This window comes from Pongo pygmaeus, chromosome 15 (genome assembly GCF_028885625.2).
Source record: "Pongo pygmaeus isolate AG05252 chromosome 15, NHGRI_mPonPyg2-v2.0_pri, whole genome shotgun sequence".
NCBI classification, from domain to species: Eukaryota; Metazoa; Chordata; class Mammalia; order Primates; family Hominidae; genus Pongo; species Pongo pygmaeus.
In genome coordinates this window covers 105,746,626-105,818,714 of record NC_072388.2, presented here as the reverse complement: position 1 = coordinate 105,818,714, position 72,089 = coordinate 105,746,626, and the positions used below count along the sequence as shown (strand labels likewise).

Here is a 72,089-nt window from a genome sequence, read left to right as displayed (position 1 = left end):
CAGATATTTACAGAACATTCTATCCAAGATCTGCAGAATATACATTCTTCTAATCAGCACATGCAACATTCTCCAAGGTAGAGCATACACTAGGCCACAAAACAAGTCTCAATAAATTTTTAAAACAATGAAATCATATCAAGTGTCTTCTCAGACCACAGCAGAATAAAACGAAAAATCATCTCACGAAAGAACTGTCGAAAATGAACAAATATATAGAAATTAAGAAATCTGCTTCTGAATAACATCTGGGTTAACAATTACATCAAGATGAAAATTTAAAAATTATCTTAATTAAATTACAATAATGAGACAAGTTATTGAAACCTCAAAAATAAAGGAAAAGCAGTGATAAGAGGAAAGTTTATAGTGCCAGCTGCCTGCATCAAAAAGTCTGAAAGAGCACAAATTCACAACCTAATGTCACACCTCAAGAAACTGGAGAAACAAGAACAAACTAAACCTAGAGCCAGAAGAAGAAAAGAAATAACAAAAGATCACAGCAGAACTAAATGCAATCCAAAAAAAAAAAAAAATACAAAAAAAAAAATCAATGAAACAGAAAGCTGGTTATTTGAAAAAATAAACAAATTCATGGGTCATTAGCTAGATTAACCAAGAAAAGAAGATCAAAGATCCAAATAAGCTCAGTTAAAAATGAAACGAGACATTACAGTCTACACCACTAATATAAAAAATAATTTGAGACTACTAAGTACACCTTCATGTGTACAATGTAGAAGACTTAGAGGAAATGGAAAAATTTCTAGAAACATACAACACTCCTAGATTAAATAAAAAAGAAACAGTTACTTTGAGTAGACAAATAACAAACAGTGAGATTGAATCAGTAATTCAAGAATTGCCAACAATAACAACAATGAAATAGGGCCAGGTGAATTCACAGCTGAATTCTATCACAAAATTTAAAGAATTGCTACAAATTTTGCTGCAACTATTTTTTAAATTTAGATAAAAAAGAATTCTCCCTAAATTATTCGATGAAGCTAGTATAACCAAGATACCAAAACTAGGAAAACACACATACACACACACAGACACACACACACTCTACAGATGAATTTCCCTGATAAATATAGATGCAAAAATACCAAAAAAATAATAGCTAACTGAGTTCAAAAGCACATCAAAAAGATAATTCCTCATGATCAAGTGAGTTTCATCTCAGAATTGCAGGGATTATTTGAACATACACAAGTTAATAAATGTAATACATCACATAAACAGAATTACAAACAAAAACCTTACAATTGTCTCAATAGATGCAGAAAAAGCATTCAACAAAATTCAGCATTTTTAATGATAAAAACTGTAAATAAATGAGGCACAGAAGAAACCTGCCTCAAACTAATAAAAGTTACATATGAAAAATCCATAGCAAATATCATGCTGAATGCGAAAAAGTTAAAAGCATTTCCCCGAGAACACAAACAATACAAGGATGCCCAAGTTCACCAATTCTATTCAACATAGTTCTGGAAGTTCTAGCCAGAGCAATTAGTCAGGATAGAAAAAATAAGGGTATCCAAATTTAAAAAGAGAACGTCAAACTATCACTGTTTACAGATCAAGGGATTATATATATTAAAACCCTAAAAAGTTAAATCAAGAACTCCATCCCTTTTACAAAAAGCTGCAAAAAGATAGTATATTTACCAATATACTTAACCAAAAGGGTAAAAGATCTCTACAAGGAGAACTACACAACACTGCTGAAAGAAATCATAGATGATACAAACAAATGTAAATGCATCCCCTGATCATGAATTGGAAGAATCACTATTGTGAAAATGACCAAATGGGATCTAATTAAACTAAAGAACTTCTGCACAGCAAAAGAAACTACCATCAGAGTGAACAGGCAACCTACAAAATGGGAGAAAATTTTCGCAACCTACTGATCAGACAAACGACTAATATCCAGAATCTACAATGAACTCCAACCAATTTACAAGAAAAAAACAAATAACCCCATCAAAAAGTGGGCGAAGGATATGAACAGACACTCCTCAAAAGAAGACATTTATGCAACCAAAAAACACATGAAAAAATGCTCACCATCACTGGCCATCAGAGAAATGCAAATCAAAACCACAATGAGATACCATCTCACACCAGTTAGAATGGCAATCATTAAAAAGTCAGGAAACAACAGGTGCTGGAGAGGATGTGGAGAAATAGGAACACTTTTACACTGTTGGTGGGACTGTAAACTAGTTCAACCGTTGTGGAAGTCAGTGTGGCGATTCCTCAGGGATCTAGAATGAGAAATACCATTTGACCCAGCCATCCCATTACTGGGTATATACCCAAAGGACTATAAATCATGCTGCTATAAAGACACATGCACACGTATGTTGATTGCATCACTATTCACAATAGCAAAGACTTGGAACCAACCCAAATGTCCAACAATGATAGACTGGATTAAGAAAATGTGGCACATATACACCATGGAATACTATGCAGCCATAAAAAATGATGAGTTCATGTCCTTTGTAGGGACATGGATGAAATTGGAAATCATCATTCTCAGTAAACTATCGCAAGAACAAAAAACCAAACACCGCATGTTCTCACTCATAGGTGAGAATTGAACAATGAGAACACATGGACACAGGAAGGGGAACATCACACTCTGGGGACTGTTGTGGGGTGGAGGGAGCGGGGAGGGATAGCTTTAGGAGATATACCTAATGCTAAATGACAAGTTAATGGGTGCAGCACACCAGCATGGCACATGTATACATATGTAACTAACCTGCACATTGTGCACATGTACCCTAAAACTTAAAGTATAATAATAATAAAAGAAAAGAAAAGAAAAAAAAAGGAGAAATAAAACTGAAAAAAAAAGAAAATGACCATAATGCCTAAAGCAATCTACGGAATCAATGAAATTCTTAAGAAAATACCAACATTATTTTCTACAGAATTCAAAAATAATAACGCTAAAATTTATATGAAACCAAAAAAAAGCCAAAATACCCAAAGAAATCCGAATAAGATAAAGAAAATTGGAGCCATCATATTACTGAACTTCATATTACACCACAAGGCTGCAGTTACCAAAACAACATGGTACTGACATAAAATTAGGCTCATAGACCACTGGAACAAAATAGAGAACCCAGAAATAAAGCCACATATGTAAATCCAACTGATGCTTTGCAAAATGTACCAAATTTTAAATTGAAAAATAGACACCACATTTAATAACGGTACAAGAAAGACTATAGCAAGCCACATGTAAAAGAATAAAACTGGATTTCTATCTGTCACCATATAAAAGACCAACTCAAGATGAATCAGGTACTTAAATATAAGACATTAAACTCAAAAATTCTAGAAAACAATATTGGAAAAACACTTTTAGACATCAGGGTAGGCAAAGAATTTATAACTAAGACCCCAAAAGCAAATGCAGCAAAAACAAAACTAAATTTATGGAACCTATTTAAACTAAACTGTTTCTTCACAGCACAACTAAGAGTCAACAGGGTAAAAACACAACTCACAGAACGGGAGAAAATATATGCAAACTTCACATCTGACAAAAAATTAGTATTCAGAATCTACAAAATACTAAAACAAGTCGCCAAGAAAAAAACAAATGATCACATTTAAAAGTTGACAAGGGACATAAATAGATAGTTCTCAGAAGAAGATATACAAATGGCCAACAAACGTATGAAAAACTGTGTAACATCACTAATCATCAGGAAAATACAAATTAAAACCACAATCTAATAACACCTAATCCTGCAAGAATGGCCACTATAAAAAGTCAAAAAACAAAAGGGAATGCTTATACACTGCTGGTGAAAATGTAATTTAGTATAACCACTATGGAAAACAGTATTGAGATTTCTTGAAAAGCAGAAAAGTAGATCTACTATTCTTTTTTTTTTCTTTTTTGAGATGGAGTCTCTCTCAGTCACCCAGGCTGGAGTGCAGTGGTGCAATCTCATCTCATTGCAACCTCTGCCCCCCGTGTCAAGTGATTCTCCCGCCTCAGCCTCCGGAGTATCTGAGATTACAGGCACCCGCCATCATGCCTGGCTAATTGTTTTTTGAATTTTTTTAGAGAAGGGGTTTCCCCACGTTGGCCAGGCTGGTCTCCAACTCCTGACCTCAACTGATCCTCCACCCTTGGCCACCCTAATTGCTGAAATTACAGGCGTGCAGCACCACGCCTGGCCAGATCTACTGTTTGATCCAGCAATCTCATTACTGGAGAGCTACCCAAAGGAAATAAAGTCATTATATGAAAAAGACGTGTATATGTATGTTTATAGCAGCAGAATTCAAAATTGAAAATATGTGAAACCAATTTAAATGCCCATTGACCAATGAGTTCATAAAGAAAATATGACATCGCCTGTAATCCCAGCACTTTGGGAGGCCGAAGAGGGCAGATCACGAGGTCAGGAGATCGACACCATCCTGGCCAACATGGTGAAACCCTGTCTCTACTAAAAATACAAAAAAATTTGCCAGACCTGTTGGCGTGCACCTGGAGTCCCAGCTACTCAGGAGGCTGAGGCAGGAGAATTGCTTGAACCCGGGAGGCAGAGGCTGCAGTGAACCAAGATTGCACCACTGCACTCCAGCCTGGGTGACAGAGCAAGACTCTGCCTCAAAAAAAAAAAAAAAAGAAAAGAAAAGAAAAAGAAAATTTGACATATATACATCATGGAATACTACCAAGCCATTAAAGGGAGTGGCATAATGTCCTTTGCAGCAACTTGGATGAAGCTGGAGGTAATTAGTATAAGTGAAGTTACACGGGAGCGGAAAAGCAAAAAACTGTTTTTGCACACTTATAAGTGGGAGCTGGGCTATGAACTTGCAAAGGCGTGCAGAATGATATAGGGGACTTTGGAGACTCAGAAGGGAAAGAACAGGATGGATACTAGAGAGAAAATAACTACACTTTAGGTAGAGTGTACACTATTCAGGTAATGAATGTACTAAAATCTCAGAATTTATTGCTGTATAATTCCTCCATCTAACAAAAAAATATTTACTCCCAAAGCTATTGAAATTAAACAAAAATCAACCTACAAAAACAAGTATCTTCTGTATACACTAAAAAATGATTATTCAAAATTAAAATCAAGAAAATAAATCTAAATACAACAGCTTAAAATTCATAAAATAAATTTTACCAAAATAAATGTAACAAGGATACAAAATATCTGCACATTGAAAATTATAATATATTGATTAAAATGGAAGAAAACACAAATAAATGGAAGGCTATCTTGTGTTCTTGTGTTACTGGAACATACATTGTTAATATGTCCACCCTAACCTAAGCATTTACAGATTCAATGCAATCCCATTCAAAATTTCAAAGACATGCATTTACATAAATTGAAAAAAAAAAACCTCTCTAATTTGAATGGCTGGGGTGATTGGCCCGGACTATTAATTTGAAATCAGACTACTACTCCACAATGGAGGTGAGAAAGAGTATGTCTGGAATACAGGAGATTTCTTAGGGCATCTCTCAGTATTACTTTGCCATGGGATTAAGGTCAATGGGAAACTGAAACAACCTAATTCAGGCAGGAATACAAATGGCCCAGATATTTCAGAAATAAAAGTCTGGGTCTTCACCCAGATTAAAAAACCTGACCAGCCAAGGTACTTGCTGAAGGCAAAACAAATACAGAATGGGTAGTAGAAGAAGGTAGTTGTCAATACCAGGAACGACCATACGACCAGAAGTGGGGACCGTAATTGTCATGAGTATTTTCTCCATATCTTGTTAAGAATATATTTCTGCATGTGTATAACTGTACTAAGAAAATATCTTCATTGTGCTGGACACGGTGGCTCACACCTGTAATCCCAGCACTTCAGGAGGCCAAGGTGGGTGGATCACCTGAGGTCTAGAGGTCGAGACCAGCTTGACCAGTATGGTGAAACCCCGTCTCTACCAAGAATACAAAAATTAGCCCAGCGTGGTGGCAGGCACCTGTAATCCCAGCTTCTCAGAAGGTTGAGACAGGAGAATAGCCTGAACCCTGAACCCGGAAGGCAGAGGTTGCAGGGAGCCAAGATTGCACCACTGCACTCCAGCCTGGGCGACAGACTGAGACTCCATCTAAAAAACAAACAAACAAACAAAAATATATTAATTGTTTTCATTGAATTTGTTTTCTTTTTATCATGTGTCACAAGATTTATTGACTTCCTATCAGCCTTTAAATGTTGTTAACCATATGTAGTGGTATGCATGTAGGTTAAGGATTAGTGCACTTTCAGTTGTATGAAGGATAGCTGTATTATGTTAGGCATAATTATGACCGTATTATTGTCTTTATTTGGAGATCAAGCATGATTGCAGCTAGATGTGTAGGTGTGCTAAGTTGGCAAGAGGTGGACTTTTGATGGTTAATACTAGGTGTCAACTTGATTGGATTAAAGGATGCCTACATGGCTGGGAAAGTATTGTTTCTTGGTGTGTCTCTGGGGATTTTGCCAGAGGAGGCTGATATTTGAGTCAATGGACTGGAAATTTGAGTTTGTCGTGTTGCATGATCCTTTTAAAGTCTTGTAGAACTTAGTTGACTATTATTTGGGAGTAGTTCATTTGTATATACTAAGAATATTTCTTTGAAGTTTAATTTTCTTCCTTTGCATTTGTCTGTCACTGGCAATACAGTAATTGTAGCCTTTTAGAAATAGCTTAGAAGGTTGGCGCCTCATCATTTTTTGAAAAAGTTAGAGAATGGTTGGCATGACTTTTTTAAATTCTGAGAGTCATTTTTTATCTAACATATAACCTATCATGAAGAATATTTATAGTGTGCTTGGGAAGCATGCGTATTACACTGCACTTGGTCAGAATGTTCTGTAGATGTCTATTAGGTCATTTTGTTCAATAGTGTTGTTTAAGTCCACGGGCTTCCTAAGAATTTTTTTTATGGATGCTCTATACATTCTTGAGGGTGAGGTGTTGAAGTCTCCTCCTTTCTTATTGTTTTCTATTCCTCATTTCATATCTCTTAAACTCTTGTTAATGTGGTTATATTTCTATTTTTACAACTATGTAAAATAGAAATAAAATAATAATTGCTTAGTCATTTTAATGGGAAAATCACATAATAAGAAATTATATTTTCCCAAATGCTGCCATCACCACTAAACTCCTCCAGGCGTCTCACATCTGCTCTGGGCTCTGCTCTCTCCTAAGGGGTCCCACATCAGAGTTTGCTACAGAGGAGGAGACAAGAAAATAGGGCCCTCCCTCTCCTCATGAAAACCATCCCAGTCCTGACCCTGCAACTCTGAGAGAAGATCTCTAGTCCAGAATTACCAGGAGTTTGGATTTGATGATCAGCTCTGTACAAACATGGCTCACTGTAGAGTTAGGGCTGAGCTGGGTTTCTCTTGTCACTATTTTAAAAGGTGAATAATGAAGAACTTGAGATATTGAGTGTGAGTGGATATGAGTGAAAAAAACAGTGATTCTGTGTGGCAGGTTCTGACTCAAATGTCTCTGTGTTTGTAGGTGTCTAGTGTGAGGTGCAGGTGGTGGAGTCTTGGGGAGAGTTGGCACAAGCTGGATGTGCCTGAGACTCTGCTGTGCAGCCTCTGAATCCACCTTCCGTAGCTACTAGATCAGCTGAACCTGCCAGGCTTCAGGGAAGGGGCTGCAGTGAATAGTAGATATAACGTACGGTGGAAGTCAGACATAATATGCAGACTCTGTGAAGGTCAGATTCACCATCTCCAAAGACAATGCCAAGCACACGTTGTATCTGCAAATGAACAGTCTGAGAGCTGAGAATATGGCTCTGTATTATTGAGACAAAGGTACCAAATGAAGGGACATCAGTGTGAGCCCAGACACAAAATTTCCTGCAGGGAGAAGGGAGGAGGCTGGGCTGCAGGGGGCACTCAGCACACACAAAAGACAGGGACAGTTCCAGGGGCAGGTACAGGTGCAGGTGAAGGCAAAGGTCTACTTCCCTTCCAGATCTGTGGGTTCCTCTGCATCCAACAGTTCACCTGGGCCTCTGTCTTTATGGATCTCTTCCTATCACTGATGTCTCTGGGTTAGTAAAGTTTGCTACTATAGGAGGAAACATTGTCATTTGTCACAAAGGTGAATAATGGAGAACTAAAGATATTGAGCATGAGTGGATGTGAGTGTAAAAACAATGATTATGTGTGGCAGGTTCTGACCAAAATGTCTCTGTGTTTGTAGGTGTTTACTATGAGGTGCAGGTGGTGGAGTCTCGGGGAGAGGCAAGAGGCAGAAAAGTGTGCAGGAGGCCGGGTGAGCTGTAGACACTGTCAGCCCACTGTGCCGATCTCACAACAGTGCTGGAGAAGGTGGGAGTCTGATGGAGCTTCCTAACAATGCTGTGGTCCAAGCTAATTCCATCAAGGCCATTGGCTCTTCCCGGAGCATAGCTGTCCATCAGGAATCCCCCATGTGCCCCGCAGCAGCCACGCATTAGCATCTTCACTGTGCACAGTCATTGTTTGGGAGGAGCTCCAGGATGTGTCTCTTTGTCAAAAACTGGGTGATGATGTCAGAGAGCTGTGCTGGGTGCCTGGTCCAGGTGCTCCCTGACGTTGGAGGTATAGGAGGTGCATTCTCAGGGTGGAAACACCTTTTATGGAAATGTACATATGAAAACATGATTTTCCTTTGTTCTCTTAGATGACATGGAGAAGCAAGCACGCAGCCTGCAAACAATTGTAATTTCCTATTTTATCCCAAGTTCATTGATTCTTGTAAACCTTGGTTTCTGTCCAAGTACAGAGATATTGATTACAGTGAGTTTGGTTCTTTCCACAAACTAACCCTCACCTCCCCGAGATAAAGAGCACATTGTCCTTACTCTGAGTCTGAGGGAGGAGAAGGTCCTGTACAACTAAGGGCCTGCAGAGACCCCCGTGTGCAGCTTTGCAGAGTCAGATCTTTCCTCATGTGAGGCGACCTCCATGGCCCATGATTGCTGCTCAGGTCTAATTGTGGATTCAGGATTAGGACATCCTTTAGGCTATCACAGGTCAACCAGATTCTGAAAAATCACCTTTATCATAGACAGAGGTAATAATTCAATACCCATTCCCCTGACAGCAGATTCTCTTTCTTATTTGGTTGAAAGTTTGAAGAAAATAAGTGACCATTTATTATTCTTATTCTAACTTTAGTATCCACTATTTGTTCTAGGGGATTCACAAATTTCAAAACACTGAGCTCTTCATTCTCATGAAAATGTGCATATTTGTGAATTTCAACGTGTTGTTCAGAACTTGTGCATGCCGACATCTGTGTTTCTCGTGCATTCTTGGCCTGGCGAAGCCCTCACAGACCCTCTCCCCCATCTGTGCTGTCTCTGCATTCTCCATTTCAACCAGTGCTTCCTGCTGGAGCTGGATCCATCAGCTCCCCAGGGAAGGGACTGGAGCGAATCAGGTGCACAGGTCATGAGGGAGAGCACAACGCAACCCACTCCTCAAGAGTCCAGTCACCATCTCCAGATCCACACCCAAAAAACTGTTTTTCCTACAGCTGAGCTACCTGAGCAACGAGTACACAACCATGAATTTTTACACAAAAGATACAGCGAGGGGAACTCATTGTGAGCCCAGAAACAAATCCCCCTGCAGGGAAGCTCAGGAACTGCGGGAGGCCCTCGGGACACCAGGGGGCGCTCAGGACACACATCAAGGCAGGTGGAAGAGGGAAAAGGTGCTGGAGATGGGGTTTTCATCACCATCATATTTCACCACCGGACACCCGCCACTATGTTTATTCTCATGTACGTGATTCTGTGTATTATTAGAAAATGGCATTTATGTAAATAAATAACCATATGTAGGTGCATCAAGTCGTCCTCTCCCTTTTTTTTTTTCGACAGAGTCCTGCTCTGTCACCCAGGCTGGAGGGCAGTGGCGCGATCTCGGCTCACTGCAACCTCCGCCTCCCGAGTTCAAGCGATTCTCCTAACTCAGCCTCCCGAGTAGCTGGAATTACAGGTGTGCGCCACCATGCCCGGCTAAGTTTTGTGTTTTTAGTAGAGACTGGATTTCGCCATATTGGCCAGGCCAGCCTCAAACTCATGATCTCAGTTGATTCGCCCGCCTCGGCCTCCCAAAGTGCTGGGATTACAGGTGTGAGCCACCGCGCCCGGCCCGTCCTCTCCATCTTATGTGGAACTTTTCCATTAAGACTCTGAGTCCCTGGATTTATTTAAGAACCTCATAAATCATGGTCAATTATGTCTCTTTCTCCTCTTTCTCCCTTCTTCACTGCTCTCTAGCTCACAAACTGAAACACACACAGAATTTTCTAACTTCAATTACCTGATGTGTTGAAGACAATTGATTAAAGCGCAGCTTTTCCAGTTTAGCCACTGCTCATATTGTAAGAATAAGAACGTTGTGTTTCTCAGCTGCGTGCTTCTCTAAATGAGTAGCAGCTTTTTTTTTTTTTAATAATGCCCAGAGGCTGAAAGCAATCTGAATATCAATCAGCAGCTTAATCAGTAAACATATGGTGGTAAATTCACTCACTGGAAAAACACCGATTGTGACAATCAGGTATGGCTGGATACTCTCAACAGCAAGTGTAAATTCACTTGATTAAAATAAGACAAATAAATACAAGTACATACATACTGTTGCACTTTTACAAATTCTGTAAAATGAATGCTAATCTAAAGTTACATAAAGAAAACCAGCAGTTGACTCTGGACCTGGTGTGAGGAGGGAAGGGTTAGAAACCAGAAATTGTAGGAAATGAAGAAGAAATTTTGAGGGTAGTGGAGTTTTTTCTATGTTGATGAAGGTAATAGTTGTATCACTATTTATCAAATCATACACATTACGGGATGCCTATTATTTGTGAATTTCACCCTATTAAAATATTACAAGTTGAAACAAGTATAATTTCATAGAAAATTAGACATAGATGAATAAAATGTATGATAAATAAAAAAAGAAAATCACAGAACAATAGCATAAGGACTTCACTCATCAAACTGAAGAAATTTTAAATTTCTCAACACAGAATTAAAGATTTAATTAGATATACATAAGAAATCAAAGACTCCTGGATATACACACGAATAAACCCTAAGTCCAACCGTATTTTTAGGGAAACGCTAGAATACAAGAAAATAATGTCATGATTTCATTACATAATGGGGGTTAATGAAACCACACCAGGCATGTCCAGCTGTGTCCTGGAGTTGGTTCAGGAAACAGGTGTGTCCTGTGTTTAGGAGCCGTGACACCAAGCTCACAGCATCAGTTCTAGTTGACACCATAAAAAGGCCAAGAGATCACAATTAAAATGTCATGTGGATGTCACATCTGTGGGTGCCGCACACTCCCCCATGTGAATACGGAAAAGTTAATTACACTCTTCTGGTGTCTGCCGAGAGTACAGCTGTTCTCTCAGGAATGTCCAAAATGGCTCGATAGAGCAAGAAAGGAGACTGGCTCAGGGTTCCTATAGTGGCTTGGTGGTGTGGGCAGAGTGAGGGTTCTCACTCAACAAAGGGGTTTGTGGGGTTTGAACCTCCACATGGCTTCAAATGGGGTAATTCCTGTGATTCCTAACTAGATTCACCTCGTGTGGGAAAGAAAGGAGATGACGGAGGGATGAGCCTTAAGTTATCAGCAGTCAGACATCAAAACAATAGTCTGATGACTTATTCTATGTAGCACCTATAAAAATCATTCCGGGCACGGTGGCTCAAGCCTGTCATCCCAGCATTTTGGGAGGCCAAGGCGGGTGGATCATGAGGTCAGGAGTTCAAGACCAGCCTGGCCAATATGGTGAAACCTCATCTCTACTAAAAATACAAACAAAAAAAAATAGCTGGGTTGTGGTGGAGGGGAACCGGTAATCCCAGCTACTCAGGAGGCTGAGGCAGGAGAATAGCTTGATCCCAGGGGGCGTAGGTTGTAGTGAGCCAAGATCACACCACTGCACTGCAGCCTGGGTGACAGAGCAAGACTCCATCTCAAAAAAAAAAAAAAAGGAATAAAAAAATATCAGCCCAATATGGGTGGACAACAACCAGGCCTACAAAAAAGGAGAAGACTGCTTATAAGAATAAGCAAATCGTAATGAAAATTAGAAGGAAAACAAGGAGAGCAAGGTAAAAGGCACGGGGCAGGGGATTAGACAAGGGTCCTGTTCCAATGTCTTGTGTGGGGACTTTTCACCATCTAAAATCATCCGCTTATTCTGAATGTCTTAAGTGAACTGTCTGCTCCAAAACATCACAAGCACCAGAGGATTCCTGAGGATACTCAGTTTAGTATCTTCTATTTCAGTAGCCTTATAATTGTGTAAAATTCTTAGTTATTATGAGTATAATTAGAGATAGGGTCTCACTGTGTCACACAGGTTGGAGTGCAGTGGCACAATCATACCTCACTGTTACCTTGAACTTCTGGCTCACATAATCCTTCTATCTCAGCCTTCTGAGTAGCATGGACTAGAGGGCTGCACCATCACACACAGCTGATTTAAAAAAAATCTTTCATAGAAATGGGGTCTCTCTATGTTGCCCAGGCTGGCCTTGAACTCCTGGTCTCACGTGATTCCCCTGGTTTTGTTTCTCAAAGTGGTGGAATTATGGGCATGAGCCACCACGTCTGCTCAGAATTTATTATTTGGTTGCAAAATATTAACCCAAGAATTGACTCCTTGAATTTTCTCTGCAGCGTTTTGGTTAATAGTGTTTGATAAGATTTATTTCAATAGTTTCAACAGCAGAGTGTCCTCCTGATGTTTCTTCCGATAGAGATAATTTCATGGTTGAAGACCACAAAATACTATTAAAAGATGACGTAAAAAGGCAACCTTAAACTTTTGGTGATTAGAGTGAGTATAATAAAAAATTACATTCAATATTGTGTAACACACGCCTGCGGTAGGAGGAAGGTGAGCAATGAGGGTAAAATTTCTAAACATATGAATCTTCCAGCTCCCAAGTCACAGGGAAGTAACTGATGTGTCCTGAGAGACGGAACGTAATGCCGTAGTGCTAGTGGGATAACTCTTGGCCAAGAGAGTTTCCATATTTTATTAAAGTGGTTATAATTTTTAAATTTGAAGATGCCATATTTTCAACATATCCAGAATATCGTGAGTGGGATTGATTCTGTATGATATGAACAATGGCAATGCCTTCTGTTCAGATAATATCACAAACCAGGTTAAGACTGAGTGTTTGGTGTAATGATGCACCATAACATTATTCTAGCTTCCATACTAGATTTTGTTTTTCTCTTTGTTTGCATTCATTTCAAATTTATATGTAAGGTCTCTAGAATGTAGGAGTTTATTTGAAAGTGTCTTTTCTTGTTGGCCATTTTGATGGGGCTTCAGGAAGATTTAAAAACCTCCTCTGCCTGCAGCACAGTTTAAAATTCTGCACTACAGTAGAACATCTGTATTTAATCCTGGTCTTTGGTTAATTGACAAGCTCTAATAAGTGCAATAACTTCTGCCTTCTGGGCTGATTTTACATCAGGTAGAGGAATATATCCTAAATTAAAATTTGCACTAGTAATATATAGTATTAATTAATAATCACCACTTTTATTATTTAAGTGTTATTAATCAAGAATTAATGTTAAATCAAGGGTCTCAATGGAAATCTTATCTAAGGGATATACAAAATATTTTGCAAATCTAGATAAAATAGATGTGAACACACTCTTAGTATCCAGCCATGTCTCCTGTCTATCACATTATTAACCACACAGTAAATTCACTTGGGACTTGTTCTAATTATCTAATTAGTCACTTATTTATCTCAAAGCCTCTGGATTATTATGTGCAACTATTTTAGCAGAGAGTGAAGAAAGACAACCCAGGCTGACCAAACAATGAGGAAAATCACAACCTGATGAAACAGGAAGCCTGGATGTGAGTGGCTCTAGGATTGAATAATTTGACGGCTCATGTGCCCAGGGAGTTTCTTTTCTCAATTTTCCACACTGATACATCCAGAAAGGCAGCTTCACCCCCCAGGGGACTCCCGTCATGCTGCGACATGGTGACAACATTCCCAAGTGTCACACACATATGTTAAATATTGGCTGGAAAAGGGGCAGAGACATTTCTGCAATTCTCTTCTGAAGGACCATGAATGCCTCAGCCAACCATCGCTCCTGCCTCCATGACCAGAACTGCACCACGTGCCCACATGGACACTCATCCCTGGTGGGGATAAGACTCCATTGATGAGGCTGATTATTTCATCATACAAAATTACTAAAGACTGATTTAAGGGTTTCAAAACTAATTGAAGTCTGTTGTTCTATGCCCACTAGAGATTACATATCTTCCAGTGATGCCTTCTTTGTTTTTTTTCTGCTCGACTTTGTCTCTTCCACTGTTCTGTACTTCAGAGAATCTCTTTCAGCTCCCTCAGGTGCATTCAATTGTTTTATTTAACTGACAATTTCTAAAGTGGTTAAAGACATTAGGCTAAAGACTCCATATTCCTAGGTCCATATTCCTTTTTCCATATTCCTAGGAAGGCATTGTGACCCAGAGTCTGGGCATGACCTTGTGAGTGTTCCTGACCCTCCTCCATATGAGATGCTGGTCTGGGTGTTCTTGCCCCTTTCCCTGGGGTAGAGTCCTCCTGTTTTCCCCAGGTGCTCCCTCCCACAGCTCTAATGTTCTCAGTCAGTGTCATCACCTTTCAGATCTTCTGCCCTGCCCTGCAGACTAAGGCTCTGATTCCATAAGCAAGACAGGGGAGCTGCTTCTCAACAGATCTTTGGTGAGGACCTCCGTTCCCATCTCAATTCCTGTAGGGTTGAACCAGTGTTCCTAGCATTCTGGTTTCAGTAGCTTGTCCCTGCAGAGTAAATTCTTAGTTCTGTAGGGGGAATAAGGGAGTTGGGTCTGAATACATTTCAGATGTTGAGGATCTTGTTCTGTCCCAGAAAGACACTTCGGGAAAGTAAGATTTTGGTAACTGTCCCCTTTCTTGGGGAAAGGGATTCAAGAGGATAGGTTGCTTTTGGGCATGTGGTCCCTTAAAATTTCACACTAAAAAGTGTTTCCCATACTCAATTTCAAGCAGTCCAATATATATTTGTATTTTTCCTTGGAACAGACTACATTTTATATTCCAGACTCTGCTTTAGGTAATTTCAAACCCTGGCTTTGTTACTCTCTACAAGAAATTGCTTCTCCCTAAACTTCAGATTTGTTGTGTGTTTTGAAACTTTATCAGAAATATTAAAGAAAACTGGCAAAATTCCATCCTCCATGTTTATCTGTTTTTGTTGATGCAGTTGTAAAATATAAGAAAAATATATTCCTTTTTTCTGTATATTTCCAAGCTTAGTAGCAAATTTTTAGTAACACCCAGAATAATAAAAAATTCAAATATTGTTTAGCTGCTTAATAGAAAAACAAATTATAGTAAATTTGTTTGCTAGAATGCTACCCAGCATTTATAATAAGTAAACATCTGATATGCCCAACGACAAGGTAAAATATCTATTTATGCTAACTAAAATAAGCCAAACAAATGAGAATATATACTATGTTATTTCATTTTTATAAATTCTGAAAAATTAAAATGAATTTGCAGCAACGTAAAGATCAGTAGTTGCCAAGGAAATGGTAGAAGAAAGAAAGGAAAAGGAGAAAGAATACGGAAGAACAAAAGCAAATGTTGAGAATTCTCTTGTCCAACTTGATAAAGATGACGGTTACATCATGTTTATCAACTGTAATCTTTAAATATGTGAAAGTTTATTATCTGTAAACTAAACGTTATAAACTTTATAACAAGCAAATATTGAAAGTTAGACAAGAAGGAGTGATAGAAAGAGAAAAATGTATATTAAATTCCAGAAATACTTAAGAATGTATCTGCCTGAACCCTAGTTCTCACCATATCTTTAGGTGAATGCTAAAATGCAGCAAAATCACGCACGTTCTCACTACAGAAAGTGTGTTCCACAAACCACACTCGGCACACTTAGCTTTGTCCTGGAGTTAGTTCAGGGAGTTACTGGGGCCAGTGATGAGGAGCACAGGCCAAGATACTGGGGATTATTCATCCCAAACATGAGCTCTAAAATACATACTTAGTCCCTTTTCCATATGTGGTTTACTTCCACATCTGTACATGGAAAGACCACTGACTGACAAAATATAATTTATACAAATATGGAAAATTAAATAGGGTGATCAGTTCAAGGTGTTTATCACAGCATAATTTTATAATAAGACAGCATATTTTCCAAATACCATCATTGTCACCAAACTCCTGCAAGGCACAGTCATCTTATCTGGGCCCCGTCCTCTCCTCAGGTGTCCCACCCCAGAGCTTGGTATATAGTAGGAGACATGCAAATAAGGCCCTCCGTCTGCTGATGAAAATGAGCCCAGCCCTGACCCTGCAGCTCTGGGAGGGGAGGCCCAGCCGTGAGATCCCGAGGAGTTTCCACTTGGTGATCAGCACTGAACACAGACCACCAGCCATGGAGTTTGGGCTGAGCTGGGTTTTCCTTGTTGCTATTTTAAAAGGTAATTCATGGTGTACTAGAGATACTGAGTGTGAGGGGACATGAGTGGTAGAAACAGTGGATATGTGTGGCAGTTTCTGACCTTGGTGTGTCTGTGTTTGCAGGTGTCCAATGTGAGGTGCAGCTGGTGGAGTCTGGAGGAGGCTTGGTCCACCCAGGGGGGTCCCTGAGACTCTCTTGTACAGCTTCTGGATTCACCTTTGGTGATTATGCCATGAGCTGGGTCCGCCAGGCTCCAGGGAAGGGGCTGGAGTGGGTAGTTTCATTAGAAGCAAAGCTTATGGTGGGACAACAGAATACGCTGCGTCTGTGAAAGGCAGATTCACCATCTCAAGAGATGATTCCAAAAGCATCGCCTATCTGCAAATGAACAGCCTGAAAACCGAGGACACGGCCGTGTATTACTGTGCTAGAGACACAGTGAGGGGAGGTCAGTGTGAGCCCAGACACAAACCTCCCTGCAGGGGCGCTCGGGGCCACCAGGGGGCGCTCGGGACCCACTGAGGGCGGGACAGATCCCAGGAGCAGGTGCAGGGGGAGGTTTCCTTTTTCCTTGGCTGGAAAAGTCACGTTTATCTTCCCAGGACTCGAGCCTTCTAGGCTGTGATATTTTGTTACTTGTATTTACTGTTCATTTATTATCATTAGTTTTTAAATTTTGGTAATTTTTACAACTCTATGGATATATTTTTAAGTGTATACTTTCAAGAAATAAACATTCCTAGTCATTTGCACTGATTCTTCCAGAGTTTTATTAACATTTGTTGACCTCAGCAACTACATAGCTATAGGGACAAACACTTTTAACGATAGACAGTTGTTTAGGCCTGAAACCACGTTTATACTAGAAATTTACAAAAATTAGCCTGGCGTGGTGAGAGGCGCCTGTAATGCCAGCTACTTGGGAGTCTGAGCAAGGAGAATTGCTTGAATACGGGAAGCGGAAGTCGCAGTGAGTGGAGTGGAGTGCCACTACACTCCAGCCTGGCGACAGAGCGAGACTTTGTATGAAAGAAAGAAAAGAAAGAAAGAAAAAAAAAGGAAGGAAGGAATGAAGGAACGAAGGAAGGAAGGAAGGAAGGAAGGAACGAAGGAAGGAAGGAAGGAAGGAAGGAAGGAACGAAGGAAGGAAGGAAGGAAGGAAAAGAGAGAAAGAAAGACAAAGGAAGGAAGGAAGGAAGAAAAGAAGGAAAGAAAGAAAAAAAGATGTATAAACATGCAGACCTATGCATATAACCATAGGGATTTATATTAAACATTACAATAAAATAATTCTAAAAATGTGTCCTAAGGAATCAAACATAATGATGAAGTAAATATAAATGTTAGAGTAATTTATAATTGATTTGTTATTTTTAATTGTTTACATGAATTTATTTCTATTTGTTCATTTAAAAGTAGTATATTGGTCATTTCAAGAGAGCTAACAGTAAATTTCAGATGTTGTTACTATATATGATAAGAATTTGAGGTGGTGAATGATAATTATCTTATTTCTCAATTATCTTAGTTATTCCATATTGTATTCACAAATCATAACTTTGCTTCTTACCTTATGAATATAAACAACCATAATTTGTGAAATTACAATAATTTTCTTTATTTTAATTTTTTAATTTATCCCAGATCATTATCTTTTTCTTCGCTTCCAGATCTCACTGGGTCATCTTGAGGGCCCATCCGCACCCCTGTCTCCGGAAGACTCCTGGAGAGGCTGCAGGACGGGCAGAAGGAGGCGCCCCGTGTGAGTCCACACGACCTGGAGCCTCCCTCTCCTTGGATTAGGCCATCTCCTCGGGATCACAGGGCTCTTCATTATCCTCACCTCGCTGTTGTACCAAACGAGAAATATCACACTTCAATTCATCATGCTTTGCTTTAATTCTCTAAATCATCGTGAAGGTGATAATTTTAACAGTAATGTATCACAACCAAATAGGATAAGCCCTTTTCCATGGAACAGGGTTTCTTATCAGGATATACATGTATTATGGATTCTCAATTTATTTGTAGATGAGATGCTAATATCTCCATATTGTAGATGATTCTGCTAAGTCATCTCTTATAATTAATTTTTCCAAAGACTCAAACAAATAAATGATATAATTACAAATTTCAGGTGTAATAGCTGAGCCAACATTGAGATTATATTAACATTTAGAACATGAACTTGCAAATATTGTTATTTTCCTGTCGGCTGTCCCCAATTGTGATTTTATACAGAATATTAGAAATTTATCCTGATAAATCAGGTTAAAATATTATATCACTAGTTTATTAACTTTTATAACTAATAATATAAAATGTTCCACATATTTTTTAGCCATGTTTTACTTATCCGTGACATGTGTGTTTATTAATTTTTCATTTTAAGATGCCACCCTTATCTTTCTTATTTCTGGGATTTTATTCTAGTAGACAGAGCTGAATGCATTTTAATAATTATTGTAATAATCACATTTACATTTTGCATTTTAATTTTCATATACATTTTATTAATATTTTAATTTCAATATAAAATATTTTCCTACAAATGTCAATTTTTGATTTTTATGAGATAAAATTAACCTATATGAAATACATATATTTTCAATGTACAGTTTGAGGGTTTCTGGCAAATGTGCACACATTTGTCTCCAGCATCTAAGTTATGATGAGGAGCATGTCCATCTCCACAACAAGTGTTCTCTTCAGTGCTTCCAGTCAGCTCACACGTAAGGAATTTTTTTTTCAAATTTAATTTAGATACAGAGGGTAAATGTTTGGATTTGTCACAGGGGATTATTGAGTGATGCTGAGGTTTGGAATACAGATTCCACCATCCTTTCCCTCCACTCTCTGGTAGTCCACAGTGTCTATCATTCTCGTATTTATGTCCATGTGTGCTCAATGCTGAGGTCTTACTTAGGAGAATATGTGGTATTCAGTTTTCTGCTCCTATATTAATTTGTTTATGATTAAGGGCCCCAGCTTCTTTCATTTTACTGCAAAGGACATGATTTCATTCTTTTTCGTGGCTGTGTAGTATTATATATTGTAGATGTACCACATTTTCTATATTCAGTCTACAATTGATGTGCATCTGGGTTGATCTATGTCTTTGCCACTGTGACTAGCACAGCAATGAACATAGACGTGCATATGTCTTTTTGATAGAATTATTTGCTTACTTTTCAGTGTATACCCAGTGGTGGGATTGCTGCGTAAAATGATATCTCTGTTTTAAGTTCTTTGAGAAATCTCCAGTCTGCTTTCCAAAGTGGAAACACCAATTTATATTCCCCTCATCAGTGTATAAGTGTTCTCTTTTCTCCACAGTCCCACCAGCATCCATTGTTTTTTGACTTTTTAGTGATAGCCATTCTGAGTGGTGTGTGGCTGCACACCTACAATCACCTCATCTTTGATAAGGCTGATGAAAACAAGCAATGAGGAAGGGACTTCCTGTTCAATAAATGGTGCTGGGACAACTGACTAGGCATATGATGAAGACTGAAGCTGGATGTCTACTTTCAACATACATAAAATTAACTCAAAATTCATTAAAGTTTTAAATGTAAGACCTCAAACCATAAAAATCCTCGAAGACAACCTAGGAAATACTCTTCTTGACATCAGGTTTGGCAAAAAAAATTTTGGCTGAGTATCCAAAACCAATTGCAACAAAAAGAAAAATAGATAAGTGAGGCCTAATTAACTGAGGAGTTCCTGCTCAGCAAAACAAACAAAGAAGCAAACAAAACTATCAGCACAGTACTCAGACAACCTACAGAATGTGGAAAAATATTCACAAACGTTCCATCCAACAAAGCCCTAATATCCAGAATCTATAGGGAAATTAAACAAATCAAGAAGCAAAAAATAATAATAATAATAGCCCCATTAAAAATGGCCTGATATGGTTTGCTGTGTCCCCATACAAATATCAACTTGAATTGTATCTCCCAGAATTCCCATGTGTTGTGAGGCGGACCCAGGGGGAGGTAATTGAACCATGGGGGCCTGTCTTTCCCGTGCTATTCTCTTGGTAGTGAATAAGTCTCACCAGATCGATGAGACTTATCAGGGGTTTATCTGATGGGTTTATCAGGGGTTTCTGCCTTTGCTTCTTCCTCTTTTTCTCTTGCCATCACCCGGTAAGGAGTGCCTTTTACCTGCCACCATGTTTTGGAGGCCTCCACAGCCATGTGGAACTGTAATTCCAATTAAACCTCTTTTTGTTCCCAGTTTTGGGTGTGTCTTTGTTAGCAGTTTGAAAATGGACTAATGCGTGGGCAAATGACACAGACACTTCTCAAAGGAATACACACAAGTGACCAGCAAATATATTTTTTAAATGTTTAACATCACTAATCATCAGAGAAACGCAAATAGAAAAATGTTCTGATTTCTGTCACTATAGGTCCATTTTCTTGTTTTGAACTTCATATACATGGAATAAAATATTATAGCTATATACATGGAATAAACTATTATAGCTCATTTTTGTAAGAAGCTTTTACTATCTGTGAGGTTCATTCATGTGATAGCATCTATCAAGGTTTTGTCAACATATGTATAAATATGTATGTACTCATACACATGTAGATATTTCATATCTGAATCAGTCCATTGCATTAATAAATGACAGATTATTAAATAAATAAATCAGTTCATTAAGTGAATAAGTGACAATATGTATATCTATTTTCCTGTTGATGGAATTTAAATTTGCTTCCAATATAAATATCATAAACAAAACTGTCATACATATCTTTGTACAAGTTCTTCTGTTTATATTCACACATTTTTATTGATAAAATATGTAGAAATATAAGTATGCATTATAACTTTTCAGCTTTATGGAGCTATCACTGACAAATAAAATTTTCTGTATTTAAGGTACACCAATTGATGTATTGATATTCTTGGGGAAATGCTCATAATGATCAAGGTAATTGGCATGCCTATACTCTCAGAAAGTTAACATTTTATGCTTTTAATTTATTGTGTGTGTGTGATTAAATCACCTAATATCTACTCGTCTGGCAAAAGATATGTTTATAATGCAACATTCATTAGTATAGTCACATTGCTGTAGGTTTGATCTCCAGAACTATTTCAACCTATGTATTAGTCCATTCTCACCCTAATGTAAGGAACTACCTGAGACTGGGAAATTTATGAAGAAAAGTGGTTTAGTTGACTCACAGTTCTGCAGGCTTAACAGCAAGTATTACTAGGAGGTATCAGGAAATTTACAGTCATCACGGAAAGTGAAGGGGAAGCAAGGACCGTCTTCACATGCTGGCAGGAGAGAGAGAGAAAGAGCAAGGGGAGATGTGCCACACTTTCAAACCATGAGATCTTGTGAGAACTCTATCACAAGAACAGCAAAAGGGAAGACCGCCCGCATGATCCAATCACTCCCCATCAGACACCTCCTACAACACTTGGGGATTAAAATTTGACATGAGATTTGGGTGAAAACACAAAGCCAAACCATATCATTCCACCTATGGTACATCAGAAATCTCATGTCCTTCTCACATTGCAAAATATCATTATGCCTTCTCAACAGTCTTCCAGGCTTAACTCACTTCAGCATTATCACAAAAATCTATAGTCTAAAGTCACCTCTGAGACAAGGTAAACTTCTTCCCCTTATAAACCTGTAAAATCAAAAACAAGTTAGTTACTTCCAAGACACAATGGAGGTGCATGTACTGGGTAAATCAGGCCCCGTGAAAGTCCAAACACCAGTAGGGCAGCCATTAAATGTTAAAGCTACAACATAATTTCCTTTTACCCCATGTCTCACATCCAGGACACACTGATACAAGGGTTGGGCTCCCAAGGCCTTAGGAAGCTCCACCCTATGGCTCGACATGGTACAGTCCCCATGACTGCTTTGATAGGCTAGCATTGAGTTCCTATGGCTTTACAGGCACAGCATGCAAGCTGTTGGTGGATCTACCAACATTCAGGGGTCTGGAGGAAGGTGCCCCTCTTCTCACAGATCCACTAGGCATCTAGTGCCTAGTGCCCAGTGGGTACTCTGTGTGGGAGATCCAACACCACATTTTCCTTCCACACTGGCCTAGTAGACATACTCCATTAGGGCTCAGCCCTGCGTCAGGCTTCTGCCTGAATACCCAGACATTTTCATACGTCATCTGAAATCTAAGAGGAAGTTCCCAAACCTCAACTCTTGCCTTATGTGCACCCGCAGACTCAACACCACATGGAAGCAACCAAAGCTTAGGGCTTGAACCCTCTGAAGCAATGGCCTGAGCTGGACCTTGGCCCCTTTAGCTATGGCTGGCAGGAGAGGGACAGGTATGTCCCAAGGCTGCACAGAGCAGTCGGGTCCTGGGCCCAGGCCATGAAACCATTTTTCTCTACTGGGCTTCTGGGCCTGCGATGGGAGGGACCACAGCAAAGATCTCTGAAATGCTCTCGAGATGTTTTTCCCATTGGGCTCCTCATTACTTATGCAAATTTCTGCAGCCCGCTTTAATTTCTTCCCAGGAAATGGATTCTTCTTGTCTACCACATGGTCAGGCTGCAATTTTTTTCAACCTTTTATGATCTGCTTCCCTTTTAAACATAAGTTCAAATTTCAGACCATCTCTTAATGAATGCATATGACTTACATTTTCAGAAACAGCCAGGGCAAATATTGAATGCTTTGCTACTTAGAAATTTTTTCTGCTAGATACCTTAAATCGTCTCTCCCTAGTTCAACATTGCACAGATCTCTAGGGCAGGGGCAAAATGCCACTAGTCTTTTTGCTAAAGCATAGCAAGTGTGAGCTTTACTCCAGTTCACAAGAAGTTCTTCATCTTCATCTGAGACCACCTCAGCCTGGACTTTATTGTCCATATCACTATCCGCATTTTGTTCAAAACCATTCAGTAGGCCTCTAGGAAGTTTCAAACTTTTCCACATCTTCCTGTATTCTTGTGAGCCCTCCAAGCTTTACCAGCTTCTGTCCATTACCCAGTTACAAAGTCACTTCCACATTTTTAGGTATCTTAATAGCAGTGCCCACTCCTAGTGCAAATTTTCTGTATTAGTTGATTCTTACACTGCTATAAAGAACTACCTGAGACTGGGTAATTTATGAAGAAAAGAGTTTTAGTAGACTCGCAGTTCTTCAGGCTAAACAGGAAGCATTACTAGGAGGCATCAGGACACACAATGATGGCCAAAGGTGAAGGGGATTCAAAAATCTTCTTTGCAAGATGGCAGGAGAGAGACAGCAAGGGAGAGGGGAGGTGCCACACTTTTAAACCATCAGATCTCTTGAGAACTTTATCAGGAGAACAGCAAAGAGGAAGGCCACTCCATTACCCAATCACTTTATATTAGGCCCTTTCTTCAACATGTAGTGATTACACTTTGGCATGAGATTTGAGTGGGAACACAGAGCCAAACCGTATCAACCTGCGTAACTGAAAGTTATAACCTTTGACCAACATCACCCAATTTTTTCCTCCTCCCAGCCCCTGGGAACTACCATTCTACTCTGCTTCCAAGAGCATGAATATTTTAGATTCTACATATAAATGAGTTCATGCAACATTTGTCTCTCTGTGTCTAGCTTACTCCACTTAGCAAAGTGTCCTCTATGTGTTGTAAATGTTAGAATTTCCTTGTTTTTAAAGGCAGAATAATATTCACTTTTAGGTAGGAATAAGCCACATTTTATCTGTTGATTCATAGATGGACATTGACTTATTTTCTATATCTAGGCTATTATGAATAATCTCACAATAAACATATATTTGTCACACTCACTTTATTTTCTCTAGATGTATACTGAGAAGTGGGTATATTCTATGTTCAATTCATTGAGTAATCTTCATGCTGTTTTTTCATAATGGCTGTACTAATTTGCATTTTGTTCCAAACCATACATGGATAACTTTGTACCACATATTCAGGTCTTTGTTTAAGTCTTAAATCCATTTTTAGCTGATTTCTATGTATTGTGTGAGATAAGGTCCTTTTTTTCTTCTGCATATGGATGCCCAGTTTTCACAGCACTTGTTGAAGAAACTGTTTTTTCTCTATTGTGTGTTCTTGGCAATTCATCAAAGATCAGTTTATTGGGAAGAAATTGGTGGACTTCCAGGTTGTCTGTAATGTTCTGTTGGATTATATGTCTGTTTAAATGTCAGCATTATACTGTTTTGTTTTTCATAGATTTGATTTTGAAATTATAGAATATGATATATTCAGTTATATTTTACCCAAAATTATCCTGGCTATTTAAAGCTTTTGTATTTTTACCTAAATTGGAGAACTTTTTAATATTTTGGTAAAACCATGCCATGGAGATTATATATTTATTTTATAGGCATATAATAGATATACCTAATTTATGGGAACATGTAATATATTGATGTATTTATAAACATGTAAAGATCAGCTCAGGATTGGTATATCTATCACATTAAACATGTATATTTTCTTTATGCTAGGCACATTTGAACGACTCTCTTCTAGCTATTTTAACGTATACATTTGATTATTGTTAACTATAGTCACCTTACTCATCTATCAAATATTTAGGTTTTATTTCTCCTACATAACTATATATCTGTATTCAGTAATCAACCTCTCTTTATCCTCTTCTGTCTTGTATCCAACCAGGCTTCTGGTAAACAACAATCTACTCTCTGTCTTTAGGAAATCCAATGTTTTAGTTGTGACATAAAAGTAAGAAGATGCAATATTTGTCTTTCTGTGTTTGGTTTATTTAACTTAACATTATGGCTTCCACTTCCATTCATATTGTTGCAAATGACAAGATATCAACATTTATGGCTGAATAATATTCTATTGCCTACATCAATTATATTTTTATATCCATCTCTCCACCTACAGACACTGAGGTTGCTTTCATATCTGGGCTATTGTGAATAGAGCTGCAAGAACATGGAGTGCACATGCCTTTATGAGGCAGTGATTTTATCTTCTTTAGAACATACTTAGAATAGGATTTGCCGAGTCATAGGTATTTCTATTTTTCTTTTATTTTGGAGTCTTCATACAACTTTGCACAATAGTGGAAATACAAAAGGAATAACCATTATAAAAAGCAGTTTCAGTTTTGAGGTATGATCCAAAAACACATAACATTTCATCATGATTCTCATTGGAGTCTCTAATGAATCTGGTGGAAATGCAGGAAGTTCTCTAACCTTGTTAAGAAAATTATGAGTTTGCACCTTTTTCTTTTTGAAGCTGGAAATTGGCATGATTCAAGATGCGTAATGTTAGCAGGTTTCAGAACGATACAGCAAAAATCATAATGAGAAGTCAAGAGAGAGAATAAAAGAGAGACAGGCAAACAAAGAAAAAAATAAATTTCACGAGAAGAAACTGCTGGATATCAGTGTTGGGTTTTGTTCCTAGACGTATCTGTACTGAGTGAGAAACCATGAACCCAAGGGAAGAGTCTAGAATTTGTTCAAGTGAAACATCAGCATATTTCTCCAAGGCACCTATTGTCACCCCATCACAAGGGTGATGAATTTTTGAGTACCATTAAATATGAGTTCCTAGTAAGTAATCATGTTTCCATGAAATTCAGTTAAAATGCCAAGGGTGTGTCCAGATCACTCATGCACAAAAACACAAAATTTGCCTTTGTATTTATGGCTACACAGAGGTAAAGTCCATTGAGACTTCAGCAGGTTACAGAGATCTGTTAAGTTTTGGATTCCCATAGGAGAGTGCCTCTTGGTGAAGGTTGGACTATTAATTAAGTAGGTACAAATTCCCTCTATAGGAGTAGTGTTCCATTTGTGTGGAATTTTTAATTCCTTATTGAGTTGCAAAACAAATCCCAAGGACTGACTCCATGGAGTTTTACTGTAGTGTTCATAAAAATATTTAATAAGATTCCTTCCAGTGTTTCAAGGAAAGTTTTTTTCTAAAATTTTTTCTAATACATAAATTTTCCTGGCTAAAATTGAAACAGGCTGTTGTTAAAAAGATATACTGGAATGGCAGCTTTAATCTATTGGTGATAGGAGTGAGCATAATACATGAATCTCTTTGAGTGTTCTGCCTCATCCAAATACAGTATGGCAAAGGCTAGTATTGGAGGTAAAATCTCTAAATGTATTTGTTCCAGCCATCAAGTCATGGGGCAATAACAGATACGTCCTTGAGGCAGAGGACCATAATGCCACAGTGCTAGTAGGAGTACATGTTGCCAAGGGAGTTCAAGGGTTCCTTAAAATTGTGATAATTTTAATGTAAGAATACCTTATTAGAGACAAGGTTTCAGCATGTTGACCAGGCTTGGTCTAGAACTCTTGACCTCTTGATCTGCCCGCCTTGGCCTCCCAAAATGCTGATATTACAGGAGTGAGTCACTGTGTCTGGCCAGTCCATTTATTTTCTTCTGCATATGGATACCCATAAACTTATGTGGAAGATTGTGGGAGGTTATAACAGTGTCGTACTTTAGTATCAGTCATACCTCACAGAATCATTTTATAATAGTTCCTTTCATGGGTGTGCTTCACTCAGTTCATGCAAAACCTGGCAGGTCACAAGCTAAAAACACAAAATACAGAAGCGTTTAATCAACTGAAAGGGCTGTAGCCTTTTGTCAATGAATTATTTCAAGACACGGAGAACACATATAAATAAAATACATTCACATCCCCTTAAGGGTGGAAATTGAGGAAATTTTACCTAAATGCGTCCAAAGGGCCCTGTGGCTTGGTTTCTGTCTAGGATCCAATGATAGGGTTCTCCCAGGATTTTGTGGCTGTCTTGTCACACCTCATCAAGAATTAACCTCTGCTGTTTCCTCAAAGTGTTTAATTGGATAACCAATTTGTCTATAAATTGAAGAGTTGAAATACAACAAATATTAATTTGTAATAATCTGGCACAAATTATCTAAGCAAAGTCAATAACTAGATGTTTTATTCATTTATTTTTATTTAAAATCAGGATCTAAGCACTGATATGTTTTAATAATCTCTGTGACCCTCTCAGCAGTTTTCTCTTCTGAGGATATGATCTGCTGTGGCAGTTTTCTTAGCTTCAATGTTACCTCTTTCTGCAATGACTTCCATCTTTATATTTGCCAGGAATCTGGGATAAAGGAGTGCTTCTAAGAGTTCCCTAACTTGCCCGTTTTGGTGGGTGTTCCAGAATATATGAGATGCTCTTTTGTTTATAAAGCATCCCAAAGTCATGCACTGCCCTAAAACGTGTTTGTTTCCTAGTTTGACAAATTGGAAGTTCTAATAAATACAATCACTTCTGCCATCTGGCTGATTTTACATCAGATAGAGGGCTGTATTCTAAAGAAAAGCTTACACTAGTAATAGCAATTTTAGTCAAAAACCTAGAGTTTTATCATTGAGGTGCAGTTCATAACAAATAATATTAGGTCCAGGTTCTCAGTGGCAGTGTCTAAAACTCTTAGGTGTACAGGGTCTTCCCTATTAACATGAAGCATTTATGAGCACAGTCATAGTTTCCAGCCATGCTTCTCCCTGTCTCACTATCACCACAAACTATGGCCTCACCCGGAACTTGGGTTAATTTCCAAATAAGTAATTTTTTCATCTTTATGCCTCTAGATTATTATGTGAGAAAGTTAACATTCAGTAGAAAGTTAAAAGGAACATTTGAACTGACTAAACAACATAGAAAATCTAGGATAAAATTCAAAGCCTAGACATAAGAGGCTCCAGGCCTGGAGAATGCAATAGTTCATGTATGCAGGCAGTTTCTTTGCCCAATTCTACACTGATACACCCAGCATGTCAGCTTCATGCCAGATTTGACTCTTATTATGTAGAGACATGGCAATGACATTCTCAAGGGTCACATGAAATGATATGAAAATTGGTGGAAATAGGGGAGGAGACGACTCTGCAATTCTCCTCTGAAGGACCAGGAAAGTCTGGACAGACCATCTCCCTGGCCTCCATGACTGCACCATGTGCCCACGTGGACACTTATCACTGATAGGATAAGAAGACTCCATTGATGGGGCTGAGCATTTTATGATAGAAATTACCAGAGACTGACATGGAGGTTTCAACAACTAATATTTATAACCAAAATTTAATTACCCCCACATTGTTACCTCTTTCTTCAGTGAAAAATTGCTTGCCATGATTAAGTTTTAAGTAGATTTCCAATGTTCACAACTGAGCTTCCAAGAGAGTCTTGAGAACAAAAACTGAATGAGGGCAGAGAAATCTATCTTTTCTGTATTCACCACTAAACTCAAGTGGACTCAGTACTGCCTTTGATCACTGCTGCTTCTCTGCAGAGTTCAGGTTTCTGCTTCTCACAATTCTGACACACACTCTCCCTCTCCTCAAATGTTTGGCCTCAGCTTCCTTTAAGGTCACCCTCTGTTCTTAACTTCTTCTCTGAGTCATTTTATGAGGGTGGTCAGGAGCCATTAAATGGATATTTTATATTTTCTCAACATGAATCCCATGGGTGGTCATGAATTATACTTCTGGTTATGGCAGTTGATTTTTCTTGGCATGTTCATGACTAGTAATATTTGAAGCCATTTCATTTAAATCTTTGGTGCTTCATGTTTGTTGCTATGACATTTTTTCTTCTATTGAGTCTTTCCACTAGTATTATAACATGACCTAGTATCCAGGCTCAGTTGTCATTAATAATAACCACATATGTCAAAAATTATGCATTCTTTTCATAGCAGACATAATTTTCTCTTTTCTGCGGATGAAGACACACTGCTGAGCTACCCTCAATCACAAAAACATATGCACAATTATGATATTTTCATTTATTTGACTAATAAGCTATAACATTCTCCCTTCAAATTCTTTACCCCCCAGAAGTCCTGGACAAACTTCTGCATCTGTTCAAACCATAAACTCAGAACTACACGGTGAGTAAAAGTCACCTGGCTCTGGATATTGGGTCCATCTCTTCCCCTCCAATGTCCCAGAGCACTTCAGCACACCCGTCCAGGTTCAATCAACAAAGATTAGCTCCTGAACACTGAAGGAAACAATTAAGAGAGGACCTGCAGATGATAGACAATATTGAAAACTATTAATATGACAAAGGATTACTATCAAGCATGTAAAATAAGCTCAACAGGTGCGGTGGTTCATGCCTGTAGTACCAGCAATTTGGGAGGCCAAGTTGGGCAGATCACCTGAGGTTGGGAGTTCGACACCAGCCTGACCAACATAAAGAAAACCCTGTCTCTACTACAAGTACAAAATTAGCCGGGCGTGGTGGCATGCATCTGTAGTCCCAGCTAGTCGGGAGGCTGAGGCAGGAGCATTGCTTGAACCTGGGAGGCGGAGGTTGTGGTGAGCCGATATCGCACCATTGCACTCCAGGCTGGGCAACAAGAGGGAAACTCCATCTCAAAAAAAAAATTACAAAAAATTAGCTGAGCGTGGTGGTGGGCACCTGTATACCCAGCTGCTAGGGAGACTGAGGCAGGAGAATCACTTGAACCCAGGAGGTGAAGGTTGCAGTGAGCTGAGATTGCGCCATTGCACTCCATCCTGGGCAACAAGAGTGAAACTCCATCTCAAAAAAAAAAAAAAAAAGGAGACTTGCAAAGGACAAATAGATCATAGATAGATAGGTAGATATATAGATAGATAGATAGATAGATAGACCTATTAGTATATATACATACATGTACTGATAGAAATCACTAATATTCAGGAAAATGCAAATTCATAATGAGATGTCTTTTCACCCTTCATCTCTGCTAGGAAGTCTGTTGTCTGAAAAACAAATACATACATACATACATATTAAAAGCTGGCCAGGATGCCTAGAAAGTAAAACTCATAGACCACTGGCGGAAATGTGAATTAGTGCAGCCATCAAAGGAAAAAAATGGAACTGCCATATAATCCAGCAATCCAACTGCTGAGTATATATCTATTTAAATAATTAAAAGAAAAAACTAATATTGAAGAGATGCCTGTACACGCATGTTTACTGCAGCACTAATCACAATAGCTAAGATAAGAAATCAACATATGTGTCCATCAACAGTTGAATGGATAAATAAAATGTGATATATTTACACAATGGAATATTATTCAACCTTAACAATGGAATTCTGCCATTTGAAGCAACATGGATGGAATGGTACACCATTATGCTGAGTGAAATGAGTCAGACACAGAAAAATAAACACTGCATTTCTCAGTGTCATGTGGAAATTTCAAAAAGTTGATCTTCTAGAAGTAAATAGTAGAGTAGTGGTTATGAGATGCTGGGAATGGGGGGAGACTGAGAGATAAGAAGAGGTTTGTTAACAAACACACAATTACAGGTAGACAGGAGGGATGTGCTCTAGTGTCCTACAGTGCAGTAGGGTGACTACAGCTAACAATATATTGTACATTTTCTGTTTACAAGAAGCCAGAAGAGAGAATTTTGTATGCTACCAACACAAATAAGTGTTAGTGTCTGAACTGATGGATTTGCTCATTGTTCTGATTTTGGTCATACCAAGGGGCACACACGTATTCAAATATCACACTGTACCCCATAAACATAAACAGTTATTATGTGCCAACTTAGAAAAATTCTTTAATTAAAAAGAATTATATTGGTGTACATTACAAATGATTCAACACAGAGACAGGAATAAGCACCATTTTTCTTCAAAATAGTGAATTAACTAACAATGTAGTTACATTCATTTGCACCAAATCGTGTATTTGATCATGGCATGCATAGACAGACTTATGCATAGAATAATGTCTTTTAATTTTAGACTACTACTTAATATATAAATGTAAATGATTTTAAAACAACTAAGTAAAAAGAATAAACTTGAGAAAATGTGTGTGTGGTGTGTGATGTGTGAGCTGTATCTTGTGCACCACTGTGTCCATAGTGGATGTGTGGTTCATGTGTTTGTTTTTGTTTACTCTGTTAGGGGTTCTCTTTGCTTCTAGGATCTGTAGTTCAGTTTCTTTCACAAAATTGGGAACATTCTTAGCTATTATTTTTTTCAAATAGTCTCTGTGTATTTATAATTTCTCCTTCTCAGATTTAAAAAATACATATACTATAATTTTGATATTAATGTTTAGTCTCTTTCTTCACTCTCTTTTCATTTGCAATTTACTTTGTGAAATTTCTAGTGACATATTAAGCACATGGTTTTATTGAAAAGGTGAGCCAGCTCTACTGAGGTGTGTGCCAAAAGATTGCTTGATGTTTATACTGCATTTCTTTTGATTTCATATGCATTTCCATTTGATTTATTCTTAGTATTTTCATATTTCAGTTCCCTGTCTTATGTCCACGACTTCTTTAAGAGTTTCTTGCATATGAATTATAGTTACTTTACATATCTTCTTTAATTAGATATTTATAATATCTGTTTCATCTACAAATCTCATGCTGATCATTTGTTTATTACGACTTTGGTACTTCTCATTAATGTATGTAATAATTGTTGATAACCACAGATATTGGGATGGACAGTGGATACTGGCTTATTATTTCATTTTATGCATTTCTGTCTGTATTTCATTTTATGCATTTCTGCCTGTATTTCATTTTATGCATTTCTGCCTGTATTTCATTTTATGCATTTCTGCCTGTATTTGACCACACTTTATCTTTGCCAGGCCTTTACTGTGAAAGTGTCTGTGAATCTTCTCAGAGCTACATTTGACATTTACTTTGGCAGTGGACATCAAAGTTGAAGTCTGTTCTTCTGTGTCCTCCAGAGATTTCAGATCCCCCATTGATATCTTGTTTTTCTTTCCTGCTTGGCTTTGTCTCTTCATCTTATTCCCTCCTCCAGAGAATCATGTTCAGCTCCCTTAGGTGGATTAAAATGTTATTTGACAATAGCGAAATTGGTGGAAAGCAATAGAATAAAGGGAGATTTTCTGACCTTTCATGGGCCCATATTGTGAACAGGAGTCTGGGTGTGACCTTCGAGTGTTTCTGAACTTCCTCCAGATGAGTTGTTGGTCTATGTGTTCTTGCTCTTTTCCTGGGTGAGAGTCCTCTTGTTTTCCCCAGTTGTTCCCTCCCACAGCTCCAATGTTCTCTTTTGGTGTTATCACCTTCCAGATTTGCTGACTAGAACTGCAGATTAAGGCTCTGATTAAATAACAGAGACGGGAGGTAGTTCTCAATGGAACTTAGGTGAACCTCTTTTCCCATCTCAGTTCCTAAAGGATTGCACCAGTGCCCCTAAGATCCTGGTTTTGGTGGCTTTCCCCTCCAGAGTAATTTCTTCGTTCTCCAACGGGGATATGGAAGGTGAATCTGAATGCTTTTTCAGAAGGGTGGGCACCTTTTCTCTCCTAGACAGACACATTGGGACAGAAAGATTTTGGTGACTGTCCCCATTTTGGGGAAAAAGGATTCAATAGGATAGGAAAACTCTTCAGTCTGTGATCCCTTAGAAATTCATCCTACAACACATTTACCACACTTGACTTCAAGCAATCCAATATATATGTGTGTTTTCATCTTGTAATAGCCTACATTTTACAGGCCATACTCTGCCTCAGTTCAGTTCATACCCTAGCTTTGTTACTCTCTTCAAGAACTTGCCTCTCCCTAGATTTCACATTTGCTGTTTATCTTAAAACTTCAAGTATCTAAAGTATTATTTTTAAAAAATGGTCAGTTGCAGTGGCTCACACCTGTAATCCCAACGCTTTGGGAGGCCAAGGTAAGTGGATCACCTGAGGTCAGGAGTTTGAGATCACCCTGGCCAACATGGTAAAACCTGTCTCTACTAAAAATACAAAAAAAAAAATAGCTTGGCATGGTGGCGGGCACCTGTAATCTCAGCTACTCGGGAGGCTGATACTGGAGAATAGCTTGAACTCAGGAGGCAGAGTTTGCAAGTCATACCATTGCACTCCAGCCTGGGCGACAGAGTGAGACTCCGTCTCAAAAAAAAATTCCAAAATTCCAGCTCCTCTGTTTATCTATTTTTGTTGATATTGTTGTTGTAAAACATAAGTAAAATATATTATTCATCTATGTACATTTCCAAGCTGTGTAGAAGATTTTTTAATAAGACACAGAGTAAAAAAAGTATGCAAATATGTAGGGGCCAGTCCTACAGGGTCTGTGGATCTTTCTCCCCATGTGCAGAGATGAGACATGGTAGAAATAAAGACACAAGACAAAGAGACAGAAGAAAAAACAGCTAGGCCCGGGGGACCACTACCACCAAGATGCGGAGACTGGTAGTGGCCCCGAATGCCTGGCTGCACTGTTATTTATTGGATACAAGGCAAAAGGGGCAGGGTATGGAGTGTGAGTCATCTGCAATGATTGATAAGGTCACATGAGTCACGTGTCCACCAGACAGGGGGCCCTACCCTGTTTGGCAGCCGAGGCGGAGAGAGAGAGAGGACAGCTTATGTCATTATTTCTTCTATGCTCTTCTCAGAAAGATCAAAGACTTTAATACTTTCACTAATTCTGCTACTGCTATCTAGAGGACAGAGCCAGGTGTACAGAGTGGAACATGAAAGTGAAACAGGAGTGTGACCGCTGAAGCACAGCATCACAGGGAGACTGTCAGGCCTCCAGAGGGCTGCAGGCGGGTTTGACTGATGTCAGGCCTTCCACAAGAGGTGGTGGAGCAGATTCTCCTCTAACTCCCCCTGGGAAAGGGAGACTCCCTTTCCAGGTCTTCTAAGCAACGGTTGCCTTCCCAGGCACTGGCGCCACCGCTAGACTAAGGTCTGCTAATTAACAGTTGTCTCCCCAGGCACTGGCGCTACCGCTAGACCGAGGAGCCCTCTAGCGGCCCTGTCCGGGCATGACAGAGGCTCACACTCTTGTCTTCTGGTCACTTCTCATCATGTCCCTTCAGCTCCTATCGCTGTACGGCCTGGTTTTTCCTAGATTATAATTGTAGAGCAAGGATTATTATAATATTGGAATAAAGAGTAATGCTACAAACTGATGATTAATGATATTCATATATAATCATATCTACAATCTATTTCTAGTATAACTATTCTTATTTTACATATTTTCTTCATTACACTGGAACAGCTTATGCCCTCACTCTCTTGCCTCGGCACCTGGGTGGCTTGCCGCCCAGACAAATATTGTTAAGCTGCTTAATAGAAAAACAAATTATGGTAAATGTGTTCACTGCAATACTACCTGTCATTTATAATAAATTAATGCCTGATAGAGCAACAAGGTAAAATATCTAAGTATTTATGTTGAGTAAAATAAGCCAAACAAATAACAATATATACTATGCAATTTCATTTTTATAAATTCTGATAAATAAAAATGCATCTGAAGTAAAATAATGAAGATAAGCAGTTACCTGGGGAAATGGTAGAAGAAGGGAAGGGGAGAGGAGGAGGAATACAGCAGAACAAGAGGAAATGTTGAGAAGAATTCACTTGTCCACTTTCTTGATAATGATGGCAGTTACATCATTTTTATTAGTTGTACATTTAAATATGTGAAGTTTATCATCTTTCAATTAAGCCTCATAAAATGTCTTACAAGCAAACAAACGGAAACTTAGACAAGGAAGGAGTAATAGAAAGATAGAAAAAATAAGTTAAATGTCAGAAGTACCTGAAAATTAGTGTGCCTGGACCCTAGTTCTCTCCATATTTTCAGAAGAGTGCTGGAGGGCAGCAAAACCACACATGCTCTTATTACGGAAAGTGGGTTCTGAAAACCACAGGAGGCACGTCCAGCTTTGTCCTGGAGTTGGTTCAGGGGGAAGTCAGAGCCAGTGATGAGGAGCACAGGGCCAGATACCAGTGTTCACTCATCCCAGACATGAGCTCCTAGATGCATACAGAGCCCCCTCCATGTATGGGTTTTCTTCCACACCCATAAATGGAGAAAATATTGTCTCCTACGGAACATAGCTTACATGAATATTTAAAATGAAATAGGGTGATTAGTGCAAAGTATTTATCACAGCACAATTTCATAATAAGACAGTATATTTTCCAAATACCATCATTGCCAGCAAACTTCTGCAGGGCACTGTCTTCTTATCTGGGTACAGCCTACTCCTCAAGGGTCCCACCCTAGAGCTTGTTATATAGTAGGAGACATGCAAATAGGGCCCTCCCTCTACTGATGAAAACCAACCCAACCCTGACCCTGCAGCTCTGAGAGAGGAGCCTTAGCCCTGGGACTCTAAGGCATTTCCACTTGCTGATCAGCACTGAACACAGAGGACTCACCATGGAGTTGGGGCTGAGCTGGGTTTTACTTGTTGCTATTTTAGAAGGTGATTCATGGAAAACTAGAGAGATTTAGCGTGTGTGGACATGAGTGAGAGAAACAGTGGATATGTGTGGCACTTTCTGACCTTGGTGTCTCTTTGTTTGCAGGTGTCCAGTGTGAGGTGCAGCTGGTGGAGTCTGGAGGAGGCTTGGTACAGCCTGGGGGGTCCCTGAGACTCTCCTGTGCAGCCTCTGAATTCACCTTCAGTAGTAATGACATGAGCTGGGTCCGCCAGGCTCCAGAGAAGGGACTGGAGTGGGTCTCATACATTAGTAACAGTGGTAGAACCACATACTATGCAGACTCCGTGAAGGGCCGATTCACCATATCCAGAGACAACGCCAAGAACTCACTGTATCTGCAAATGAACAGCCTGAGAGCCGAGGACACGGCTGTGTATTACTGTGTGAGAGACACAGTGAGGGGAAGTCAGTGTGAGCCCAGACACAAACCTCCCTGCTGGGGTTCCCATGACCACCAGGGGGCGCCAGGACACTGTGCACGGGGCTGTCTCCAGGGCAGGTGCAGGTGCTGCTAAGGGCTGGCTTCCTGTCATGGCCTGGAGCGGCCTCATTGTCAAAGTTCCCCAGGGAACTTCCCCAGATTTGCAATCCTGTACTAATATTTGATGTCTCTAAATGCAACCTTTTTTTTTTTTCTTTTTGTGTCTTTTTTTTTTTTTTTTTTTTAACAGGAGGACACATCCTCACCTACACAGAAGCCACAGCGTCACTTTGGGGGCAGAAATAATCCTTTCATGGTCAACAGGATGAGAGTTTTGAGGAATCCCAAGGAAACCTGGAGAGTGTTTTCCAATTAGACTCAGGGCAGAGACCTCCATGGGAATCTCTGATTAGAACAGGCTTTGAGTTCTGATGGGAGCCAGGAGAGAGGCTCACACAGGGTCAGGGTCCTTAAAACCTGATGGTTTTCACAGCTATCTGCCTTCATCTTGTAAAACTGGGCACATCTGACTCAGACTGATTCAGTTGACTCCCTTTCTGCTAATCCATTTTCCTTCCCGGTAGACTTGATTTTCACAGATCCCTTTCTTCTTCTCATTCCTGAAAACAGAGGATGTGTTTTCTGTAGTCTAAATTCCAGGGCTCAGGTCTGCAGGAGCTGGGTAGGCTGAGGGGACTTTCTCACTCACCATTGCCTGGAAAATCCTGCTGTCTTCTGTGCATGGATGCGTTTGGAAAATGAAGCAGGCATTAGTCATGAAGGGAATAATACTAGTTTTCTCCAATGGGATGTTGATGTAGAGCTGACCTTATGCTTCTCACACTGTCACAAAGTTTGGACTCACACCTGTGACTTTGAGGAGAGCTTGTGATAACTTACCTTGTTTTAACATGAATAGACTCTCCCAGAAAGCCAGAAAGGACTCCATTTAGCTCCTTCATTTGCAAGACATCAAGGGCTCCTCACCCACCCCATTCCTGAAGTACTTAACTTGTTTAAGCTGACTCCTAGCATATCAAAGAGTGCAATTAACTGATAAGGTACTGTGGCAAGCTGTGTCTGCAGTTCCCAGGAATTTGGCTGGTGATAGTACCCTAAAGCCCCTGCATTTGTATCCAGCAGATAACACCCAGAGCCCCCACACCTATCACCTTGTGATGAATTTAAAGCCCCTGCACCTGGAATTGTTTGTTTTCCTGTAACCATTTGTCCTTTTAATTTTTTTGCCTGTTTTGCTTCTGTTAGAATGCTACAGTTAGGCTCCTCCTTCCCTCTCTAAATCAAAGTATAAAAGAAAATCTAGCACCTTCTTCGGGGCCGAGAGAATTTCCAGCATTAGCCATCTCTCAGTCGCCGGCTAATAAAGGACTCCTGAATTTGTCTCAAGGTGTGGTGTTTCTCTCTAACTCGCTTGGTTACAACAAGCTGAGGATGGACACTCCATTGTGCTGTGAGCTCTGGGTGACAGTAATCATAGGGTCTGCCTGGGCAGCCTAAGGTCAATACTGCTGGACATCGGGAAAGACAGGCTGGAATTCCTGGGAAGACCTGCATCTGCCATCTACCACGGAGTCCTTTGGTCTTCTGTTATGCTGTCTTTGAATCAGCACCACCTAGATTATCTAAAACACTCTTTGTGACTTCATGACTGGGAGAAAATAATGTCAGTCTCTACTAACACCTGTGTTAAGCCATGGGAGCAACACCTAGGCTAGTGTGTGATTGAGTAGTTGAGACTGTGGTCTAGTCAAGATGACATGTAAAATTGATTGTTGTGATTATGATATTTTATATTTGGCAATATAACCATGCTCATATTATAAATATTTTTCTTACATTATTTGTGTTAGAAGCTTTGGAACCAGAACAACTCCATCTTGAATCAGGAATAGGAAAAATAAGACTGAGACCTGCTGGGCTGCATTCCCAGTAAGTCAAGGCATTCTTATTCACAAGATGAGATAGGAGGTCTGCACAACATCCAGGTCATAAAGACCTTGCTAATAAAGTTTACAGTAAAGAAGCTGGCCGAAGCCCACCAAAACCAAGACAGTGACAAAAGTGACCTCTGTTTGTCCTCATTGCTCATTATATGCTAAGTATTATGCATTAACATGCTAAAAGACACTCCCCACAGAGCCACGACAGTTTACAAATGCCATAGCAACATCAGGAAGTTTCCCTAGAAACTAAACAGTGGAGGAAACCTCAGCTTCGGGAATTGCCCAGGGGACTCATGAATAATCCTTCTTTGTTTAACATACAATCAAGAAATAACCATAAGAATGGACAACCAGCAGCCCATACCACAGCTCTGCCTATATAGTAGCCATTCTTTATTCTCTTACTTTCCTAATAAACTTGCTTTCCTTTTATTCTGTAGATTTGCCCCAATTGGGATCCCTTTCCAGTAACATTTGTGTTATTATTGGTTTTCTAAGCAGAAAACTCTGAGAGGAGGTGTCAGCTGGGCTTCCTGGGTTGAGTCGAGGCTCAGAAAGCAGTGAAACTCACTCATTTCCTGCATCAGGTCTTACTTTGGTCCTGGATGGATAATATTGAAGATATATGCTTAAAATATTCCTAACATCAGAATTTATGCATGTGTTTTCTTCCCTAAGAAAGCTATAAACAGCAAAAATTTTGCTGTAAGCTTCCCTGTGTCCTCTCTCCCTCTCTCCATTCCCCCTCCCCTGAAACTAAAAGGAATGTTTTAACATTACAGGCTTTTAAGTCTGTATTTCTGTGACCAGCAGACCTTATCTATGCTCCCAATTCAAATTCCCTGTAAACACAATTTGTAAAATCCCGCGAGATCCTGTCTCCTTTGCTATGCCGCTGCAAGGCCATAAAGTAGATCAAACTTAAGTTACAATTCCGATTTTCCTCAAGATCTGAGACGTGTTAATTGTCTTTGTTTCTTGCTCAGGTAACATCTTCCCGCCGCACGTATTTCCCACCTTAAAGAGTTTAAAAGGTTATGGAAAAATCTAACACTGGCTACCCGCTCAGGACCCCTTCCACGCTGTGGAAGCTTTGTACTGTCACTCTGCTTAATAAAGCCTACAGCTTTTTTTCTCTCAGTCCGATCCATGTCTCTCTCTCACTGCAGGTTGCTGCCACACCAAATCTTTGGCGTGGCTCAGGCAAGAACTTTTGGCGTTACATTACCATGGTGCTTCAGTTTCCTGCAGTGTTCAGTGTAGTAACACGCTGTACAGGTTAGTTGTCTGGGAACACTGTGCTATTCCACATAGCCTATGTGTAATAGGGTATTACTTGTAGGTTTGTGCAAATTCACCCTTGAGGCTTGCACAATGATGAAATTGCCCAGGGACACATTTCTCAAAAAGAACCTGTCATTAAACTACACACCATTGAATATAATCCCTGTGCCTTCTGAACTGAAAACCTTGTGCTAAGCAATCTGCTTTTTTTCTTTCTGTTTTCTAAAAGCTCTTTCATTTTTAGCAATGTGGTTTTAAACTGTGTCAGATTTTATCTTATTTAAAATTTATAGAGCTTCTGGTTTGTGGATGAATATTTGCTTCTCTTCTCCAAATTTGGAAAGATTCTTTGCTATTATTTTGAATAATCTCTGTCTCTGTCTCTCTCTCTCCCTTCATTACCCACTTTGTCTTACTTTTGTATAACTCAAGTGCATAATTTAATTTTCTATGGGGTTCCTTACCCACAAGTCCCTTATTCTTTTTCACTTCTTCCATTTTATTTCTCTTCTCTGTCTCTATTATTTCAAGTAGACTTTCTTTGAGTTTACAGTTTCTTTGTATTACTTGATCTAGTCTGCTCTAAAATTCTCTTTTAAAATTTCTGGCTGAGTTATTGTATTCTTCAACACCAATATTTTTGTTTAGTCCTCTTTTAAATTTTTTATCTCTGTTAAAATTTTCACATTGTTCTTGCATGTTGCCATTAACTCATTGAACATGTTTCTAATATTTACTTTAAATTCTCTGCCAGGTAATCCATATGCTTCATTGTGTCAGTTTCTGAACCTTTATGTTGTTCCTCTGGACTACCTTCCCCTGTTTTTTTGTTTTGTTTTGTTTTGTTTTGTTTTGTTTTCATTTTCCTTGAGTCTCTTCGTTACTATATCTTCATAATAACAAACAACCACAATACCTTCTTCAAGACTAGGCTCATAGAGATCACTCTCAACAATCAGACTAGTGAGTAATTGTGGGTCTCTCAAAACTTCATAATATTCAAACTTTAGTCTCTGTTCTTAGTGACCCCCAGGTTTTAGAGGAAGTGGGGTTGTTCCAGTACTCCCAAGCAGAGTAGGTAGAAATTATTTACTCAAGCAGCCGCATGAATAGGTCGACCGTTGGACACACTTTTGTTATTGAGTTATGACTCAACGAAATAATGTTAGTTCAAGCTTCTCTGCACAAGTCATCAAATATTGAAATGTTATAATTTTATATTTGAATCCCTCTGGAGTTTATATTTTGAATATTTAGGTTAAATTACAAACTAGTTTAAAGCTGCCTATTTGGCAAAATGACCTGCTGCAGAACTTTCATCTTCCGTGTTATCTCTTTTTGCACTTAAACCTAAGTTTACATTAGTCATGTATCTAGAATGTAGAAATATGTCTTAAAGTTACTTAACTTTTTAAAAAATGTATGGGGTTTCCAGAAGATGTGAGAACCTCCTTTATTTATAAAATAGCTGATTGCATGTTGCTCAATAATTTCCTCTTTATCTCTCTCCTGTCACATTATACTATGATAAGCAAAAAGAAATGAAGACACACCATCAACAGTTTACTTAGATATCTCCTCAGCTAAATTTCTAAGTGTAATTTACCAATTCTAATTTTATCCAATTTAACATAATTAAGATAAAATATATAACAAGGTACACATATGTTCCAGTTCTAACACCATGTTTGTGACAGAAATAAAACAGGGCTTCTCTCTGTAATGTGGTCATCTGAGCCCTGAGGTGATGGGTCACACAGGTATTTTTATGATATTTAAGAGTTTGGTCAACAACAGTGATAACAAGTCTGAACAAGACTGGTCATACTTGAAAGGTTACAGGTAAAGTTACTGCTGTTATTTTATATTAACACCTTATTAGAATAAAGCTCAGAGGAAGAGGCCACATCCTAGGTCACAGAAGGAGGATGAATTGAGCTGTGCTCTGCTCCCCACACTACTTTTAACATCCCAGGCACGAGCTCAGGTTCCACTGACACATGGCATCTAGAGGGCAGTTCTCAGGGGATGATCTTAGGGTACCTGCTTCCTTGGGCAGGGCACTTCCTTCTCTCAATTGTAGACTTGCTCCTTCTGCAAGCTCTGAAGTCAGCACTTGTATTCCCATGATTTTTACAGGTTCTCTTCCCTAATATGGCAAAAAAACTTTTTTATTAAATTTTCAATTTTATTTTTTCTGAAGCACACTGCGTTAGCAGAAATGAATATATCACATTCCTTATCTGCTCACACAGCCAAAGATTCCTGAAGACAGAGCTGATGTGATGTACTTATAGGTGGATCTCTGTCCCTCAGAGGCAGCCTTGGTCTTCAAGTTTCAGTGATTTCTGGGAAGCCAAAGACACCTCCATCTACTCCTCCCTGCTCGGCAGCTCACCTGAGAACAGCTTTCTCATTGGAATGTCTTGTGTTTAAGAAATAAAAGTTGCTGTTTGAGGTTAGGGAGCCCAGGTGCACCTACAGGATCCAGCCCAGGATTAGAGATACTTTTCAGAAGACAACATCACCTGAGACACGACAAGTCACACTATTTCACTTTCACAACTTCGGCTTCTTCAGAAGAAAATTAAAATTGTTGAGACTTGTTCATACGTGTTGTGCCATGTCCTTACTCTGTTTTCTTGCCTGTTCATTGATGTCATGCCAGGTAACACTTATATGTAATAGGATCAGAATTCTGCCTCCAGTAACACATCAGAGGTGAGGTTTGATTGCACTTTTGGTTTATGCTCCAAAACGTAGATTATAAAATTCATAACCCTCATTTTTATGTCAAAAGTAATCTGCATAATTTGGATGTCAATACTTTATGGAATCTATGAAATAAAAGAAATTGCAGAAATATTATCCACTACAAAAACTGGAGAGACGGGCATGTCCAGAATGGCAGTTGACACCTGCTTAACTGGAGCAGAAGCTGCAGAAGCCACAAGCTGTTGAGGGCACTTACATGGTAAGCACTACAGACGTCTGAAGACAGATGTGGACTCGGTAAATGTGACAGTTCCAGAGGGTCTTATACTTCTAAGTTTTCTGGACTTTCTTTCCAGAAACCTCAAGATTCTAAAATCTACATTCCAAAGACATTTCCTATAGATCAAAATTGCAGATATTAATTACTGAGAAACATATCACGAGCCTTCTTCAAAAGCTTCTACAGGAAAGGACTTTTCCAGAACCTTATCCTATGTGAAAGAAGACAAATCTCCCATTGCAGATTTCTCTCCCATTCTTCCATAATTGTAGAAATGAGTAAAGTTAGCCAATAGAGGTAAGATATAAGTAAATAATCCACGTGTGCTGAAAACACAAAAGGGAGTAATCACCCAAAATTAGCTTTTCGCCTAAAGATGCCTGGTCAAGATCATAGGCCAGAAGAGGAAGCTGACTGTGTCTCCAGGTTTCCATTGTCAGAACAGGCAGTGCTTACCCGCACTGCACAATCCATTGTAACCAGGATGATGGCTCTGGATTAAAGATGGAAGTGTAGAAATGCACAGACTCTATCTGAAGAGAACACAGGAAAACTAAAGGACAATGGCAGAGGGTAAGACAAGAACAGTAGAGCAATCTGAAGCCTCTGACATCACGATTTTTAAGACCAATGTCTTAAACACTCCCTCATTGACCTCAGCTTCCTTCATCATGAAGCCTTTGCAGGGACTCTAGCTGAGAAAAAGAAAATAACTTCCTGCATGCACTTCCCAAGTCTCTGCTTGTATCCTGTTTGCTTTAGATCTCTAGGGGGAAAAGTCAGATACCTGGGCCTAGTGTCAGTGTAGGAGGCACTTCCTAAAAGCTACGAAATAGGAAGAAGGGAAAATGTGTGTTATTGGAATAGATGTGTGTTATTGGCTTTCATCTGAAAGTATATGGACCTGCTGGTATTCTCAGATGCAACATTCAACTGCAAGAGCCCATTGAAGAAACAAGGCACTCCCAAATCTCCTGTAAGATTCTGTATTCATTTCAGATAAGCCCACATGTGCCCGCATTAACTTTTTCCTCAGACAAGCACATACATTTGAAACTGAACAGCTATGTGGCAAAATAAGCTCTGGATAGAAGTAATTATGGACTCCAGCTCTGACAATTTGTAGATCTGCCTTTTTAAAATTCTAACTGAAGACTTTGCTTTATTGTAGAGGACAGTGGTTTACAGCTCGAATTGCACAGCCTACAGGCAGATGTCCATTTCCTCTGGGCAAGGTTTATTTTTATTTGTTTACTGTACTTATTCGTTGATAAACATTGATACTATAAAGATACCCTAACAGGGTCCACATGAAAGAAAAAGAAAGAGCAATGGACACATCAACCCTGAACATCCAGTCCCAGAAATCCTTTGACCCTGCCCTCCTTGCAACCCAGAGATATAGATTGGATGAGCCCTGCTGAGCAGAACACACATGTCCCCAGGGAGAAAGACATGGAAATGAGGCCTCTCCCGTGCTAATGAAAAGCAGCTCTTCCCCTCTTCTCCTGCAGGTCCTGGTGAGAAGCCACCCAATATCTGTGCCCTTCATCAGTGTCCACACCATCGGGTCTATGATGATCTGGGCTTCACTTGTCATCACTCTCAATATTGAGGTTCCCTGTTGAACAGGCTGGGTGAGCTGTGGCTGCTCCACGTGGGGGCTGTTCTCAGTCTGTTGCTTCTGTGTTTGCAGAGGTCCCCTGTGAAGTTAATTAGTGGAGTCTCTCAGAGAAATACTACAGACCAAGAATTCTCAGACTTTTCTGGAAAGCCTCTGGATTCACTTTCACTGAAAACAGCATAAGCTTCGTCCAGCAGGCTTCATGACAGGGGTTGGTGTGGGTGATAACATCAGTAATTCAAGTGGAAGTTCTCAGTGGGACTCTCCTTGAGTACAAAGAAGATTAACAGTCCTCAGAGACACTCTTTTCAGATGATTCTCTTTTAAGATGATTAACCTGAGAGCTCAGGAAAATTCCGTTTATTACTGTGAGGGACACAGTGAGGGGACATCTGTGTGAGCGCAGACACAAACCTGCCTGCAGGAAGACACAAACCTCCCTGCATGGTAGATGCTTCTCAGAACCACCAGGGGGTGCACAGGAAACCAGAAGGTGCTCAGAACACCAGGGGCTGCTCAGAATCAGCATGACTCACTCAAGACACCAGGGGTGATCAGAACCACCATGGGGCACTCAGGACACCAGGGGACATTCAGAGCCACCTGGGGTGGCTCAGAAAACCTGGTGGGGGGGATGCTCAGGACACCAGGGGGACTCAGGAAACTAGGGGGTACTCAGAACCACCAGGGGGTGCTCAAGACACCAGGGGGCATTCAGAACCACCAGGCAGTGCTCAGGACACCAGGGAGCTCTCAGAACCATCCGGGGGCACTGAGGAAACCAGGGGACTCAAACACTAGGGTGTGCTCTGAAGCACCAGCAGACCCTCAGGACTGCAGGGGGCGCTCAGGACACTAGGGAACACTCAGAACCACCAGGAAGTGCTCAGAACCACCAGGGGGCCCTCAGGACATCAGGGGGTGCTGAGGACCTCCAGGGGGCGCTCAGGACCTTCAGGGAGTGATCAGAACACCAGAGGGCGCTCAGAACACCAGGAGGTGCTCAGGACAGGAAGGGGCTCTCAGGACACTAGGGTGTGCTCAGTAAACCAGGGGTCCCTCACAACCACCAGGGGGCACTCAGGACACCAGTGGATGCTCAGGACACCAGGCGCCACTGAGGACACCACTGCTCCCTTAGCAGGCGGCTCCACATCAGGTCCCTGGGTTGGGGCAGGAAGGGTGTTTCCTTTTGGATCTTGCCACTAACCTGTTGGGAGTTTTTCTCCTTCCTTTGTGGTTTCAAGAAACATTGGTAGATTCTTCTCAGGTATAAAGCTCTGCTTTCTTGTATCATGTAATGTTTTTGGTTTCGGATGTTACCAGAATTACATTGCACTGTGAGAGGATTCATTCCTGGTGTGTGCAATAGTGAATGAAAAAAGCTCCAATGTTAGGGGTGGCTTTGAAAGCTACGTTGGGGTGGCTAAGGGCAGCTAGCAGGAAATGATCATCACTATAGAAGGCTATTCATTTCTTTGCACATTTCCATAAACAATTGTAGTTTATGCCCTAAAAACTGCATGCTTTCTTGGCCCTTTTTCTTAAATGCCTCCGATCCAAGGCCAGTCATCTAATTAAGCTGTATGTCAAAGACCACCAATCAAGTTAAGTCTGTTTAATGAAACACTTTGTAAACAAAAAAGTACATCTGTGTTTGTATAGTCAGCTTTAAATTTTACATTGCTTTACAAATATTAATTTGGTAAATTTAGTCTCATAATTATCATCAGTAATTTAAAATCTTAAAGTCATGCTATGTTAAATTAAGTAATCTTAGCTTTCTCACTATGAATTAGAGTTACTAAGAATTAGAATAGTAACAGCATGTAATAAGCTTTTGGTGAAGTTTATAAAGAAAGATGAAGACATGTTTTTTGCTTTAAAATATTTTGTTTTCCAGTTTACAGGACCTTTCTACTGGTTTTAAGATAACGATCACTGTTTACATCTAACCCTTTTTTTAAACACCTGCTGTTTAAAATTAAGATTATAAAATTATAAAATTAAAAACCTAGTTAAAACCAGATTGATCTTTGTAATTTGACAATATGTTTAGTATTGTTGTTTTAATAAAAAATAGGTAAATACTTAGCTACTAGAAAAATAATCATCTATTTAATCATAAGGTTTTACTTAGGTAAACATCTAAATTGCATGGGTTATAAACATGGTTAATATGTAAAAAACTTTAAAGGACAAGTATTACAGTTTTCATAAATATTCTAGGTAAGCTATTAAAAAAATAAATTAGGTAAATGAAATAAAATAAACCATTTAAATAAACTTGTTCTACAATTTAAAAATCTAAAGTTTAATGAACTAATATATATTACATAAATGTTTATGACATTACTAATTGTTTCCAAATATATATACTATAAGGAAAACTTTTTAAAAATACATACTATAAGAAAATATTTTTTGAAAACATTTGTTTTTAGAAAAATAATTTATTTAATTCAAAGGTTAAATATAAAATGTCATAAACATACCCAGTTAATGAGAGGTTTAAAGAAAGTTCTAGACATAGAGAAGTACTTTTGGTAAGAAAGGTTAAAATAAAAAAAAATTATATGAGAAGGAATTTTGTAGGATAACTTTTTATATATAAAAGTGACTATTTATGAAAGAATAATGTTTAGAATAAAACGAGATGTTCAAGTATGCCATAAACGGTTTGTGTAAGTCAAAATAAGGTTTGTAGAAAGCTAACTTCTTAAAAAAACTTCATATTATCAAGTTGACTATAATTGAAAGGGAAGAATTTATTATAGTCTTTATAAGGATCTGGCTTTCATATGAAAATATACTAACACACTGAAGATTGGTTAGAACGACAAAATTGTCTTAAAGTGTTGATTTATTCAATAAAATTATAAGGTAATATAATTTTTTTAACCCAAAAATTTAACTTTTGTTGCATCTTGCCATTTTTATTTTTTTCCATTTGAGAAGGCTTGAGAGGATCTCAACTTTTTCGTCAGCTCCTTTAACATTGTTTTTCTTACAGCAGTTAGCCTCTGAGTTAACTTCTAACTGTTGTTAGTTTCTGACTGCTATTATTTCCTGATGCTAAAAATCCTTTATCTTAAAGTTCTAAATAAAATGTTTTCTTTCAATAGAATATTCAGTGCTCTTGGCTTTTCTTTAACTGTCTAAATTTTTCTATGAAACCAAACCTTCACTTGTAATCCAAGACACATTCTTCCTAGGTCTAATTAATTCAAATACTTTTTTCATTAGAGTTGACTTGAAGGTTATGTACATGGAGTTCCCCATAGGGAAAAACAGTCACAATGCAGAAGGCTTTATTTTTGCTATTTGGTAACTGGCATGAGACAAATTTTAAATTTCATTGAAATAATTCCTATGTAAGTGTTATTAAGTTTTTCAACTACTTAGTAATACTGAGAGTTTAAGACAATAGAAATTAATGTTATGACATTCATATAACTATCTGTATAACTTTTAAAGTCCTTGTGCTGCTACTTTACTGAGCTTTGACTCCTAGGTCTAAAAAGGACACACAACATTTTGGGAGGCTAAGGTGGGCAAATTACCTGAGGTCAGAAGTTAGAGACCAGCCTGGCCACCATGACAAAACCCCATCTTTACTAAAAAATACAAAAATTAGCTGGGCATGGTGGCAGGTGCCTGTAATCCCAGCTACTTGGGAGCCTGAGGCAGAGAGAATTGCTTGAACTCGGGGAGGTGGACATTGCAGTGAGCAGATATTGCACTACTGCACTCCAGCCTGGGTGACAGAGTGAGACTCCATCTCAGAAAAAATAAATAAATAAAATAAAAAATAAAACGGACACCAAGTCCAGCTAAATCTTAAACACTGACAGCAATTAAAGCCCCATCTACAGACCTGGAAGAAAATGACAAGAAAAATTAATCACACTCTCAAGACACAAGCCCAGAAATTGAAACTACTTAACCACCCCAGCCGCAGGGACTATTACAGAAGAAGTGGCTTTGTAAGATTGTAAAAGCTAATTTTGAGAGATAAAATCAGTTCAGAGTTTATTTATAAATTAAACATTAATGTTAAATGCACACTAATGCAAGGCTAGCGTCTGGGCCCTTGTGCCAGATGGACCAGGGTTTCTTGAAGAATTAATCCACATTTAAATTTAAAAAACAGATAAAATTGTATAAAAGATCTATGCAAATTATTTTTATGGTAAAAGTAATCATAATTTAATAGATTTATTTTTCAGAATTGACAGTTTTAACTTTCTCATGCTGTTCTTCTAAGGGGTTATATTTTAGAAAATCAATTCTACTCTTTCAAAAATATTTTTTTCTTTTTTTTAGAAATCACTGAGTTTTCACGTAGCTAAATAAACAACTTATTTTACAATAATCTGTAATCCTATTTTGTACTATCAAGTGTTGTAAACTTTTGATACTTGACAAAGTTCACAAAATAAAATTCTAAATTCAGTCATTTGAACACCCTGAAAAGAAACACATTTAGCTTATTTGGTACAGTTAAATTATACAGGAAGTAATGTCAAATTTGCAATGGTTATTAACTTTGGACTATATTTATATAAATGTGGACTATATAATTTGAATATATTTATGTAAAGAGTATATGTTCCAAAATTCTATTAGATTCAAGTGATTTTTATATGTCTTAGTATATTTTATCAGTAGTACTCATGATTATAATTTAAAATTTTTGTTTATCACAGAAATAACCAAATTTTCTCCTCAATTCTGTCTTTAACCAGGGTTATTCTAAAAGGTCGGTCATTCACAGTTGTTGTTTTACTTTGATTCTTTATCAGGTGGCTTATAATAATCTATAGAACTTTGAGTAGTACTCTTAAATATACAATATACAGTTTTGACAATTTTATAAATTGTGCCATTGGTATAGAGAGAAAAACTTCCATGACTCTCATGAGACCTGAAGCATTTATGATGATTGTTAATCTAATATCAAGCAGGACAGGATGTAATTGCATGAACTGAATGAAAAGGAGACTGAAATAATTTTTATGACATTCTTTAAAGCATTTGCTATTTACTTCTGTTTTGTTTTTCAGAATCAAGAAAACTTTGTCTTTTAAGCTATTCACAGTTTTTAACAATTGAGTATACTATACTCTACTGAGAAAAATTAGAATCATAATTTCTTCTTCTCTACATAATTTCTCCAAAATTTGGAAACTGTAAGTATTCTTACATCAAAATAGTTATTTGCATAGGTTTGATAAAAATCTGCTTTCTTCCATAACAGAGCACAATTAGAGACAATGGTCACTTTACTAAGGCTTTAAGTTGAATGACATATTTCAGATTTACTTTATAAAATGAAGAGCTGTACAGCTGATATAAGCCCCTTTGGAAAACTGGCATTTTACCTTTTTTTTTTATTAACAGGGCCCTGAGCTGTAGTAAGTAAATAATTTTGCTTTCTCACAGGCCTAGGAAACCCAAGTTTTCTTGGATACTTGAAAAAATAAAAAGTAAACCAATCCATATAGCTATCTGATGGTACAGATAAAGTGTTCACTGGGCTTGGCGCTTTTAAAGATCTTACCCTTAGATTCCTTATAAAAAATACCTAGCAAAATCAATGTACGAATAAAACAGCCTATGTACAGACGAACAACAACAACAACAAACAACAAAAAGAGAGCTAATATGTTAAATGATTGTTTTTGCTTCATCTTACACAAAAAAATCAGGCCAAGCATAATAAGCCTAAAATTTATTTTACAAATAAATTAGTCCTACTATGATTTTGTCTCCAATAAAATTGGGGAATTATAGGGAGAAATATTCTTTCAAAATAAACTATAGTGCATCTGTTGTTAGGTTCTAACCTTGTCCACTTGTTTTTCAATTTACATTATTTTCTACAATTTGGACTCAGTTTTAAAATATTTCTTTGCACATGTCTCCAAAATAACATTTTCAGTGATTTTCTTTTTAAATATTTTTCCCTATTTGAAATCACCAGAAGGTAAACTGTGCTTTCTTACAGCTAGTCAACTTAAACTCTAAAAGAAAATGAAATCAATGATATGGTTTGTCTCTGTGTTCCCACCAAAATCTCAGCTTGTATAGTAATAATTTCCACATGTCAAGGGTGGAAGGAGGTGAAGATAATTGAATCACGGGACGTGTTTTCTCCATGCTTTTATCCTATTAGTGAGTGAGTTCTCACAAGACCTGATGGTTATATAAAGGGCTTCCCTCTTCACATGGCACTTCTCTCTCCTGCAGCCGTGTGAAGAAGCACGTGTTTGCTGCCCCTTCCATCATGACTGTAAGTTTCTTGTGGCCTCCCCAGCCATGTAGATCTGTGAGACAATTAAACCTTTTCTTTAAATAAATTATCCAGCGTCAGGTATGTCCTTATAGCAGCATGAAAATTGTCTAATACCAGCAACTTAATTATATACAAAAATTCCTTTTATACCCTCCTACTGTGAAGGGAAAATAAATCTTGAGACCCCAAAATTACTAAGCTAAAGAGAAGAGTCAATGTGGTGTTACAGGAGATAGAAATTATTTAGGTAGATAGTTGGGATGAGAGAGTCTCTGGCAAAAAAACTTTTCTTCTAACAAAAATCAGCTCAGAAATAACTTCTTCTCTAATTACACACAGTTCAAAGAAATCACTTCTAACAAAGAGCAGACTAAATAATCAGGCTGTGAAATATAGATAAGCAACTCTTCCACAGAGAGGGTGTTTCTGGGTGTAATCACCAAACCTCACATACATAGGATGGGTCGCAGTAGAAACAGTGAGCCTTAATAAGCACATTCCTTTTCTTTTCTGGGAGTGCACTAAGATAGAAAAGCTGGAAGCTTGCACGGGTTTTGGGACGCCTGCAACGGCGAGGAGGTACCCGGGACCAGGCAAGAAAACCCTTCCTGCCCTTTTTAGCACATGCCTGGTGGAAGAAGACAGGCAGTGTGGAGTAGATCAAAGTGCCCGCCTGCATAATAAAAGCATGAGATGGGGTTGCCAGAGACTTTGCTCTATGCAGATGGCACACACTGTCCTGTTTTTGCACCGTATGCTGATAAGATACCGTCTCCCCATGAGCACATAAATCCTTGCATTTTACTGCAGCACGACAATCCATTTGGGACCCCTCTCTGTGACAGAGAGCTTTTTTTTTAGTTTACCTATTAAACTTGTGCTCTAACCTCATCCTTTGCATGTCTGCGAACTTCATATTCATGGCCATGAGACAAAGAAGTTCGGGTGATATTCCAGACAACGAGGCTGCCATACTGGAAAGTGCTTTGGGCAAATCTGCGTCCCCTTCTGTTCAAAGTGATTCCTCTGGGGCTAACCTGAGACCAATACATAGCTGATTGCTTCCTCTTCACTATCATTTATGTAAAAATGAAGATTCACTGAGTCAGACTAAATTGTGCATTCAGTGGTAGGCTAATAAAGTACTCGAAAGAATGCAACCTATTGTCTCTTATCTACTTCTAAACTGCAGTCCGTGCTTTTATTTGTCCTATCTTACAGGAAAAATCCAATGTACATTTCACATATATTGATTGATGTCTCATGTCTCTCTAAAATGTATAAAAGCAAGCTGTACTTCAGTCACCTTGGGCACATGTCTCAGGACTTCCTGAGGATGGTCATGGGTGGGTTCCTAACTATGGCAAAATAAATGTATTAGTCTGTTCTCCTGCTGCTAATAAAAACGTAACAAAAACCGGGTAATTGATAAAGGAAAGAGGTTTAATTGACTCACAGTTTCACATGGCTGGGGACACTTCACAATCTTGTCAGAAAAGCAAGCCACATCTTACATGGTGGCAGACTAGAGAGAGCTTGCTCAGGGCAACTCCTCTTTACAAAACCATCAGATCTAATGAGATTTATTTACTATCATGAGAACAGCATGGGAAAGGCCTGCCCCTGTGATTCAATTATCTCTCACTGGGTCCTTCCCATGACACATGAGAACTGCGGGACTAGAATTCAAGATTAGATTTGGATGGGGACACAGACAAACCACATTAGTAAACTTCCTAAACTGACTGAGACCTGTCTCAGATATTTGTTGTTTACCTTATTCATGTACAGCCTCAGAGTTCCAAGGCCTTTATCAGTTTTCCAGGATTGTTTCCCCTTTTTGTTGTTTGTTATTTCCTCTTTTATTTCTATGTTTTACTTCTCTTTTTTCTCCCACTATTTTCTTATTAATGGATGTGAGACTTCACAACATTTGAAATATAGGTAACAATGAACTATATTAACAACATGGGACCTATTTATCTAGAAATAATCTGTCCTACCCATGAAAGAAAAAAAAACAAAAACAGAAGGCCAGAAACTTATTTTGTGGTAAAATGCTTCCTCTGAAATATTTTGGAAAGGAAAAGGTTGGGAAGATATGAAATGAAAATAAAATCTTATGATGTCAATTCATTATGTCATGAGGGGGGAAAAAAACTAAAGGATGATCCATGCAGGAAACTGATTTTCCTTTCATTCCTAAGAAAATATCCACAGATAAGATGTTAGATATCTTCACAGATAGCTACAATTTGTTCATCTTTGAAATACTTAGAGCAGGAGAACCACTTGATATTCTATTTCCCTATGTGCTTCTTTTTCATTACTACATGTAAGTTTTCATGCAATTCCTCTTTCCCCTCTAGCCAGCTTTTCCCCTTTATATATTGAAAGCCCTAAAAAATGTCTTTTTGGAATGGCACTAACCACGCATTGTTTCTATGATTGCTTTTCTTCCAAGCATGCCATAACTTTGGAAAAATTAATTTTGATTGAGAGCTCTCTCAGAAACCTTTGGTTACACTAGGCAAAATCCAAAATCAGGAGCCAATTACTGTAAAAATCAGTCATACTACATTGTGTGTATGTGTGTGTGTGTGTACATGTGTGTTTTAATTTTTGCGAGCTTTGAGCCATGTAGTTCTCTCTGTGGAGATACTATTTGCCGTGACTTTGAATAGAGAATTCTGAAAGAAATAAGAGGCTCCTACGAGTTCTCTGAAAGTTTCTGGACTCACCACGGATCTTGACTGTGTCCTTGCATCTGACAGTCCCAGGGAAGAGACTCTCTGGTGGTTTCATGAATCTGTGCTTGGGATCCCCCTGCAGTTTACTGGGTATAGTAATGTTAAATCACTGTTTCCAGAGACGATTTCAAAAGCATTAGATGCTGCTGAGAGAGGATTGTGAACCAGGGGACTGCCCCTTTCTTCTCGGAGAGCGACATTGGGAGAATATGCTCTGTGAGCCCAAAGAGCATCCTGCCCTGCAGGGTGAGGGCAGAGCTGCAGGGCAGGCCCAGAACCCACTCAACACAGATGTCAGCCCTGGAGCTGCTGCAGAGGAGTCTGAGGAGAAAATTTTTCCAGCACCTGAATTATACTTATTTCAAAACAAAAATGCAATTAAAAAGTTAAAATAAGTAATTAATGTCCAGGCACAGTGGCTTACACCTATAATCCCAGAAATTTGAGAGGCTGAGGTGGGAAGACTTATTGAACCCGGGAGTTTGAGATCAGTCTGTGAAAAATAGTGAGGCTTCATCTTTATTTTTGAAAATAAAAATAAAATAAAACATAAATAATTTAGCAAAAACTATTATGTGTCTTTACATACCCCATCATACTTGGAGCATTTACCTAACCCAATGAGTTGATGAGGACCCAATTTGAAAGGAGAAAATTTTAGACTTTTCATATATCTTAATAGTTAGAAGATGTAGAAGAAATATAATTTTATCAATTAAATGTGTGCAAATATTGACAGACACACCATACCAGGAGTTCAACTTGCAAAGGGTAAAACCAAAAAAGTTTGAGATTGTTAATGTGCCATTTGAAGGTGAGATCATTTTGAGGACCATGTCCTGTGAGAGTTTGTTTCTCTATTAGAGGAGTTCTGTACTCATAAAGTTCTGGACATGCCAGGAGACAAGTATCAGTAAACAAATATCAGAACTTGAACTTCAGCTTCCCACTTTTGCATTCTCCATGTGTCATCTCTCTACCATTTCTCATTCTAGATCAGGTCTTTAGCTATGAAATATTCCACCTAATTAACATGTAAATAGATTGAAGTCTACAGAGTTAAACATGTATATTTTCTCCTGTTTTTCCCAGTTGTTCCCTCCCACAGCTCCAATATTCTCCACTGTTACCATCACCTTCTAGATCTGCTACCATGCCCTGCAGATTAAGGATTTGATTCCACGACAGAGAGGAGGTGCATTTCAATGGAACTTTGGTGAGAACCTCGGTTTTTATCCCATTTCCTCTGGGGCTCCACCAGTGCATCTGGAATAATGGGTTCAGTGGCTGGCCCCTGCAGGGTGATTCCTTAGTTCTGTAGTGAAGATAAGGGAGGTGAGTCTGAATGCATTTCAGAAGTATGGGCTCTCCTTCTCTCTCAGACAGACACTTTGGGAAAATAAGATTTTTCTGACTGCACCCATTCTAGAACAAAGGAATTCAATTGGATAAGAATGCTGATAAAAGAAAACCTTAAGCCAAATTAAATTTAAAGGAGTTTAATTGAGCAATGGATGATTCATGAATTGGGCAGCCCCCGGAATCTCAGCAGATTCAAAGAGACTTCAGTGTAGCCACATGGTTGAAGAAGATTTATCGATTTTTTAAAATGATGTACAGAAATCAGGAGTGAGGTACAGAAACAGCCGAATTGGTTACAGGCTGATGTTTGTCTTATTTAAACACAGTTTGCACACTCAAGAGTGTATGAGTGGTTGAGGTATGGCTGCTGAAATTAGCCAAGGCTCAGCTGTTGGTGAGGTGCTCAGGTACATACTCCTGAGTTAGGTTTTCAATCTCGTCCACCTATTCAGGTAGGTTACCGTTTGTCCACAAGGACTCAAACATAGAAGTACGGAGTCCTTCTCAGGCCATATTTAATTCACTTTATCAGTGCCCTTCAGCATATGGTTCCTGAGAATTTCACATGGCAACACGTTAACCACCCTAGAATTTAAGCAATCCAATACATGTAATAGGCTGTATTTCACATGGCAACTTCTGCCTCAGTTTAGCTAACACTATGGTTGTGTTTCTCTCTACAAGAACTCATTTCTCCCAAGATTTCCATTTTCCTGAAAGGAAAATAAATCTTTGGGGCCCCCATATCACTAAGCCAAAGGGAAAAGTCAAGCTGAAAACTGTATGGGGCAAACTCACCTTCCATTCTTTCCCTAAAATGCTACCTGTTAAGGTGTTTAAAAGCTACATATCTCCTTCAAAATTTGACCACACAGAAAATCTTTGTAGATCGAGGACAGAGAGAGTCATTTCTCTGCTCATGTAAGTCAAATGCATACCTGATTGCTCCCTTTGCTCTATTGTTTCACTAAGTCAGACTAAGGCCTATGTGACTATTCCTATAAATTGTGCATTCAGTTAAAGGGTAATCAGAACCTCAAAAGAATGCAACCATTTGTCTCATACCTACCTATGATCTGGTAGCTCTCCCCCCAACTTCAATTTGTCCTGCCTTTTTGAACTAAATAAATATACCTTACATATATTAATTAATGTCTCATGTCTCCCTAAATTGTATAAAACCAAGCTGTGTCCTACCACACTGGATACATATCATCAGGACTCCCTGAGGCTGTGTCACAGGCATGTCCTTAGTCCTGGAAAAATGAACTTCCTAAATCTGTTTAGATTAGTCTCAGATACTCTTTGGTTTATAAGTATGTTTTTTATCTCATAACTTCAATTATCTGAAATACTAAAGAAAATCTGCCAAATAACACATTCTCTTGTTTATCTGTTATTGTTGTTGTAAAAATAAATATATTTATATAATTGATCATCTTTGTACATTACCAAACTGAGTAGCAGATTTGTTAGTAAGACCCAATGTAATAAAAAAATTCAAATATCAATTAGCAACTTAATAGAAAAACAAATTACGCTACATTTGTTTGCTGAAATGCTACCAATTTTTATTAAAAAAACACATATAACATAAATGGTTTAATTCTCAGTATTTCTATTGAGAAAAATAAGCCAAATACATAAGTGTATATACTATTTCATTCTTATAAATTCTACCAAATAAATACTAGTCTAAAGAAATATGAAGACATCAGTAGTTTTATAAAGAAATGGTAGAAAAAGGGAAAGGGAAAAAACAAAAAAAATATAAAAGATCAAGAGGAATGCTGAGGGGAGTTGACTTGTTACCTCATTGAAAATAGAGATTATTTTTTCAAAGTTTACTATTGCACATGTTAAATATGTGAATTTTATCATCTGTTAATTAAAACTCATAAAATTTATTACAAGTAAACAGCTGACATTTTATACAAAAAAGGGATGATAGGAAGAAACAAATAAGTACATTAAATGTCAGATACACCAAAAATTTATCTGCCTGACCCCTAGTTGTCTCCATAATTTTTGGATGAAAACCAGCCTACCCCTGACCCTGCTCCTCTGGGAGAGGAGCCCCAGCCTTGAGATTCCCAAGTGTTTGCATTCAGTGATCAGGACTGAACACACAGGACTCACCATGGAGTTTGTGCTAAGCTGGGTTTTCCTTGTTGCTATATTAAAATGTGATTCATGGAGAACTAGAGAGATTGAGTGTGAGTTACATGAGTGAGAGAAACAGTGGATATGTTTGGCAATTTCTGACCTTGGTGTCTCTGTGTTTGCAGGTGTCCAGTGTGAGGATCAGCTGGTGGTGTCTGCGGGAGGCTTGGTACAGCCTGGGGGGTCCCTGAGACCCTCCTGTGCAGCCTCTGGATTCGCCTTCAGTAGCTATGTTCTGCACTGGGTTCGCCGGGCTCCAGGGAAGGGTCTGGAGTGGGTATCAGCTATTGGTACTGGTGGTGATACATACTATGCAGACTCCGTGATGGGCCGATTCACCATCTCCAGAGACAACGCCAAGAAGTCCTTGTATCTTCAAATGAACAGCCTGATAGCTGAGGACACGGCTGTGTATTACTGTGCAAGAGACACAGTGAGCGGAAGTCAATGTGGGCCCAGATACAAACTTCCCTGCAGGAACGCTGGAGGAAACCAGCTGCAGGGGGCGCTCAGGAGCCACTGATCAGAGTCAGCCCAAGAGGCAGGTGCACACAGAGGCTGATTTCCTGTCAGGGTGTGGGACTTCATCTTTTTACCATTTCTCTAGGGAACCTCTCTAAGTTCAGAATTCTGTGCTTACCAATGTCATCTCTACATATTTTTAAATGATTATTTTAATATGAGAACCTATTCTTATATGCACAAAATGCAGATGGATGCTTACAAAGATGAAAAGTCCTCAACCGTGGTCACCAGGATCACCCTTGAGGAAACTCAGGGGTGCCTGGTGAGTCTTCTCCAGTCAGACTCAGGACAGAAACCTCTGTGAGATTCCCTGACTAGACCAGTCTTCAGGAACTTTGATCACAGCCAATAGAGAGGCAGGGCCAGGGTCAGTGTCATGTAGAACCTCACAGGTTTCACATCTGACCCTTCTCCTTCTCCTGACACTAAAGTACGCAAATCAGTATCAGCACTGACCTGGGGCCCCTTTTGCTCTTAAACCATTCTATTTATTTTTATTTGTTGTTGTTGTTCTTGCTTTTCCTTGTACTTCTCTTGCCCCCTGTAAAATGGGGAGGTGTTTCTTGCTGCAAAAGCCCCAAGCCTCAAGCTCATTCCCTGCAGCTCAGGCGGGGCTCAGGCTATGGCTCCTGCAGCCACATGAGAGTGTCTGTTGGGACTTCCTCTTCTCCCATTGCTCTGAACCCTCCAGTGTGTTGTGTGAAGACTACCTGGGAACGAAAGTGGACAACAGGAGTGAAGGGGATGATGAGCTTGTGTAGACAAAATGGGATGTGGATGTAAAATTTATCCTGTGCTGTACAAACAACCATAGATTCAACTTCCTCACCAGTAGTATTAGAAAGAGGGTGTGAAAGTTGTCAGAATAAAAATGGAACCACTTGTGTTAACACCCTGACAAATGGAACTAGGAATGACCATGAAGAAATTTCTCATGCATATACTCCGGAAAACAAGAACTACCGTAAATGGATTCTGCTTAACCACAGCCTTGGATAGAAGAAACCACAACCTTACAAAAATCACTTCTACAGGGATATCTTCCCAGCAACTCCCTGTTTAACCCTATAGTGATGCCACCCTTGTATTGATTCTACGAGCACAGGATAATCCTCTCAAAACAACTTATGTAACCCACCTCATTTTCACTTCGTAAACCTATCGATCCTGGAGTCACTGCTGCATTTGTTCTTAATGGTCATTAGTCCCTTTCACAATATTTGAGGCTCTGATATTTTTTCTCTGATGTCTCTTCTAAAATAAAGAATTTCCAAGTGGACAGCAGTAAAGAAGCTATTTAGGAAGACCTAATGGGAAGGCATCTTTAACATTCTGTTGAATGTTTCCACATAGCACTTCAATCCCCTAAAATACTTTGCTGTATCAGCATGTGATGAATCGGAGTACAATATTGAAGGTAAAATGGGAAATACATGGGCTTTTGATGAATCCAGTCATAGGGTGAGAATGTCTGTGTCCTTGAGGAAGGAGACCATGGGTTGTAAGTTCTAGTGGAGGTACCTTTGGCAAAAGGAGTTCATGAATTTCTGAACCTTATGCTACTTTTAATTTAAGCACGCAATTTATGATGTATGTTTACTTAAATCTTTCCAGAGATATTTGTCAGTAAGAACAGGGTAGCATTTGTGTAATAGTGATGACTTAGAGAGTTATTTTGTAATTGCTCCTGTAAGGTATGCACATTGCTCACTTGATACAGAAGTTCAAATGTCACAGGTGGAAAAACAGGAATAAAGGCGGGCAGATCACAAGGTCAGGAGATTGAAACCATCCTGGCTAACACGGTGAAACCCCATCTCTACTAAAAAATACAAAAAATTAGCCAGGCATGGTGGCGGGCGCCTGTAGTCCCAGCTACTCAGGAGGCTGAGGCGGGAGAATAGCGTGAACCCGGGAGGCAGAGCTTGCAGTGAGCTGAGATCGCGCCACTGAACTTCAGCCTGGGCAACAGAGCGAGACTCCATCTCAAAAAAAAAAAAAAAAAAAGAAAACAGGAATAAAGCAAATTTTATGAACTGTCATGACTGTAGTTTTTGGCAAGGACATTATCATGTCAACCTGTAAATAAACAGACAACAATAAAACATATCAAATCCACGGGGAGTCTGACCTATGTCCCTCTCTCTTATAAGCACAAGGCTTTGCCACATCCAAAATATTATTCAGGCTCCAGGGTATAAAATGCTTTTGGACTGTGGAAGCTAACAGCTCTCCCCTCAGGCAGGGGTAAGGTATCTGGGGAATGCAGAGTTGTGTTCATAAGGAAGATGTCATTATTGTGTCTTCTCCTGTGCCTGGTAACAGGTCCCGAAGGTGAGTGTCTCAGATGTCAGACATGGGTCTATCGGGTGAGGATAGGTACATGTGACTGACAGGGACTGATTCTCCATGTAATCACATGCCCTGTCCCAGGAGCAGCTGCAGGAGTCAGCCCTGGACCTGAATAGCACACACTTACCCTCTGCCTCACCTACACCGTTTCTGGCCACTCCATCACAACCAGTCCTTACTAGTGGACCTGGATCTGCCAGCTCTCAGAGAGGGGCTGAAATGGATAAAATGCATTGCTAGTGGTGGTGGGAATCCACTGGTCTTGTGGAAAATGGCAGCATTTCCTTATTTTATAAGGCATAATAATGCTATATTGTGTACACATACCACATTGTCTTTATCCATTTGCCCATTGACAGACACTTAGTTTCCATATCTTGGCTGTTGTGAATAGAGCTGCAATAATCACAGGAGAGCAGGTATCTTCACAAGGTGGTAATTTCATCTCTTTGGGTATATTTCCATAAGCTGCATCATTGGTCATATGCTATTTCTGTTTTAATTCATTTAGGAGCCACCACACTGTTTTGCCTAATGGTGATGATGGGAATATAGAATGTCATAGCCGCTACGAAGAACAGTTTTAGATTTGAGGTATAATCCAAAAGCAAATAATGTTTGATCATGGTTCTCATATGAGGCTCTAATAAATAAGTCCAGAAAGTTTTCCCACCTTGGGCAAGGATGAGTTTGCCCCTAATTGTCTTTGAGGCAGAAGATTGGCAGAATGTGAGATGGAGTCTGTTGGCAGGATTCAGGATGATTCAGTAATAAATAGTAATGGCACAGAAAAATAGAGAGATAGAGACATGCAGAGAAAAAGAGAGAGAGAGAATATGAATCTCATAAGAGGAAAATTTGCTAAATATCAGCGTTGGGTGTTCAGTCATAGACACATTTGTATGAGCGAGGAACCATGGAGTCAAGTGAGGAGTGGAGAACATGTTCAGTCCAAAAATCAGCACATTCTCAGAGGCACCCATTGCCCCATCACACAGGTGGAGAATTTTGGAAACCAGTGAAGTGCGAGTTCACATTAGGTGATTAAGTTACCATGTTTTCAATAAACTTTCATTAACATGCAAAGTACTTCCATAGATAACTGAGGCACAAATATACAAGATGTCTTTTTGCATTTATGGATGTCTAGAGAAAAATAAGTGAGAAAATTTTTCCAGGTTGCAGAGATCTGTTTAAGTTGCAGATTCCATAGGAGAGTGTCTTTGAATGAATACTATTCTATTAATTAAATAGGTCAAAATTCCCTCTGTTGGAGCAGCCTTCCAATTATATAGATTTCTTTATTGCTTCTTGAGTTGTGAAACATAAACCCAAGGATTGACTTACTGGAATTTGACTGCTGTGTTGATTAAATTTCTGATAAGGTTTCTTCCAGTGATTTGAGAATAGCTTTCCTGTTTTTTACTCGAGGAAATGACTTTTCACAAGGTCTCAGGACATCACGTTTCAGGCGCTTTAGTTAAAGAGACTCTTCCTGGGTGCAGTCAGCTTTCTTCCAACCATGAGCTCACTTCTTCAGCAAACCATTCGGTTTGTGCCTCTATTAAGAATTATGAAGCTTTTATACTTCAATGCACTGAAAATCATGCCCCTTGAATTAAATGTTGATTGGCACTGACATGAATTGGCCACCCTTGTATATGTGTCCTATGTTATGGGCTCAACATAACAGTGGACTGAGAATCGTCCATTAGCTGCCTCTGATTGTGGCACTGACCAGATTGAGAATCCTCAGAGTCATACATGAAAAAGAGAGTCCTTAGGTTCATGGGGTTCTTGGAGCATTCAGGTAAGTGGATGAGAGAAACAGGATTGGGGGCTGCCAGCCATTGCAACAAGACTGGGAACGATTAGCATCTAAGTTTAAAGGTCTACATCATTCCAAACACCCTGCATGACAGGCTGACGGGAAGAAATCCAACCCCACAGTGGCTCCACAGCAACTCTTTATTATACTTGGTAGTGAAGCTGTTTCAGGGAAGAAACGTCCACTCAAGGGAATCAGTGATGCTTCTCTGAGCTACAAGAAACAGTGTATTGGACCCAGGTTTCTCTGAGTTCAGTGTGATGATTACATTCAGCTGCTTCTCCAGCGAGTTTAAATGAGCATGTGGCAATTCAGATGAGCCTGGCTGTGGGGTTTATTATATGTAAATCTGAACTACATAAACAAAGAGGGCATGTCTGACCGTATGAGGGTGCAAAATCCTGGAGACCCCACACCCCACACTCTTGTGGTTTTTTTTTCTCCAGCAACCTCCAGGGTTTTTTGTATGAGACTTGTAATAGATTATTTCATGGCTAAGTCACCAAGAGACATAAACTCTGAGAAACACATGCAGAAAATTCTCCAGATAGAAGATCCAGGGGAAGAACATTTCTAGCACCTTATCTATGTAGGGGAAGGTAGTCCCTCTCCATTACAGACCCCTCACAGCAGCCTTCCTTTATAAGGAAAATGGGTCAAATTAGCCAATAGAGTAAGACTCATATAATGTTCCAGCCAGAAAAGGGAAAGCATCAATTTGACTTCTGGAAACTCTGTGTATAGGTCACATTCCATAGAAAGAAGAGCACTAAATTATTAAGATTCAATTGTAACTACATATGATACTTCCGGGATGCACAAATTAAAGATGAAAGTGTGACAATGCACAAGCTCTGTCAGAGAAGGAGAACATAGGGAAATTGAAAGGGAATGGCAGAGAGTAAGACAAGGACAGAAGAGCAATCTGAAGCCTCTGACATCAACTCTGTAAGGACAAGGTCTTGGCAACTCCCGCATTGACCACCGATTCTGTTACCATGGGCCATCTGCAGGGTTCCTAGCTAAGGAAAAAGAAAAAGAAAAACAAACAAACAAACAAAAACTGCATGCACTTCCCAAGTCTCCACTTGTATCCTTTTTTCTTAGATCTCCAGGACAAAAAAAAATGGCATAAACCTAGACCTAGTGTCAGTGTAGGAGGCACTTTCTATAAGCTAGACACTGGGAAGAAGGGAAAATGTGTGTTATTGGAATAGGAGATACAGAGATGGCTTTAATCTGAATAGATCTACACCCGCAGGTATTCTCGAATGCAACATTCAACTACAAGAGCCTAATGAAGAAAGACAACCCTCCCCAAACCCCTGCAAGCTCTTGTATTCACTGTGTCTCTACTGATTTAGTGCACCTGGAGCTTCACAGAACTGGCTCCCTCCTGTGTCCTAGAATCTTTGGGTCTTTCTGCAGAATTCAATAGGTTTAGTTAGGCTAATAAATTGTTTCAAGAGATGGTGTTGGCAGCATATATTGTCGCAGAAAGAGTATTCTAAGCCAGGATACAGGCACTTTATGCCGGACTAAAGACTCTGGAGAAAATGTTTTGTGAGCCCTGACAGAAACCTCCTTGAAAGGTAAGGGCTGGGCAGGAGGGGATACTCAGGAGCCACGCAGCACACGGTCCAGCCCCAGAACAGGAGGCTGGGGAGGAGGTTTCCTCTCAGGGCCTCGGTTTTTCTTTGTCAGAAAAAAAAAATCTAAAATAACTGTTCAACAAGTTGCTGATATGCCTTCAAATATCCTGCTACAATGCAACAATTCGTTTAACTTCAGGCAATGAGAACTATTTTTTAAATTGGGCTTCTAGGATTATAAGTATCTTAATAGTGAGAATATGAAGAATAGGTATGATTTTACTATTTCAATGGATACAGAATTGTGGGAGTCACTATATTCCTATGAACAAAAAATTCAGATTTCAGTGTTAAGTAATGTTGCCTACATTGCATGAGTGACAGCGCAGTGGTGGATCTGAGAGTGTGGCAGGTGCACAGACATAATGATTCAGAAAGCAATATGGAAAGATGAGGATCTATGGATACAAACTAAAAGTATGTAAATACTTCACAAAATACTAATAAACGGAGTTGAATATAAAACCCATAATTATCCAAAACACAAATTCCTTGGAAGTTATTTTGGGAGCATGAGTTCATAAAGAACTCCAAACTCTTGTTTCAACTTCTGACTCCTCGTTTCTGTGATATAAGAAAACCATCTCCAATTATGCATCTCAGGACAATTCTGTAAACCCAGAGTGTTTCTGCTGAAGATCCTGGGGAATCAAGATACCAGGCAGCTGATGGAGACACTATCACAGGTGCACCCAACAGATCTTAGAGGAACCTGCTGTAGAGTCATGTGGAACATCTATAGTCAGTTTCTCAGAGTCAACAGTGAGCTGTGTTGGTGCCTGAGGGGACCATGATGGGGCCAAGGCACGTGCTCAGTGTCGTGGACAGTGATGGTCCAGAGATGATCTAGATGGTCTTGATGCTAACGAAATATGAGTTCAGAGTGAGGAGCATAATCTGTGGGGACTTGTTCTTCAGTGAAAGGATCCTGTCCACAAACAGAAATGGAGCAGGGCATGCATTTCCTCAAGCAGGATTAGGGCTTGGACCATCAGCATCCCACTCCTGTGTGACGGATGGGACATCTATCTTCTCTTTCTCATCCTTGATCAGGCTTTGAAGTATGAAATAATCTATCTCATGAATATGCAAATAACCTTAGATCTACTGAGGTAAATATGGATACATCTGGGCCCTGAAAGCATCATCCAACAACCACATCCCTTCTCTACAGAAGCCCCTGAGAGGAAAGTTCTTCACCATGGACTGGACCTGGAGGGTCTTCTGCTTGCTGGCTGTAGCTCCAGGTAAAGGGCCAACTAGTTCCAGGGCTGAGGATGGGATTTTTTCCAGTTTAGAGGACTGTCATTCTCTACTGTGTCCTCTCCGCAGGTGCTCACTCCCAGGTGCAGCTGGTGCAGTCTGGGGCTGAGGTGAAGAGGCCTGGGGCCTCAGTGAAGGTTTCCTGCAAGGCTTCTGGTTACACCTTCACCAGCTGCTATATGTACTGGGTGCAACAGGCCCCTGGACAAGGGCTTGAGTGGATGGGAGTAATCAACCCTAGTGATGGTAGCACAAGCTATGCACAGAAGTTCCAGGGCAGAGTCACCATGACCAGGGACACATCCACAAGCACAGTCTACATGGAGCTGAGCAGCCTGAGATCTGAGGACACGGCCGTGTATTACTATGCAAGAGACACAGTGTGAGAAACCACATCCTCAGAGTGTCAGAAACCCTGATGGAGGACTCAGCTGTGCTGGGCTGAGGAAATGACAGGGGTTATTGTTTAAGACTGTTTAGAAAACGGGTTATATACTTGAGAACAAAGAACAATAGAAACACAATCTAACTGTAAGAGAAATATTCCATTCAAGAGCCACCACACAAGACAAGACAAACTGACAGAGTGGGAAAGGCCACACTCAGTAAAGTTGATACAAACATTCCATAAAGGTGCTACTATGAACAAGTTTTCAAATTAGATGAATAAATAATTTGGAGCAAGATTATTTGGTCATATGTTAAGAGTAAGCATGATTCTTAAAAAGTGGCAAAATTGTCTTTCAAATGTTTCTGTCACTTCTTATCATAAAGTTTATGTTAGAGAAGTTTTAGGATTACAATGAAATTGCACAGAAGGTGTGAGAATTCCCATGAATCCCTGCCCCACACAGACACAGCCTCCTCCACTACGACCGTCCTGCACCACAGTCACAAATAAATCACAATGGATCAATCTACAAGAACACTTGGTTCTTTCTTTTTCTGGTGATCCCCTAATATAACAAGCCTAAATTATCTTGGAACACCCAGGTATTTTCAATGGCTTTCTAGAAGTGATATTAGTCAGAGGGAAAGTGAGTGAGGCTATTACTATTTGAGCACTTTCTTCCAAAATCCACAAAATATATATTAATTTGGAGTTTTTCTTACTTCTGGTTTACAATGTCCCTTCCCAGAGAGTAAGATTTTTAAGCTTTTAGTGAGGCCGGAAATTTAAAAAAAAAATTAAAAAAAGAGAAATAAGCTTTCCTGTATTAGGCTAACTTATCCCAGAGGCAGCAACAAGCACAGCCCAGACCCAGGAGAAGTCTTAATAATATTATCTAATGTGCTCTGGAGACTCTTCCAGCACTTCCTCAACATAGGGAGAAGAAAAACAAATTTTCCTTTGTTTTATGATATGAGTTTATAGATTCTTGTTCTCTGTAAGTAGTAACTTCAAGTATTCTGTTTTATCTAAGAAGTACAATGAAGGTCATGAGAAGCCTGAGCAGGCCAGAACTACAGCTGTCTAGGCACCGGAGTGAGTGTTATGAGATAAACCAGTGCAAGGGTCTTTAGAACAAAACCTAGATAACAGACATCTGGGTTGCACAGCAATGGTCATGTGCAATCCTGAGTTATGAACCTGTTACAATTTGATTAACTATCTTTGTCCTGCCTCTGTATCCCTGCTTTCGTGCGACTCTAATCTTGCTTCAAGCTAGCCCACCCCGTTTTGGGAAGTGTATATAAAAGTCAAGCGCTCTCTTTGTTCTGCACCCAGTCTTTGGTCGTTGAGTCTGCTGGGTCCGGGTGCACTCAATAATAAAAATATCCTTCTGTATACACCCCAAGGTCCTCCTGATTCTGCAACATTTCAGGCAGGTTCACATCTCTAAAAGGCCAGAAAGTTCTGGTCAATCCCATAATGAAAATCCTTTAATGAGACTTGGCAAACCTGACAATAAGAGACTACTTGTATAATGCCCTAGAGTTGGATTAGACACACTGTAAGCTCTTGGCTGGTGGTTCTGAATAAGGCAGTTTGTGCAGCAAATGCAAACACATGCATGGGATCCAGGCAGGAACAAAAGCTTCCCTTTACAAAGTGGGTGGGCACCTGGAGGGAGCCCTCAGAGGTGGGCAGTGATCGCCCTTGCTGACTGCACATTAGCCAGAGGCGTGACCATGATTGGTCTTGCAGGGAAAGAGCACCACTGAGGTCATAGGTTATGAAAATATTTGTCATCCTCCAGTGAGTAAGTCCATCTGCTTGCTTGTGGGTGTCAACTCCATGGTGGATACGCTCTGGGAGATGACAAGATGCACACAAACCTTCTCTCACTAATTATCCACTACCACACACTCAAGACCAACCTGTGCTCCAGAAAGGAATACGTGCTGTGGAAATAGACAGAGCTTAAGTATTTTGTAACCTGGTGAACATACTGTGCAAAACCACACATTTCAGGAAGATTAGCTCAGAAATGTTTATCAAGTGACTGAAGGGCAGTGGCGGGTGAGGTGATGGGACAGCCTCAGGGCTGCACATGAGGAGGGCTCCCTCCCCCATGCAGGCTTTTCCTCCAGGAGCTGCACCAGGAACTCAAGGAGGATCAGGGAGAATTCTGAGAACACCCTGCTGTGGAGCTGCCTAGAGAAGAAGAATAAATATGAAAAAATACAACTCTGAGTAATGCACGGGTATTTGTTCATGAAAACTCTCTCTCTGAAAGCTTGTGAAGGTCTTGAAATACCCCTGATTAGCTGAGGACAAACATTTATACCCTCCTTCCACAGGGAGTTCAAGCAGGGTGGATATGTCCCTCTATGCATGATCTTCCCCAGCCCCTTCCTCTTCCCAGCTCATCCCTGGCTCTCTGTGTAAACAGTTCTCATCAGTGGAATGTGGTTGATGAAGTGAGGTCTTCAATTTTCTCATCTTCTATGTGGTCATGTTATTTTCCTCATCTGAGGTTTAAAAACTCACCTGCATGCAGCACATGACAGGCTAAAATCTCTTGTGGACAAAACAGTAACAAAGGCACCCACCAGGGTTGAGCATCCCGTGTTGCTGACAACGACCACCAGGGGTCAACGTCCTCCTCATAATCCTGTGTCAGAGCAGCACTTCAGTGATTTCACTAGCAACTTCCCAGGAGAATCGGCTTAAAACTACTTGTCGCATTTTCCATACAGATATAACCCCTCTATTTTCCTGAAGAAATAGAAAGAGCTGAATGCTGAATACACTGAATGTCTGCTGGTTTTGCAAGTTTGTGACTATATCACTTTCTAATTTCTGACCTGTGCAGACCACTCTACAGACTTTTCTCTCTGGTGTGACCAGCCTTCTGGATATCAAATATAACTGAGCTTCTTCATACAAAAGTCAACACAAGCTCCTCATGGTTTCAGAGCTCACTGAATGGAGCTGGAAATAAAACCCACAATTATCCATAACACAAATTCCTTGGAAGTTATTTTGGGATAATGAGTTCATAACCTGTAGACCAAGAGTCCAAGAGTGTTTCTATTGAAGAGCCTGGGGGATCAAGACACCAGGCAGGTGATGCAGACACTGTCTAAAGAGTGCCCAGCGGCTCTCAGAGGGACCTACTGGATACTCACATGGGACATCAGCAATCACTTTCTCAGAGTCACCAGTGAGCTGTGCTGGTTCCTGAAGGGTCCAGGATAGGGCCAAGGCACCTGCTCTGTGTTGTGGAGAGTGATCGTTCCAGAAATCATAGAGGTGGTCTCTATGCTTATAAAATCTACATTCACAGTGAGAAGTCTGTTCTGAGAGGGGTTATTCTTCAGTGAAAGGACCTCTGCCCACAAATGTTCATAAATGGAGCAGGGCATTCATTTCCTCAAGCAGGATCAGGGCTTGAACCATCAGCATCTCACTCTTGTAAGGCTGATGTGTCATTTGTCTTCCCTTTCTTATCATCGACCAGGCTTTGAGCTATGAAATGCCCTGTCTCATCAATATGCAAATAACCTGAGATCCACTGAGGTAAATATGGATATGTCTGTGCCCTAAGAGCATCACCCAACAACCACATCCCTCCTCTAGAGAATCCCCTGAAAGCACAGCTCCTCACCATGGACTGGACCTGGAGAATCCTCTTCTTGGTGGCAGCAGCCACAGGTAAGGGGCTCCCAAGTCCCAGTGATGAGGAGGGGATTGAGTCCAGTCAAGGTGGATTTTATCCACTTCTGTGTCCCCTCTACAGATGCCTACTCCCAGATGCAGCTGGTGCAGTCTGGGGCTGAGGTGAAGAAGCCTGGGTCCTCAGTGAAGGTTTCCTGCAAGGCTTCTGGATACACCTTCACCGACCGCTACCTGCACTGGGTGCGACAGGCCTGGACAAGAGCTTGAGTGGATGGGATGGATCACACCTTACAATGGTAACACCAACTATGCACAGAAGTTCTAGGACAGAGTCACCATTACCAGGGACAGGTCTATGAGCACAGCCTACATGGAGCTGAGCAGCCTGAGACCTGAGGACACAGCCGTGTATTACTGTGCAAGATACACAGTGTGAAAACCCACATCCTGAGACCGTCAGAAACCCAGGGAGGAGGCAGCTGCACTGAATGAGGAGATTACAGGGCTTACAGTGTTTAAAGTTGTTTAGAAAATAGGCTAAGCAATTGAGGAATATGAGTAATAGAAACATGTATGCACTCTATACAGGAAATCTTTCTAATAACTGTCACCCTATATGCAAAATTCGCAGAGAGGTAAAAGCAGAAATCAGTCAAGCTGATGCAAAGTTCCCCACATAGGCTTTGTGCAGACATAAGTTCTAAAATCAGATAAATAATTTGGAGCAAAATTGCTTGATAACATGGCTAATGCTAAACATGATTCCTAAAAACTGGCCAAATATATTCCAATATGTCTCTGCCACCTCTCTTACATAAAATGTATTAAAAAGTAGTTTTAAGACCACAGCAAAATTGAACAGAAGGTGCAGAGATTTCCTATGTGCCCCTGCTTCACACATGCACAGCCTTCCCCAATGTCACTATCCTGCCCCAGAGTCATCAATAAGTTACAATGGATGAACTTACATGGATGGATTGGTTCTTTCCTCTTCCGGCGGTCCCTTGGCATACCAAGTCTAAACTATCTTGAAGCTCCACAGGTTCTTCAAGTGGGTTCCTGGGAATGAAGCCAGTTAGAGGAAAAGTGGGTGGGGCTATTCCTATTAGGAGTCTTCTTTAGAGGATTCATAAAATGCATATTTTCTTATAGATTCTGTGACTCCTGATTTACTAACCCTTCCCAGAGGGTAAGCTTCCTAAATTTTTAGAGGCAGATCCATGTCTATGGAAAGAAAGCAAGTTCTAGTGAATCCCATAAGGAATGTCCTTTAATGAGAAGTGGAGACCTTGGTCATGAGGTACATCATGTATGATTTTCTAAAATTCCTTTAGATTCACTGTAAGCTTTCGAGGGTGTTTCTGGATGAGGCCCTTCGTACAGAAAATGAAAACTCATGCATGAGTTCCAGGCACAACCAACCAACTTCCTTCCAAAGTGGGAGGGAATAGAAGAAACCCTCTCCTGTGTGGGCGCTGGTCCCCCTCCCTTGCTGGCTGCACATTAGCCAGAGGCATGAGCCCAATTAGTCTTGGAGGGTGACAGCCCCACTGGGGTCGCTGGCTATAGAAATGTGTGTCCTCTTCCAGCTGAGCGAGTCAACCTGCTTGCTTGTTGGAGTCAACTGCATGGCAGGTGCACTCTGGAACATGACAAGATGCACACAAACCTTCTATAAAGTATCAATTACTACACACTCAAAACCAAACTGTATTCCAGAAAGAGACAGGTGTCTGCAGGGATAAACAGAACTTAAGTATTTTTTGAATAGGGAAGACACTGCCAAATGCCATATGTTTCAGTAAGTTTAACTCAGAAATGTTGATGACATAACTCAGAAACGTGAGGTGACATGACAGCCTCAGGGGCTGCACATGAGGAGGGCTCACTTCCCCATGCAGGTTTTTCTTCCAGGAACTCTACCAGGAACTCACAGAAGATTAGGGAGATTCTGAAAACATCATTCTGTGGTGCTGCCCAGGGAGGAAAAATAAGATATGGAAAAAAAACTATATAAATTATTACATTTGTTAATACAAATTATTTCTGAAGCCTTGTGGAGGTCCTGACATAAGCCATCATTAGCTGTGAACAAATATCTACACCCTCCTTTCCTGGGGAGTTCAGTTAGGTTGCATCTCTTCTTTTATGGACAATATCCCCCAACCCCTGTTTATTTCCTGCACATCTGCTGCTCTCCATGGGACGAGTTCTCATCAGTGAAATGTGGTTGATGTAGTGAGGTCTTCACTTTTCTCATTGTATTAGTCAGGATTATCTAGAGGGACAGAACTAACAGGATAGATGTCTGTATTTGACGGGGAGTTTTTTAAGGAGGATTGACCCACATAATCACAAGATGAAGTCTCATAATAGCCCATCTGCAAGCTGAGGAGCAAGGAAGCCAGTCCGAGTCCCAAAACCTCGAAAGTCAGGAAGACGTTGGTGCAGCCTTCAGTCTGTCGCCAAAGGCCAGAGAGCCCCTGGCAAACCGCTAGCTTAAGTCCAAGAGTGAAAAAGCTGAAGAACTTGGAGTCTGATGTTCGAGGGTAGGAAGCATCCAGCATGGGAGAAAGATGGAGGCTGGAAGACTCATCAAGTCTAGTCTTTCCAATTTCTCCTACCTGCTTCATTCTAGCCATACTGGCAGCTGATTAGATGGTGCCCAGGGAGGTTGAGGTTGGGTCTGCCTCCCCCAGTCTACTGACTCAAATGTTAATCTTCTTTGGCAACACCCTCACAGACACACCCAGGAACAATTATTTGCATCCTTCAGTGCAATCAAACTGACACTCAGTATTAAACATCACACTCATCTTCTGTGTTGTCATGTTCCTCTCTTCATCTGAGGTTAAGGAACTCACCAGCATGTAGCACATCATAGCTTAATGTCTCTCATGGACAAAATAGTGGCAAAGGCACCCACTAGGGTTGAGCATCCTCTGTCGCTGACAGCAACCACCACAGGACCAAGTCCCTCCACCATCCTGTGTCAGGGCATCGCCTGAGTGATTGTATTGGCAACTTCCCTCGAGAGTCATCTTAAAAACGGCTTGTCTCATTTCCCAGGAAAGTATAGCCCATCCATTTTCTCTTCCTAGCAAAATGGAAAAGGATGAATACACTGAATGTCTCCTGGTCTTGCAACTTTGTGACTTTATTCCTTTCTAATTTCTGATCAATGCAGCCCACTCTACAATTTTTTTTCACTGAAATGACCTGCATTCTGGATGTTAAATATAATTGAACTTCCTCATATATAATTCAGCACAAGTACCTCAGAGTTTCTGTCCTCATGCACCACTCTAAACTTACACAAGTTGTTTATTTATTTGTTTTATTTTCTGGCATCTCTACTTGGCATCTTCATCATACCCATTTTATGTTATTTCTACAAATGATTAATTGTTAAAATGTATAGGTACTTAATTAAATATTCAGGAAACAACAGGATAAAATTAAAGTAAAATAAAATAAAAGTAAATAAATTAATATTTAAAATAAAGGAGCCAGCAGCTGAAAGCAAGGAAAATCCATTATGCTGGGTCAGAGGGTATGGAGAACTCATAGTACAATATCTTCTGCAGGTTAATCATTACTTCTACTCAAGTTACAGTATCCTTTCTCTTTATATCAGAGCTTTCCCTAATACGTGCAATGAAGACTGAACACAGATTCCTCCC

The 72,089-nt window shown here is 39.6% G+C and overlaps 1 pseudogene and 3 gene segments (V, D, J or C); all 4 read left to right on the top strand.

Moving 5' to 3' along the window:
* Positions 1-16,462: 16,462 nt before the first annotated feature.
* On the top strand, positions 16,463-16,985 carry LOC129012412 (immunoglobulin heavy variable 3-49-like). The segment is given in 2 exon segments: positions 16,463-16,576; positions 16,680-16,985. Coding segments are annotated over 2 exon segments (255 nt in total).
* Positions 16,986-35,721: 18,736 nt separating this feature from the next.
* LOC129012410 (immunoglobulin heavy variable 3-48-like) lies at positions 35,722-44,138 on the top strand. The segment is given in 4 exon segments: positions 35,722-35,840; positions 35,944-36,358; positions 39,386-39,522; positions 44,038-44,138. Coding segments are annotated over 4 exon segments (699 nt in total).
* Positions 44,139-64,278: 20,140 nt separating this feature from the next.
* On the top strand, positions 64,279-64,726 carry LOC129013264 (immunoglobulin heavy variable 1-46-like). The segment is given in 2 exon segments: positions 64,279-64,324; positions 64,410-64,726. Coding segments are annotated over 2 exon segments (363 nt in total).
* Positions 64,727-68,396: 3,670 nt separating this feature from the next.
* On the top strand, positions 68,397-68,842 carry LOC129012409 (immunoglobulin heavy variable 1-45-like; annotated as a pseudogene).
* The last annotated feature ends 3,247 nt before the right edge of the window (positions 68,843-72,089 follow it).